The sequence below is a fragment of the Nicotiana tabacum genome, chromosome 11 (assembly GCF_000715075.1).
Source record: "Nicotiana tabacum cultivar K326 chromosome 11, ASM71507v2, whole genome shotgun sequence".
Lineage (NCBI taxonomy): Eukaryota > Viridiplantae > Streptophyta > Magnoliopsida > Solanales > Solanaceae > Nicotiana > Nicotiana tabacum.
In genome coordinates, this window is record NC_134090.1 from 3,464,501 (window position 1) to 3,536,589 (window position 72,089).

Here is a 72,089-nt window from a genome sequence, read left to right on the forward strand (position 1 = left end):
TACAAAAGTATTTTGTAAATGCAGTTTTTGGCTCTGTGATTTAGTGGAGAGTTTGGAAAAATCCTACTGGAAAGTAGGTCGTGGTTTTTTCACCTTTTGAGCGAGGTGTTTTCCACGTAAAATACTTGTGTTCTTTAATTTCTGCATTTATTATTCCGCAATAGTAGTATAAGGAACACATAGAAAGATCAGGTCCTATAATCTATGCACGCGATAAATTGGACACCACACAAATAACCTTTCTTGTGTGGTATTGAAGTTAAAACATCACGTGGCTATAAGAAAAGGATATAATCACACTATTTATATTGTTTTATTTGGAGACATGACTTCACTTTGGAATCCAAATTACTACGGGTAACAAGAAAAAAAGAGGAATAAGATGTGTGTGTGTGTGTGTGTGTGTGTGTGTGTGTGTATATATATATATATATATATATATATATATATATATATATATATATATATATATATATATATATAGGTAATTTTAATTCATTTCTAGTTTTTGAAGGGTCTTCAGCTCAAGTTTTGATTTGCTGGTTTATGAATTTTTCTTGGAAAATATGAATGCGCTGCGCCTAACTATTGAACTTCACTTGGAAAAGGTATTTTCTTCTATTTAAAATTACATTGACAATATTAATAATTTTTACTCTATCGATCTAATAACTCTCTTTAATTTACTGCATAAAAAAAAAGTACTGATGGCCACAAGTTACATATTAGATCTATTCCCGTGACATACAAATTTTTTGCTCTATACCAAGTTCTTTTTCGTATATTACTATTTGGTTATGCATTAGACTGATTTTTCAAAATTTTTTTGAAGGTGAGCTTTTTCAAATATATTTTTTTAAGTTAAATGTATGTCCAAATACAAATTCAATATGATTATGTGCTCGTTGTAGTCGTTAACCATTTCCTCTCTGCCCAAACTATTCTTTCGATAATAGCCCCAAGTGATTTTATATGCCACACCCGAATTCAATAAATAAATAAATTTCTTCATGATTTGGTCACCACGCACCAGGGGTGCGTTAGCTTTACAACAAAATGCATAATCTCACCAAATAATTTCATCCACCACGGGAGAGAAATTTTTTATTATAAAAAAAACAAAAAAAATACACTTACATGAAACTGTCCTAGATATACTGGAATCATCTTTCGATTCCCTTTTAAAGAGAAATATAAAAAAAAATTAACTTAAATAGCCACACACGCAACTGCATTAATAATAATCGGCAGACATGTAATGTATGTATCATTCATGCTGTGTATAATTAATCTATAATCAATATACCGGCTAGAAAAAGTAAATAATAAATTCGGCCGATTATTTGTATAAAAATCCCAGAGTTAGGAAAAAGCTCAATCACGTATGTTCAAAGGGCTGATTATTGGGAATAGATGCTTTTGGCAGAGAGAGTATTGTACTCGAAATGAAACTTTTCGATGCGAATTTAGATTAGTCGGCCACAAAACGAATAGCGGCACGATGTGAGGAAAAAAAAAAAAAGACTAATCACTTTAGTTTCTACTATATGAAATTCCTAAGAAATCTAGCTTATGTGCACTAGTTGGAATTGAAAAGTTTACAGGAACAATCGATCATACATCATTTGCTTAAGTTCCTATAAAATTTAATCTAGAATCTGATTTGGTTCAAAGTTGGATACTCATTGTTTTTTAAGGGAACTTTGGAGCAATGATAAAGTTGTTTCCGTGTGACCTATAAGTTACGATTTCGAGTAGTGGAATCAGTCACTAATGTTTTGCATTAGCGTAGGGTATCTATATCACACCTTTAAGATGTGACCCTTTCTCAAACTCTACGTGAATACGGAATACTTTATGCACCAAACTGTCCTTTTATACTCACTATTTTTAGGTCAACACGGTTGATAACATTTTTCTGATTTGTACAACAGTCACATGGACATGACCAGACCAACCATAGAAATGTCAAACAAGCTTAGTGAGTCATATATGATGAGGATATTCGAATATTGTTTGATAGTAACACCGGCTTTGTTTCGAAAAATTAATGATGTGGGGGATGTTAATAAAATACTTTTTAATTTTATTTTTATAATTTATTTAAATTAAATAAAAAACTTAGTTTTTATTTTCAATAATAAATATTTATGATTATTTAACTACTTATATAACATTAAATATTAAGCAATTCTCTTCATGTCCGTATTCATAATTTAACACTTAAAAATATTTTTTGAAAAGTTTGGCCAAACACAAATTATTGTTCAAAAGTACTTTTCAAATTGATTAGCTAAACACAAACTACTTTTATCCAAAAGTATTTTTTTAAAAAGTACTTTTAAAAAATAAAAATATTTCTCAAAATAAGCCGATCTTCAAGCTTAGTCACAAGAGTTTAGTAAAAAGATGTCCTGGTGGATCACTAGAAGGTTTTCATGGATATATTTACCACAAATCCTAACGAATCAAAAGGTGCTTAGTGAAAATTATGTCATTTAGGACAAAATTGTTCAAAAATTCTAATGGATCATCACTAGAAGTTAATGGGTTTGCCATGAGTCCTAATGGATCGTTAATACTTTAGTATAAATTATATCGTTACTTTGAACAAACTATCCACAAATAATTCTGGTGGATCACCAAATATTTTTGAGAAATTTCATCAACATGTTTTTGCTTCAAATTTGATTTTAAGTGGGCCAAATAAATACCAATTGATCCTAAATTTGATATTCAACATTCTAATATCAATCCTAATAATTTCGTATGGTTACTTCAACCTAAACATCTTCGAAAATCAATGACTCACTTAGTTTTCTTCAATAATCAAGCTCAACAAATCCATGGTGTTTTTCAAATTTATCCAAACAATCCAATCTGAATCAAATCAACCATAAATAAACAACGAGTCTTCAATTCTTTAAGATTAGCTTTCATACTATAAATCATAATTATACATTACTCTCAAACTAAGGATAGATATACATCAAAAGTCTTTCTCATGATAAGATAACCATATTGAATGGACGTCCACCTTAATTATTTAATTAATTAATTTCCAATGTCTTTAAATATAAGACTCCTCTAAGTAGAGCAAAAAGTTTTCTTTGCTTATTTATTTATTTATGGTTGTCAAGTTTTCAAGTAATAATCAGTAAGGTCCAAGTCATTGAAGATAATTGTGACGTTTCAAGACCTAAAAATTTAAAATTACGTTGCGGCCTTGAGCACGTGCTCCACCTTATCCCACGAGTATTGACTTTTGGACTTCCATTGATTTCTTTAATCTTTTTCTTATACAATGAGAAGAAAAAGTCTTTTTACATGTAATTAGATGTACCTAATAATCAGTATTATAAGGCATGAAAATAAGACAAGCAATCTTCTAAGCAGAAAAGTTTTAAAAAAAGGTATTCGAAAAGCCGACCACTATCTCATAGATATTTTCGATGGTAAAACCGATAACTACATTGCTTTATATCAAGTCATGAGCCATAGCGAACTCAAGCCGTTGTCTATTGGCGAATGAACGAAAGCCCGGCGAAGATTTATGCTACAGTAAGAAAAAAGAGTACGGTAAGGTTGTGGAGTCACTTATAGCCACTTTTTTCTTGGCCAAAAGTGCTTTTTTTTGTTAAAATTATTTTTTTCTCAAAGTTAAAGATGTTTACCAAGCTTTTTGAAGAAAAAAAAAAGTATTTTTGAGTAGAAGCAGAAACAGTTTTTAAAAAGTAGAAAAAAGTAATTTTTACCCATAAGTAATTTTTTGAAAAAAATAAACTTAGAAGCACTTCGTAACTGTCTCATATACATGAAAATAATAAAGCAATCTTCTACGGCAGAAAAGTTAGGAATTAACAAGGCATTCGAAAGGCCGACCGTTATCTCATAGGTATTTTGGTGGTAAAATCGATAACTATATTGCTCTATATCAAGTCATGAGCCGAAGCGAAGCGAAACCGCTATCTATTGGCGAAGGTACGAAAGCCCGACAAGGCCTATGCTACAGTAAGAAAAAAGAGTACATCAAGGTTACAAAGTCACTTAGCTGTAAACTATATAAAGGGAAAGTCGTCCGTACGAAGTCACTTAGCTGTATCACTTGCCACATATTAATGACAATAGCTATGAACGAACTTCTGTTTTTTTGTAGCTATCTCTTTTTGTCAAATTTAAACTCAGCAGAAAGATTGAGACCCTTTCAATTTACAATTATGTCTTTAAATAATACTAAGAGATAAGACATTTCATAATTTGCATTCAATCAATTAGCCCTATTTTTAGACAATTCATGAGACTTCTTTTTCAAGATTTTAGTGTTGAAAATTTGCCACTTGGACATAGCAGATGTCAGTCTAGTACTATTATTGCCAAACTTCTGCCAAGGTGTGTTTGTTTTTTTCCCTTGGGTTTACACCCCCTACCCACGCTAAACCTCACCCTAAGATTAATTTTCAAAGAATTAACTTAAATAGCCATTTATTCAAGTGCTTAAACTTAAAATAACCGGCAAATATTATATATATATGTTTAATTATATATAATTATTATATAATTTATGTATACTAAATAAAAAAAGTAAATAATAAATTCGACCGACTATTTGTGTAAATGAATATGACACCCTTCATTGTTCATGAAATATGTCATTTTCTTCCTTAAAGAAAAAACTTAAAAGACTTGAGGACTTGGATAATTGGATCTAAGTCAAGAGTAAAAGAGGTGAATATCTTGAAAAAAATTGTTAGATATATATGTATCCGTCCATCTCTTTCAAGTCCTCATCCAATAAAGCCTTATATATATAAATATATAAACACCAAGACATGTATTGAAACTCAAGAGCCTAATTAACAAAGATGGAAATTTCATCCCTTGATCAATTCCCAAATTTTGATTTCTTGCAAGATCAATTTCCATGGGAATTTGAGTACTCCGAGCTAATCGATGACCATGTTGATCAGATACCAAGAAGTTCGTCATTCTCAGAAACTAATTCCTCTAAAGGAAGTAGTGAAGAAGGATTCGAAGAAGACAGAACTGGCCATCCTTCTCATCACCCTAAAGAAGTAGAGCGAGGTGAAAGAATTTCATCGTTCAGTCGAAGAGGACAGGTTAGCATCTTTGATCAGATACCAAGAAGTTCGTCATCCTCAAAAACTAATTCCTCAAAAGGAAGTAGCGCTGACGAAGAAGTGACATCATATTCCATCAAGAGAAAAGACGCAGATGCAGACAAAAAAGAATTACAAGATGAAGAAAAGCATTATATAGGAGTTAGAAAAAGGCCATGGGGGAAATATGCAGCAGAAATAAGGGATTCAACAAGAAATGGAATTAGGGTATGGTTAGGGACATTTGATACTGCTGAAGAAGCTGCTTTAGCTTATGATCAAGCTGCATTTTCAATGCGTGGTCCTTTAGCATTTCTCAATTTTCCAATGGAAAAAGTCCAAGAATCACTTCAAAAAATTGAGATGAATTGTAACCAATTATTAGATGGATTATCTCCAGCTGCTGCTTTAAAGGAAACACATAAAATGAGAATGAAAAATGTGAAAAGAAGAAGAAATAGGAAGAAGAAGAACGCAGTTCTGGTTTTTGAGGATTTGGGTACTGACTTGTTAGAAGAACTCTTAATGAGTTAATCTTAAAATCAGAGGCGGAGCCAGAAATTTAAGGTTGTGGGTTCTAAGTTCTAAGATAATAATATTAAGTGTTAGTATTTGGGTTCTGAATTTAATTTTTGTATATATTTAATAAATTTCTTAAAAATTTAAATTTTAAATTAGACATAACGAGTAGTTCAGCTAAACATGTAGCTGGCCTTCTAGCTTCGCCCTTCTAAATTTCAATGAATATGGTGTGTTTCTTCTTGATCATGTTTGATTGTCTTACAATAATTGAGAAGTGAATTGTTGTCTTTTTGTATAGTCTTAGGTAAAATCAGCTCAAGCTAGTTTTTAGAGTTCATGTAGTTAGGTCTAAATTATTATTTTTTATCTAGCTCTGTTAACTTGCCCATCGGCGTGATAAATGTTTAAGATGTTCCCACGTCGGTAGAAGAAATGTACTATTATCTCCTATTTTTGTACTGTTAGTTGAGTTAGAACCAAATCAATTTTCTTTTCCTTGCTTGTTTTCCTTAGATAGTGAATAGAGCTTATAAATCTAATATTTGAAGAGCGTAAGAATTGAAGTTTCTAAGATATTGAGTCTGAATATGATTTTCTTATACATTTCCGAATATTTTCTTAAGGTATAAGTAGTTTGTAATATTGTTAAGTAGATTTTTAATGTATAGTTTAAAATTTTAAAAGTGGAGCATTCAGTATACAAAATCAAACAAAATTGTAGGGGTCTGATCCATACCCTAAACATGTCATTCATTTTGGGACCAAATGAGTCATAATTAAATACTAGACTGTCAATAGGTGTGGTGAAATGAATGTGATTACTTAACTGTTAATCACAAATCTTGATTTCTAGCTTTCAGCATAGAAAAATTCCTGGTAAGAAGCTCTTTTCTCTTGAATAAGCCCTACGCTTAAACCAATCTAATTAGATTAGTTGGAGCAGTGAGTTCCGTACACCCGATAATAAAAGAAAAATACTACGCATAAGCATTGATTTGACAACTCATGAACTATATTGAAACTTTGAAACCTTAGCTTATCCTTTCCAATATTCTAAGCGAATATGCTTACTCTTTAGTTTGATCCCTCTTCTAATCATTCTTCTTTCACTTTCATCATATTATAATCAGCTTGATTTCCTTTTTCTCCCTCCCACTACTTGAAAAATGCCTTGTTCATACATAGGCTTCTCCGGTACAAAATGGCCACTTCAAATAGATTCATTGCTCCGGCTCAGAATACGATTTTTTTAGTAATTTACCGGATAAATTGAATTGTCGGGCATTTCAACCCACCAAATGAAACCAGTGCTTTCTTGGCTAGGACCGGCTAAGACTAAAGTTCCATTAAAGAACGCTCTCTTCCATAAGCAAAGATGGGCATGAACCAACGAAATAACAAGACTAACGAAAGAGAAGCTATTGGTTATATAGATACTTTTATACAAGATTTTAGTTGACGGAATTAGAGGATTAGTTGAATTCACTCATTTTTTAATCCACAAGTAAAAGATAAAATGAGTAAAGGGGGTTGAAATTAACAGTTATATTGTAGGAAAAAAGTATCAAATATATAGGGATGAACAAATATGGAAAATATCACTATAAGACTAGTAGTATCTAGAGCTATTGCATTGTGTTCCACCTTACCCTATGCTTTATTTTGTCGACTATTATTAAGGCAAGTGGCTACATTACGAAACGATGAATCTACTACAAATTAAAAGTAGTGCAATGCGTAAACAAAAGGTTGAAAGTAGAGAAGATAAAATGGTCCCCGATAAAAGGCAGTATTAATTATTGTTTCCTGTTTATGATCAACTATATATGATGAATAATTAATGACAACTACGACGCTAAAATAGTACTCCCTCCGTTTCAATTTAGACGAAATAGTTTGACTCGCCTCGGAGTTTAAGAAAAAAAGAAAAAGACTTTTGAAACTTGTGGTCTTAAAAGCTTAAGGGGTAAAAGCTTTGTGGGGCCATGACATTTGTGTGGTTATAAAAGTTTCTCATTAAGGGTAAAATGAATAAAATGAAGAGTTTAAAGTTGAGTTATTTTTAAATTTAGAAATGTATCATTTATTTTGGAACAGACTAAAAAGGAAAGTAGCTCATTTAATTTAAAGCGAAGGAGTAGATGATTTGTTCAAGTCTTGATAGATTGAAAATCTGATATATGCAGGTGTGGACTCAGGATTTATTTGACATTAATATAAATTTATCATTATTCATAAAGAGTGGTACGAGCACCTATGCTAATATCTGACATTTTTTTGAAGACATTTGCAAGTATACATAGAGTTTTGTCGAAGTTTCAAGATGCCGGTGACCCATTTTCCTATAGTGTGCGTCCGACTTTGGATACATGTGAAAGTAGGAAGTAACACTTAACCAGAAATCAGCCAGGTATGCTCAAGCTGATCAATACATCATGACTATTAAAATAATAATTAATAACAACTCAAGATGAATATAAAAAGAGAAACTATCATAGCACAGTACATGTTCTTGGCTATTTGTGTAGCATATCTTATCTTGTATCCTTTCCTTAATGTATTTCATGACGACACAGAAGAAAAATAACTTAAAAATTTTAAAAACGAAAATTTTATCTCTAAGAAGGGGAAAAAAGAGGCGAAGAATTTTTTTTAATTATCATTTCAAAACTAATTTATTAAAACTAAAATAAGTGTACGAGGAAATAAATGACCCGTACGTCTACAACTCGTATCTCGTAAAAGAACCAAACTGATAATAAACTCTAGAAGTATCAATAACATTACAAATTTTCCTATTGATTAGATGGTCAACAATTGACGATCAATGACTTTTCAAAAGTCGGATTCAGTTAGGTATGATTTTAGGCATGGAATCAGAAATAGTACTAAAATATTCACTTAGAGGAAAATTTAACTATTTTAGATAGGGGAAGGAGCACGGAAACTCAAAGGAATCTTTACATAATACCAGTTAAATTTACTTTTTTTTAAAAACCGGTATACATATATTATACATTAATTATATATAGCTGTACATATATTATATATGAATTATATGTGTATTATATATCTCACTGGGTGGACGGCTATTTGAGTTAATTGGGGGATTTGCATCTATACCCGATTTTTGGGTCACTTTTTAACCTATACCCGCTTTGCAAAAAAAATTGCAAGCGTACCCACTTTTCGGATAACTTCAGACATACGGGCCTGAAGTAGCAAAAATTTATGTCTGAAGTTTGAACTTAAGAATGTTTTGCCTGAAGTGTAGCTTTATCAAAGAAAAACTTCAGATATTTTTGCCTGAAGTTTGGCCTGACTTGCAAAGCCAATCACGCAAATTTCAGTTCATAGTGCAATGGAAAACTTCAGTTCAATAATTGCTGAACTTCAGCAATTTTGGCTGAAATTTTTGTTTTGTAATTGCTGAACTTCAGCATTCTAGGAGCTGAAGTTTGTTTAGTATCTGCTGAACTTCAGCATTTTAAGAGCTGAAGTTTGTTAAATATTTGTTGAACATTAGCTCCTAGAGGATGCACTTCAGTTCAATAATTGCTGAACTTCAGCAATTTTGGCTGAAGTTTTTGTTTTGTAATTGCTGAACTTCAGTATTCTAGGAGCTGATGTTTGTTTAGTATCTGCTGAACTTCAGCATTTTAGGAGTTGAAGTTTGTTTAGTATTTGCTGAACTTCAACTCCTAGAGGATGTACTTCAGTTCAATAATTGCTGAACTTCAGCATTCTAGGAGCTGGAGTTTGTTTAGTATCTGCTGAACTTCAGCATTTTAAGAGTTGGAGTTTATTTAGTATTTGCTGAACTTCAGTTCCTATATGATGTACTTCAGTTCAATAATTGTTGAACTTGTGCTTACTTGTGTTCACTTGTGCCTACTTGTGTTCCTAGAGGATGCACTTCACTTGTACCTACTTGTGTTCAGAAATATGAGTTCCTTGACGAGTCCAACACTTTGAGATTACAGTCATCAATAGCGATAACGAAAAGTTCAGTTGATAAAAATAGAATTGAGTAGTCCCTGTTGGCAACCCACACAACTGTTTTCGGGACTCACCTTGTACCATATGAATAAATATCATCTAGAGGAAAGAGTAATATCACCCGAAGAAGAAGAAGAAGAAGGAGGAGAAGAAGCAAAATGAAGGAGGAGGAGAAAGAGGCCTGAAGTTGTTTAAATAGTGGTTACAAGTTAAAACGTTTTTAAAAAGTGAGTATAGATTAAATGGGGGTGACCAAATAGGGCGTCCCGTACAATTTTTACGAGTTAATTCTTCAAGTAGGAAAATTGATTCGGCCCAAATCATTGTATCAATAACCCAATCCAGTAGACAGAGCTCCTTACTTACTCCACTATTAAAGCCCAATTTTTGAATTGTCTTTTTCTCCCATTCCAAACAGGCCTTTGCATAATACTCGTATTCATATATATGATCCAAGTAAGGGTCAAGTTTATCTGCATTAGAAGAGGAGACAATTCTAGTTTTTAACAGCTATTTACAGACTTTCTTTTATTGCATAAACAAATTTTTTAAAAAAAAATGAATTTTTGGGTATATTTTTTTTTTTATCTATAATAGCCAAATAAGATCTAAATTTCAAATATTATTATAGGGGTAAAACAAGCTAATCCTTATAGAAGACACAAAAAGTCCGAAAAAAATAAGACTAATATAGAGAAGCTGAAATATATATATACATAATACTAAGACTTCAATAAATCTGGTCTAAAATGGAATAATCAGCGCGACTTCCTAGATTTTTTTTAGCAGATTAAACTTTAGACTATCACGTGAATCCTTCCGTAAAATATGCAGCTAAAAGAGCTAAATGGGATTAAATAAACAAGGTGCTTCTGATTCACACTTCACAAAGACCTGCTTGACAAAATTAAACTTTGGAATTAGTCAAACTTGAATATTTATATCAATTCAGAAGTTGCAAGTTGCCAAATATTTTGCTTCTTGCTTCAAATATAACAAATCATAAATACAAAAGTTGGTTCTTGGTAATAGAATAAGCAACATAATTTATGAACGTTGAACTTCTTTGAATTAACATGAGTGACCTTCTACAAGTTCTCACTACTTGTCAGAGGAGGAGCTAGAAGCCCGACTACAAGTTTGACCGAACCTAATAGTTTTTGCACACATATTATTATGTTGGAGAATTTATTAAATATGTATAAATGTTAAATTTAGAATTCAGTTATTAGCACTTGAAATTTTCATTCTAAAATCCTGAATTCATAAAGTTGAAATCCTAGCTCCGCCTCTACTACTTGCTATGGATTGGATCTTTCCACCTTTAATCAGATATCTCGGTTTTGGGCTCCGAGAAATAAAAAATAATTTGGCATAAAGTGCTTCCCCCTTTTAATAGCCCTTACGCGGTGCAAATCTAGATTAGTCGGGGCTTCAATACAAGTACCGAACACTGTCTAGAAAACAAAAAAAATAGTTTATCATACCCAATACTCATAAATAACTAACTCTCCTTTGAATAATTATAACCAAGATATCCTTGGCAAACCTTAGAGTTTTGTTACTTAGTTAGGGGTAAGATTGATATTCACACTTCACAAAGACCTGCATGGTGAAATTAACATTGGAATTAGTCAAACTTGAATATTTATTTTCAAATTCTGAAGTTGCAAGTTGTCAATTCTTTTTGCCTATTGCTTCAAATATAAGGAATCATACATACAAAAGCTGGTTCTTGGTAATAGAGTAAGCAACATAATTTATGAATGTTGAACTTCTTTGAGTTTCACATGAGTGACCTTCTACAAGTTCTCACTATGCGGAGCTAGAAGTCCGGCTATAGGTTCAGTGAAACCTAGTAGTTTTTGATCAAATAGTGTATTTGTGTTTAAAAAGTTATTAAATATATAAAAATATTAAATTTAGATCTCAGTTATTAACACTTGAAATAGTCGTTCTAAAATTCAGAACCCATAAAGTTGAAATCCTGGCTCCGCCTCTGCTAATTACTATGGATAAGATCCTTCTACCTTTAATCAGAAATCTCGGGTTCGAGTCGTGGAAAATGAAAAAATCTTGGCACGAAGTGCTTTCCCTTTTAATTTCCCTTGAGCGGTGCAAATCTGAATTAGTCGGGGCTCCAATACGAGTACCGAATATCGGATAGGAAACTAAAAAAAATAGTTTATCATACACATTGCTCATAAATTCCCAATTCTCCTTTGACTAATAACCAAGATATCCTTGGCAAACCTTAGAGTTTTGTTACTTAATTAGTAGGGTAAGATTGATAGAACATACCTTAGTGAAGAATCAAAGTGCTAAATAATAGAAAATCCTCCAGTTGATACAAAATACAAATGCACGCCTTACTTTTATAAGCCTCCAGTTGGCATTTCACAGTATATTTTGACTTTATTATAAGCATATAAAGACTAGATTTGAGAGTTCAAGATTGATCAGACAAAGAAAAAAATCCCATGGATTCCACTAAAAAGCACAAGTTTCTTTCTTCTAACTTGTTCTTTGCCTTCCTTTTAGTGTCCTCAAATCTCTTAACATTGTTCATTTCTACCTCTTTTAACACCTCTTGTTCTCTAAATCAGCAAATAGATATTGCTTCACCTGTTTTGTCTAAAGTAGCACCTAAATATGAAGCTGTTCAAGTATCTGATAACACACAATCTGATCAAAATCTTCCATCTGAGTTCCTTACTTTCACATCTCCACAAAAACTCCCTTTAGGATTCAGCAAAAACTTTGACTCTAACGAAATCATGCCTCCGGTTGGTAGTCCGTGTACTTTGTTTCGCGATTTACTTAATCGTTACATGTCATATAATGTCAATGGTTCTTGTCCTGATGATGAATTTCTAGCACAAAAGTTGCTTCTTAAAGGTTGTGAGCCACTTCCTCGTCGTAGATGTCGTGCAGCTGCTCAACAAGAATATGTTGAGCCTTATCCAATTCCGGAGAGTTTATGGAAAACACCCTCTGATTCCTCTGTAGTTTGGAGTGGCTATACTTGCAAAAACTACGATTGTTTAATCAATCGCGTTAGAAATCAGAGAGGCTTTGATGATTGTAAAGATTGTTTCGATCTTAATGGAAGAGAGAAATCGCGTTGGAGAGCGAAAAATGGTGCTGGTCTTGACTTCTCTATTGATGAAGTGTTAGCAGTAAAGAAACCAGGAACAATTAGAATTGGACTTGATATTGGAGGTGGTGTGGCTACATTTGCAATAAGAATGAGGGAAAGGAATATTACAATTGTGACCACTTCAATGAACCTAAATGGTCCTTTTAATAACTTTATAGCTTCAAGAGGAGTTATACCATTGTACGTTAGTATTTCACAAAGACTTCCATTTTTCGACAACACGTTGGATATTGTACACTCAATGCATGTAATGAGTAACTGGATACCGACTACACTTCTGCACTTCTTGTTGTTTGATATTTATAGGGTGCTTCGGCCTGGTGGTTTGTTTTGGCTTGACCATTTCTTCTGTGCTGGTGATCAGTTAGAGCAAGTGTATGCGCCACTTATCGACAGTGTTGGTTTCAATAAAGTGAAGTGGCTTGTGGGGCGAAAGCTCGATAGAGGCCCCGAGCTAAACGAGATGTATCTTTCAGCATTATTGGAGAAGCCATTGAAGAATTCATGGTAACACTATTTAGTGTTCCTTTTTTATTTTCTAACTCGGAAATAGGAGAGAAGAAAGTTGTGTTCTCCTTATATGTCCTTTTGTTCTATTGTACTCAAATGACATATGCAGACATCAAATACACATATATAGCAGCTTGATTTTGAATACAGTCAAGCCTCTTTATAATAGCCGCGTTTGTTCCGATATTTTTTGAATGTTATAGTGAAGTGTTGTTATAGAAAGGTCTGAATGTATATAATTCTTGGTAGTTAAAGACTTATATCTTGCTTCTGCATTTCTTGACAATTGCACTAATTGAGCGAGGATAAAATGTTGTTTTCCTTTTGACACCACTCAATAGAATTACATTCTCCTTCCTTTATGTTGATAAAGGCAGAGAGGCTATTTCCAATATACGCTCGGCTGGAGATAGATCATACCACCTCGACTAGACCTAAAGTTGCAGTTCTGATATATGCTTAACTACTCAATTCACTATTTTCACATCCATAAAATAACACACACCACACAACATATTAAATACAAGAAATTAGTAGTTACAAAAAATTAACACAAGTGTCAATCCATAATATTCTGCATGCACAAATACAGTTATTTGTAAGTAAAATCCATTCTTATTGTGATTTCATTTCCAAGAATGGGTTAATCGATAAAGACATATTTGCAGAAGGGATAATTAAATGTCTCTTATCTATATGACCAAGAATGGAGCAGCACATGGATTTGCCTTTTGTTGTTAGTAGCAAAACTTCAGTTCCAACTACAAAGCTTGTCTACAACCTCTTGTATATATAATCCCCCTTTCATGAGACTTTTGGCAATTGAGAATGTTAACTTTCATCTAAATTAAATGACATGAAAAATAATTGTAAAGATTTTAAATGAGGTGAAGTCATAAAGTGTTCCTCTATCAGACTTCAAAGTCCATTTGCTTGTTTGATGGAAAGAATGAAAAAAGAAGAGGCTACAAAAGTAGATCAAATTTCTATTAGAAGATGGAAAGGGGTATAAATTCAGATATCTAAAGAGAATCCTTTCAACTATTTTCATTCTGAAGTCTGTTACTTTTTCTTTTTGCTTGACTTCATTTATTCATTTACTTGTGTACATTACTATAGATAGAGAGCAATAGTAGAGAAATATGACACATTTTGGATTGGTCTCTAACTTTTGACCACCGCTTGCCCCATGAGCAGAATTTCAAGGTCAAAAGTTAAAACTGTTGCCTTTGGGGAAAGTGAGGGGAAACACTTGTTAAACTTGAAATTCTGCCCATGGGGCAAGCGAGGGGCAACACTTGTTACATTTGAAATTCTTCCCATGGGGAAAACATGGACAAAAGTTGAGACCATCCACTTTGAGGACTATTTGTATACTTCACCCAAAAAGTGCAGAAATATGACACTTTTTGGGGTAGTTTTTAAAGTTTGATCCCCATTTTCCCTATGGGCAGAACTTCAAAGTCAAAAGTTAAACGTGTTGTTCATAGGGCAAGCATGGAGCAACACTTGTTAAACTTGAAGTTCTATCAATGGGACAGCTGGGACAAAAATTCAAGATCATCCACTTGGAGGGCTTTTTGTGTAAAGTGTTTGTGCTCTTTGTTTTGGTTGTTACAAATGTTGCTCTAGATAGTGTAAAGGTTCTCTACGATTCAAATATGTTGAGTGGTTTTAATCACATATAATGCAATGTTTTTTGTATAAAGAAAAACCAGCCAAGATGACAATTTAAAGACCCCTTAGCACATGGTTTGTTCTTCTACCAGCAATTCTTCATTCATTAATGGTATTGAAATTATTGACATTTTCTAAGAAGTCCCAAGTATGAGCTGATAGCCAAACTAATAGGTCCAAGTTGTTGTCAGCCAAAGTGAAGAGAGGAATTTATTTACCAATTTAAGGCCCCATATATACATGACCAACAGGCATTAGCACTTGGCTTTGCCTTTGGTTGTTAGTAGCAAAACTCCAGCTCAAACTCAAAGCTTGTCTACAGCCTCTTTGTATATATATATTCCCTTTTCCGTGAGCCTTTTCATCAACAAAACAAGCAATATCAATTAAGTCGTCAAAGGTGTCTATAGAATTTACTTTCTTGTTTCAAATCTTCCAGAGCAATGACAATGATTAGTTTTAAGAAACTCATCAAGATGGCCAGGAGATGGCAAAAGTTCGTGGCCAAGCAGAGGAAAAGGATTTCATTTCCAAGAAATGGCAGTGATACAGACAGTTGTAGTACATCTTCATCCTCTATCACCGGAAAAGGCCATTTTGTAGTCTATACAATTGATCAAAGGCGCTTCGTTATTCCCTTGGCATACCTTGAAAATGAGGTCGTTAGGCAACTCTTAAACATGTCGGAAGAAGAGTTTGGGCTGCCAAGTGGTGGCCCTATTAAATTACCCTGTGATTCAGCGTTCATGGATTACATCATTTCACTAATCAAGAAAGGTGTGGCCGCTGGAGATCTTCACAAAGCATTGCTCCTCTCAGTTACTTCGTGTTGCTGTTCAGCTTATTCTTTGCACCAAGAAAGTGGAAACCAGCAGCTTGTTATCTATTGAATCATGAAATGATCATATTTTGTAAATGGTAGCTCAAAACAGATTGTATAGCAGGTGATAAGTAGAAAAATAAAAGAGTGTATTACAACAGATGAATAGAGCTTTCAATTTTCAATTTTAAAACTAAGATGTTCTTAACATTAACATCATGGAATGACACTACTATCTTATTCCGGATAATTAATTTGGTTGATCAAAACTTCCAAATATATGAATCATTCTGACACAGGTCTGAGTAATAAAATTAAATGCAAAGAGCTTAAATGATGTGGAATCACAAAGCGTTCCTCGTCCACTGCAGTTAAATTCCCTACTTGATAAATCAGGATAGAAAAGGAAGCTGCAGACTACAACAACCATTTAAGACGTAATTAACAAAGCTCAACGTTCACTCTTACTCAAATGGCATACTTATTGCGGTACCAGTGTGATTCTTGTTTCAGGTAATAGATTATTCATATCAGAATGTAGAGTAGTTTAGTAAGTTTAACTAAGTAATGAAATCAAGATGACTTTGCGCAGTGCGTTTCTGTGAACTTGCAAGATCATGTTCTACAATATGCATAGATGGAAGTGAAGATTAATGCAACCACAAGTTCAGACAAACTTTTGCAGCTTCTTTACCATTCTTTACTTGTTTAATGAAACATAATTAAATTCTTTGTAGAACTGTAATGACCCCACCGGTCGTTTTGAGAATTAGCGTACCGTTCAGCAGCTTAAGGCCTCGAGCAACTTCGTATTATGTGTTATGACTTGCGTGTGTAGACGACTCCGGAATGGAGTTTTGATGATTCCAATAGCTTCGTAGGATGATTCTAGACTTAGGAGCGTGACTGGATGTTGATTTGGAGGTCTGTAGGTCGTTTTGGCGCGAATTGACGAAAATTAGAAAATGGAAGGTTTGGAAGTTCGACCGGAAGTTGACTTTATTGATATCGGGGTCGGAATTCCATTTCGGAAGTTAGAATAGGTCCGTCATGTCATTATGATTTGTGTGCAAAATTTAAAGTCAATCGGAATTGTTTTGGTATGAATCCACATTAGTTCTAAAATTCGAAAGTTCATTAGGCTTGAATCGATGCGCGATTCATGGTTCTAGTATTGTTTGATGTGATTTGACGCTTCGAGCGTGTTTGTATGATATTTTAGGAGTTATTGGTATATTTGGTTGAGGTCCCGAGGGCCTCGGGTGTGTTTCGGGTGAGTTTTGAACAAGTTTAGGCATTTCGGCACTTTGATGATGTTCTGGAGCAGTCGAAGTGCGGAGGGCACATTTTTGGAGTGCTGAGGCAAAGCCCATGTGTGGCCGCAAACTCCCAGAGTGAGGAGGCAGTGGAAAATGTGCGGACCGTAATGGGCTTTGCCTCAGCACTCCAAAAAGGAATTTTTTCATTCGTATACACTATTTGAAACCTTATTACGATAAATGTCCATGTTTTGTTATTTACCCGACATACACAAGTTTTGTTTACAAAATATATACACTCCACCTTAAAAGGCTCCCAAATCCATCATTAATGCCTTCAATCAAGAGATTTAGTTACACTCTTTTCTTTTTTTTCTCCTCTTCTCTTTCCTTATTTTTCTGCAATCATCGGCAGTCTCTTCTCTGCAATCTTCACCTTCTTCAAGCATAGGAATTTTCTCTTGTCGAACTTATTTTCACTTCTTCGAGCATATGAAATGGGAAAATTATAGTATAAGAATAAAAGACAGAGTTGACAAGGTGTGAACACGGACGCTGCCTATATTCCTTTCTTCCTTTTTTTTTTTTAAAACTTAAGCAAAATTTATGTTATAATGTCAACGAATACCTTGGTAAAGTACACCAACACTCATATATCACTCTTTCTGTAATGGTATAACGAAGAAGGATTAGAAGTCAAAGCAAGAATAACAAGTAAAACCTACCACTTATACTAAAGATACAGTGGTTTTTTGAAACAAGTAAAGACTTTGAAAAATGCAAGAGAAGGAAAAAAGAAGAGAATGATGGAACTTTAACTTACTGTCTATGTGATGAGCCTTGGACAAAAGCAAGAAGAGAAGCAAATAAACTCCAAGGGTTTAGATCTGGTTTTTAGGACATAGTATTAAACCACTTTTTGGAGCATAAGAATCTTCTCTGCAATCTTTACATTCTTCGAGAAGATTTAAGTTTTATTGTAACCTTACTAAGAGAGCATTCCACATTAAGAAAAGTGAAAGGAAAATGAAAAACAGATTAAAACTCTGACAGTTTGAGCAAACATATGCCCACAATATTTTGTATCTAATTTATAAAACTTATCTACAACTTTCATACATTATTTCTACACAGTTAAATACAATTACAATATCATACAACTTAAATACAAATTTTATACAATATGTCTTTTGTATATTTTGTATCTGATTTATACATAGTAAAAATAAATTTTATACAACTAATTATATATTATAAAACTTATCTACAATTTTTATACATTATTTCTACTCAGTTATATACAACTATAATATCATACAACTTAAATACAATTTTTATACAATATTATTCAACTTTCATACAATAGTTAAATAAAAAAATACATATAAACAACAAAATACAATTTTACTACCATTTTACTACAATTTCGTAAGTATAATATATATCATGTCTTCTTCTTCTTCTTCTTCTTCTTCTTCTTCTTCTTCTTCTTCTTCTTCTTCTTCTTCTTCTTCGTCGTCGTCGTCGTCGTCGAGTTTCAATCTGAAATTCATCCAAAATTAAGTCTAATCTTCACCAAAACACCCTCAAAATTGAGATATAAACTCCAAACCATATTCCCAATTGTTTGCAACAACACCCAATCCAAACAAATAATGATTTTTGAAAACCCAAATTCGAATTCAAAGTTTCAAAGCTTTTTAATGGCTGTCAATGGTGGAATTACCGCTCTCTTTTCCATTGCTTTACATTACTGGAATTAGGGATTGAGAGATAGAGAGAGATGTAGAAAGAATTCCCAATTGTTTGCAACAACACCCAATTCAAATAAATAATATTTTTTTGAAAACTCAAATTCGAATTCAAAGCTTCAAAGTTTTTTAATGGTTGTCAATGGTGGAATTGCTGCTCTCTTTTTCTTTGCTCTACATTACTCGAATTAGGTATTGAGATATATATATATATATATATATATAGAGAGAGAGAGAGAGAGAGAGAGCGCAGGAAAGAGAGAGAGACGGAGAGAGAGAGCGCAGGAGGGAGAGAAAATAAGGATGGGAAATAATTGATTCCTAATATAAAGGGATACTCATTTAATTCCTAAAGTATATATAATTGGTAAATTTATATATAAGATATAAATTAAATTAAAACTTGAGTAGGGAGGGTAATAAAGTTTCCAATAGTATATAGGTATGTAAAAATTCCCTCAAAAAATGTGCCCTCCGCACTTCAACTGCTCTAGAACATCATGAAATTGTCGAAATGCCCACACTTGTTCATTAAGCATCCGAAATACACCCGAGGCCCCCGGGACCTCAACCAAACATACCAACAAGTCCTAAAACATGAGACGAACACGCTCGAAATGTCAAATCATATCAAACAACACTAGAACCATGAATCATGCATCGATTCAAGCCTAATGACCTTATGAACTTTCGAATTTCAAAACTTATACTGATTCATACCAAAACAATTCCTTTTGACTTCAAATTTTGCACACAAGTCATAAATGACACGACAGACCTATTCTAACATCCGAAATCGAATTCCGACCCCAATATCAATAAAGTCAACTCCATGTCAAACTTCCAAACCTTTCATTTTTCAATTTTTGCCAATTCACGCTAAAACGACATACAGACCTCCAAATCAACATCCGGTCATGCTTCTAAGTTTAGAATCATCCTATGGAGCTATTGAATCATCAAAACTCTATTCCGGAGTCGTCTACACAAAACTCTTACCGCTTATGCTTCTAAAACAAGAATTCTTCTTTCAAATTGATTCTGAATCATCCGAAAATCGAACTCGACCACACATGCAATTCATAACACATAATATGAAGCAGCTCAATGCCTTAAGCCGCTAAACGGGACACTAATTCTCAAAACGACCGGTGGGGTCGTTACAAGAACAACAAACATTTCTCTTGCTTTTTAACATAGGAAGCTTTGAATGTATAAAACTAAGAAGTTCAGACAATAACAGGACAAAATAACATTGAATTCTGTTGATTCACGAACTCTGTAAAATGAGGTATTTTTAATGTGCCATCACATTGGAGGGTTTGAGAGCTGTAAATAATATAATTACTGGTCATACAAAAACATCAGGCAAATTAGTCTGACATTTTAGCACATGAAATGTATAATATTTAACTACAAACCGAAGGAGCACTAAAGAAAACGAAGTTTTAAGTGACGATTTTTTGTAGTGACCTCTTTAGTCGCCGGCAAAGGTAACTTTCAACGGCGAAGTATATGTTGCTATTTTTTGTAGCGACCTACCTTAAATAAGAGGCCTTAAAATCTGTAGTGTTAATTTAAGGTAGGTCGCTGCTATCAATAATATGGAGTACGTCGCTGAAACTTACTTTTGGGGCAACTAAAAAGTCGTCACTGAAAATCTTTATTTAAGGTACTAACAATAGCAACACTTAGGTCGCGGCTGAAAGTTCCTTTTTGTGGCGACTAAAGCGGTCGCCACGGAGAGTTGTCAGTTTAAGTTAAGTCGCTACCAGCTGAAACTTACTTTTCTGGCAACTAAAGCGGTCGCCACGGAACGTAGTCACTGGTAATCTGTAGTTACTATTCAAGATGGGAAAATGCATAACTCCCCCTGACCTATTGGGATTTTCAACTATATTTTTTATCTTTACGGGGATCCTATTACCCCAAAACTCTTTTTAAATGAAATTCCTATACCCTTACTGCCTGATGTGACAGAAAAGAGTGTATGCCACTTTCCTTAGGAGAGTGAGAACGAGAGAGAATGCTGAAATTTTATTTTTTAACATTTTTATAAAATATAGGAGTACTATTTTCTATTTTTTCTTTTATCTGGTTTTTCTTTTTCTTCCTCCAGTTTTGTTACTTATAGATTGGCCGGAAATTAGCTCCGGCATTCTCCATATTTTTCGACGAGAGCGAGTTGAAGATTTTATTCTTTCCTCTACATAATTCACGACACTTTATAGAGGATTACTGTTATTTCTAATCTCTTCACTCACCACTTTTAAACTTTCAATTGCAATTGTTTCTCACATAAAGGAATGAAAAAATCTCGTCTATCAATTTTCGATCAAACCCGGAAGAAGCCCAGACAAAACTGAACAAGAAAAAGGTTATTGATTATTATTTGCAAAACATATTCTCGCCATGCTCGCCTTTTCCCGATTGGGGCCTTCTGCCTTTCACTGCTTTAGGTAGTGAGGTGGGTGAGGGGAGCCAATGGACGATACAAGTAAAACATTTCAACTAGCTAGGGGTCTTGGTGCTAAATATAAGGATTTCCGAACTGCGATGTTAGCAAAAACCCCTTATCCTACTTATAATCAGTTTGTTGTAGCCTTGCAAGCTCATGAACAGATGATGATTAATGAAAGCGAGGAGAAAGATCACTTGCAACCTCACCATGAACACGCTTTCGTTGGACAAAAAGGAAGAGGATGACATCGCGGTGGAGGAAGGTTTAACTCGAGAGGACGAGGCTTTCACCATGGTAGAAAATCAGTTTGAGCGTAAAATAAAAGTTCTTCAAAGTGATGGGGGCGGAGAATTTGTTTTCACTGATTTTAAAAATCATCTGATTAACTGTGAATTCATCACCTATTTTCATGTCCAAACACACCTGAGAAAAATGGTGTGGCAGGAAGGAAAATCGTCATATTGTAGAAACAGGGCTCACGCTACTTTTTCAAGCTTGCTTACCCACCAAATACTGGGTGGATGCTTTTCTTACATCTGTTTATCTCATAATTCGTATGCCTTCATAATCACTAAATATGGAAAGTCAATTCTTTAAATTATTCAATCACCATCCTGACTATGGTAGTTTGAGAATTTTTAGTTGCAGGTGTTTTCCCTACCTTAGAGACTATGGAAAGAACAAATTTTCTAAGAAGACATATCCATGCATCTTTTTGGGATATAGTCCTATTCATAAAAGGGGAGTGGGAATAAGACAGAAAACCAAAGTTGTTATTGTTGGCATAAATTATTCAATTGGCATAATATATGAACATGCCCTCAAACTTGGTTTAAGCTGGAAAATATGCCCTCCAACTTTAGGTACAGATGTAGGATTTATCTAAACATGTTGTCTTTGATGAAACTATTTTTCTTTGTGCCCCTAACAAAGAAAGTATATTGCAGGAGAATCTTGAGGTCACAACATTTTCCGACACTGATTCTTGGATACAAAAAGGGAAGAACAAACCTCAAAAGGAAAGCTCCGACGAAAAGACAAATGACCACATCGTACTGGATGCCATCACAACAATTGATGATGCATACATCACGCCAGTTATACCTCCTTACAACAATAAAGATCATAGTCAAGCTGAAAATATTGAAGATAGCCCTACAAATGATACCGAGAATAACAACACTAACTCTATCAATGTTAATGATTTACCTGATCCGAGTAATAGTCTAACCATTGATTTGAATTCATCTTCTACAGGTTCAAGTCTTGATGTGGCACAAACAAATAGGCATCATATGATAACTCGTCAAAAACTTGATACTCAACCTGATCTCGACCCTATATTGGCTGAAAGCATTCAACAACATCAAGAAAAGGGGATACATAAAGCCTTGACCACTACCACGACGGCTTCAATACCAAAAAGTGTTAAAACGGCTCTCACCATCCCACATTGGCGTGAATCCATGCTTGAAGAGCTCCAAGCACTCCACACCAACCAAACATGGACCATTGTTTCTCAACCATCTAATGCTAATATAATTAGATCCAAGTGGATTTTTCGCATCAAGCATAGAGAAGATGCATGGATCGATCGAAAGATTCAAAGCTAGACTAGTTGCACAAGGATACAAACAAATTGAAGGAGTAGATTATGAAGAAACATATAGCCCGGCAGTCAAGGCCACAACAATTCGGATTGTTCTTGAAGTTGCAGTGTCACAAAAATGGATAATGCGACAACTAGAGATCAAGAATGCCTTTCTTCATGGCTACCTCAAGGAGGCAATTTACATGAAACAACCTCCTGGCTTTAAGGACCCTTAACATCCAAACCATGTTTGCAAACTGCACAAGTCACTCTATGGTTATAAACAAGCTCCTTGAGCTTAATTGGTTTGATCGTTTATCAAAATTTCTTATTTATATCGGGTTTAAATACAGTCAAGCTGATTCTTCTCTCATTACATTACATAAAGAAAGTATTACTGTACTAATGTTAATTTTTGTTGATGATATTGTTCTCACAGGAAACAAAGACATATATTTAGAGGATCTTATCAAGAAACTTCAATCTGCATTCTCTCTCAAGGATCTTGGCCAACTTCATTACTTCCTTGGCCTCAAGTTCAATATTTCCCTGGAGGAATCACAATTTCCCAAAGTAGGTACGCAAAGGAACTACTAGATCGAGCCAAGCTCACAAACTGTTCTCACTTCAATACTCCCATGGCAATAAAATCGCAGCTGTTACCTCAAGACTCAAAAACCATTGATCCAACAGAGTATCAAAGCTTAGTATGTGCTCTCCAATACCTCACCTACACTCGACCTGACATTGTTGGATCCGGCTCCCCTCCTGTACAGTATCTCTCTAATTTCAGCAGTGCAGGTCTAATTTAATGACATCTGTCATCTTTCAGATCTAAGGATCAAACTTTATTTAGACTAATTAAACCATGATTAAACTACATTCTCTTGTTGGGTTAGTGTCAAAATTGGAAAGAGAAATGAACTATCCGAAAAATCTTGCTGGGATTTCATTTTGATTGGGAAAATATTTTCGGATCAATGGAAACAATTCTTTGGCGCAAGAATGAAGAAAAATAAAAGATTAAACCATTTACAAACTACTACAACAACAACACCACCACCAAATTGCAAGGAGAAAAACGAAATCAGTTGTTGAGCAAAATATTATTGTGGGCAAAGAGTGACGGCAACAAAACAGGTTCTTCTTCAATCTTACATCTCTTGTGATTTCTGTAGTGTTAAATTAAACCTCTTGTGATTTTTGTAATGTCAAATTACCCATGTTAAAAAAATGTCTACGATTTGTTTGATAAAATGTCTCAAATGAACTTTTTAGAATAAAGTAGGAAATCAATATTTAACAATGTGATAAATTGCATTCCTTAAACACACATAGCAAGTTGAATAATTAAGATTACAAACTGTTTCACAAAATGTTGATCGAGAAGAACATGTTTCTTCCTAGTGGCTATGCCTGCTTTCAAGCAAAAAGGCAACATGATAGCAGTTTGCTCTACATTTATCACTTGAAAATTAGACTCTATTCAACCTTGTATAGACTTTCAATCTTAGTTTCGAAATGAAAGTTCAAAAAAGCTAAAAGTTATGAATAAGATTGCAAATGACCCCATGCTTGTAAGTCATTATTTGAGACTTATTTTTTTTTTTTCCAGTTTTTCCAATATTTAAGAATACAAATTATTTGTTTATTCATATTTTTTATAATGTAGATTTATGGAGATATCTAGTGACTCTCAAAGTGGATGTAACGTGCCAATAAAACTTGGCATGGAATTTGATTCAGATGAGCATGCATATGATTGGTACAATGAATACGCTGCTGCAATTGGTTTTAGTGTTAGAAAAGAATATGCAAACAAAAATAGAGTACACGAGTATGTGACTTCAAGAAAATTAACATGTTATAAAGAAGGTTATAGAGGTAAAGACAAACGAGATCCTACTGTTCAAAAACATAGAAAGGAAACTAGAACCGGTTGCTTGGCTCATGTTATTGTTAGTCGTCAATCAAATGGGAGGTTTCGCATTACTTCATTCGAAGAGAAACATAACCATCTTCTTGTTCCTCCATCTTTAGTTCATCTGTTGCCATCACAAAGAAAGATAAAAATGGCTCAAGCATATAAAATTGACTTATTACACGATTCAGGGATACGTCTTAAAGCTTCATTTGATTATGCTGCTCGTCAAGCCGGAGGACAATCTTTTCTAGGCTACACTACGAGAGATCATAAGAATTATCTTCGTGATAAAAGAACAGATAGTTTGAAACATGGAGTGGCTCGTAGCTTGATGAATTATTTTGAGAAACGAACTCTAGAGGATCTTGCTTTTTGATTTTCTTTGCAATTAGATGATGAAGGTTTGATAACTAATATATTCTGGGCTGATGGAAAGATGATAAGAGATTTTAAGATTTATGGAGATGTTGTGTCCTTTGATACAACATATAGAACAAATAAAGAATACCGACCCTTGCCATTATTTGTTGGTTTGAACAATCATAGGGAAATGGTCATATTTGGCGCAGCCCTTCTATATGAAGAATCTGCTGAATCTTTTGAGTGGCTTTTTAATGCATTTTTTAGGATTATGTCTGCAGAGAAACCACAAACATTTATCACAGATCAAGATCCCGCAATATCTTTTGTTGTCTTATTAGTAATGCCATAGACATATCATCGCTTGTGTGTGTGGCACTTGGAAAAGAATGCATTCAAGCATTTAAATCATGTCTTTAGAGCCCATGCATCATTTCCAGGAGATTTTAGCAAATTGCTTTACGATTATGAGTATGAGGACGATTTTTTAAGTGCGTGGCAGGAAATGCTAGAGAAATATGACCTTGGGGATAATAATTGATTGAAAAACACATTTGCTATAAGGGAGAAATGGTCCATGACATATAGAAGAAATACATTCTTAGCAGGTATGCGCAGCACATAATTGAGTGAGAGTTTCAATGGATCTTTAAGGGGATATTTGAAATCTGATCTAGATATTGTACAATTTTTTAAGCATTTTCAGAGATCAGTTGATGATAAGCGTGCTAATGAAAATAAATCAAATTTTGATATGACTCAAAGAATATCTATTTTAAGGGTTAAATTTCCTTTGTTGGTTCATGCTAGGGAAGTATATACCCCAACTATATTTGATATGTTTCAAAATGAGGGGGAAAGATTCTTACTTGTTTGTATAAAAATCTCGAGTGATGAAGGAGAATTATGTACATATAATATTAGCACTCATGGAAGTGTTAAGGAGCACGTAGTAACTGTTAAGCGATCATTAACTGAAGTTTCTTGCAGCTGCAAACTGTTTGAGTTTATGGGTATACTATGTTGACATGCCTTAAAGATCTTGGATTTACTGAATGTAAAGGATATGATTCCTGAACATTATATATTAAAGAGGTGGACAAAAGATGCTACAAACTTGAATAAGATAGATGTCAGTTTGGTAGCAAAGGAAACTGATCTGAAAGTTTAAGTTACTACGAGGTATAGACATCTATGCCAAACTTTTGTTCAGATTTCAAGTGAAGCTTCAGAATCTATTGAAGGATATGAATTGGTTGCAAATTATGTGAATGAGATAATTGCAAAGTTAAAAGATGTAAAACAGAGAAAGGAAACTCAAAAGTTAGTTCCAAGCAATGTTATTCAAAATGAGCCGAATGAGATAGTATTTGTTGATAATACAAATGTCACGAAGGTGACTGGGTTAAAAAGAAAGCAACCAACTCGTCGTTCTAATACTAGACCAAAGAGTTTTATGGAAAAGGCCAAGAGGAAAAATCAGACTTCATTTCCAAAATCTCCTCAACGTCAAACTGATCAACAAGTAGACTATGTTCAGGAGATTCATTTTCCACGTCCAGATGCATCAACGACTATGGTATCTCACGAAATCTAAATTTTTTTCTCGTTTATTGTTATATAATAATTTATTTTATTCGTTAAATAATAGGAATTGGCAGAAGAAAGTTTTCCTCCATGGTGCCCTTCACAGTTGTCTCAAGGATCATCCCATAGAAGTTTGACTCAACTTTTAAGAGTCAGTGAGCAAAGCTTATGATGTTTTTTATATTTATTTATTTTCTAATAAGTAGTGCTACTCATCCCAATATGTCTTTTTTTCTCTTTTACTAATTGCAGGATGTTTCATTTCATCCAGATGCATCAACGACTTGGTTTGTTTGATAGGTTGTACGCAATAAAAAAATCGAACATAGCGCCAGAAGTGTTGAAATTTGTATGTCCGGTACTATGGAGCTTGGAATTTAAAAATACTTCGTTGATGAGGATTATAATTGGTTTTGGTGACATTGCAACAATTTAGTACGAGCTTGCTATTATGAATTATTATGTTGACCATTTTTATGTTGCTATTATGTTGTCTTATATTGTCTTTTTATCCTCTTGAGCCGAGGGTCTTTCGGAAACAGTCTTTCTACCTCTTCGGGATAGGGGTAAGATCTGCGTACACACTACCCTCCCCAGACCCCATTAGTGGGATTTCACTGGGTTGTTGTTGTTGTTGTTATGTTGACCATTTTTAATTGGTATGATGTTGTTAGTTCCTTTAACCAATCATAGAGAAACTATCTTTTTCATCCAGATATGTAATATGATTCAATGTTAACCTCATTGAGGGATTTTTTGTATTCAATTTTCCTCTTATGAATTAACAATTTGTCTTTTTCGTTATTTTTTCTTCACATTAACTTCAATCAAAAAAATTTATCAATGCAACCAATTGCTAAAAAAAAAAAAATATATTTATTTGGTTTCTAAGAAACAAAAAAGTTGGAAGAACACAAATGAAATTGTCCCTGTGAAAATAATATCTCATTTGAAGGAATTTGGAATTTGGGGAGAAAAAGATTTAACAATTTGGAGATTTGATTCATGAAAGAATAATAAAAAAAAATCCATGAAAGGATTTGATTTGCTGGTACCGTATCCCACTATCCCTGTAAGTAAAGGATTTTAGATTTAAGGAAAAGCTAAATTATAGGAATATTTAATTTTAACCATAGTTTATGGACTGATTTAATCTTGGCCTTTGGATTTGAAAAATGACAGATGTCATTAAATTAGGCATGCACTGCTGAAATTGGAGAGATTCTATACAGGAGGGGAGCCGGATCCGACATTGTTCATGCAGTCAACAAAGTCTACCAACATCTCCAACATCCGACGGAAGAGCATATGAGAGCCGTCAAAAGAATTCTTCGATATCTAAAAGGAACGACAGACTATTGCCTTAAATTCCTTTCTCCATTCAAACTTTATGTGTATTGTGATGCAGATTGGGCAGGCTGTCCGGATACAAGGAGAAGTACTTCAAGATTTTGCATATATCTAGGTGCTAATTGTATTTCATGGTCCTCCAAGAAACAACCAACAGTGTCTAGATCTAGCACAGAAGCAGAATATCGATCCATGCCATGACATCTACGACAGCTGAATTAGTTTGGATAACTTTCTCCTTCGAGACATCGGTATTTCACTACATCATTCACCTCAGCTTTTTTGTGATAATAAAAGTGCATTGTATATGTCAATTAATCCAGTGTTTCATGCTCGAGCCAAGCATATTGAGATAGACTATCATTTCGTTCGAGGAAAGGTCGCTCTTGGCGCACTCACTACACGATATATATATTCCTTCTGAGCTTCAAATTGCAGATATATTTACGAAACCTCTTCCAAAGCTTCCCTTCCGATCATTTCGAGCCAAGATAGGAGTACATTCAATCATTACCTCCAGCTTGAAAAAGGGTGAAAAGGAAAGCAATTGAAGTATGTCAAGTGCCAACTAAGGAATATGTCAACTAAGGAAAGAAGTTGAATCCAATATTCTGAATGAAGCCAACAAGGAAACAAAGAAACGTTCTTTGTATATATGGAAAGAGAGATTCTGCAAAACCAATTCAAGCCATTGAAGAATCTTTTCCAATTTCTCTCTTATAGCCGTTGGCTTTTCCTTGCCTTTTCATTCCCAACTCTTGTGTATACAAAATGATATCTTGTATGAAAAGAAAGTGAAGGAATGAGATTATTATATGTTCAAATCTCGTCACAAATTTCGGTAACAATACTATATAATTTTTCTATAACGACACTCTAATTCTTTAAAATTGATAAGTCAATCATAAGGGTTTAAATCCGTTATAGAAGTATAATATTTTTACACTCAAGACAAGATTAAAAAAATTAAATTCAATATTTAGTGTGTCTTGAAACTTTTATAGATTTGAGGAGTGTTACACCTGCTATGTGCTGGGTCCGGGAAAGGCCAGACCACAAGGGTCTATTTTACTCAGTCTTGCTCTGCATTTCTGGAAGATGTTATTTCCACGGCTTGAACCTCTTACCTCCTGATCACAAGTTCAACCGGCAACTGGAATGTAGCAGGAAAGAAATTTCTTGGAACACCTGCCATTGAGCTAGCAACCTGAAAATTGAAATAAATATTCTTTGTTGGAAACATCAAGAACAAAATAGAAAGGGCATAATACATAAACAGGTCCTCAAACATGGCCTCAGCTGGCAAGTATGTTGTGCACAAGTAGGCACCTCAACTTGTCTCCACTTTGTCAGTTGAATACGCCAACTTACAAAATGATCATCTAGACACCTCCAAAATTTGTGTGTCACGTCAGCATTTGTGTTTACGTGTTCAACTTTATATAGGTTGAAGTGCCTACTTATGCACACCCAAAGTTAGAGGGCATACTTGCCAGCTGAGGCCAAGTTTGAGAGCAGTAGAAAGATTGACTAGAGCGAAGTAGGAAAAACAAACCTCTGCAAAGATGCGAGGAGTGCTGCTTCTGATTAAAAGAACTGCAAATGGCCTAAGTCAGCTGAGTGTTTGATGGCCTATCTCTGGTGATTAGTTGATTTTTCAGAAAACGTCAGATGCCAGATTTCACGCATGTTAAAAAAAAAAATTGGTCGAATTTATCTTTTTTCCGTAAAATGGAACTCTACAATGCACTAGTCTGGAGACTAGTGCAGCTAAAGAAGGCATGTGCTTAAATACTTGTTCAGCAGCAAGACTGTATAAGAATATGGGGATTGTCAACAAAAGACACCCTTAAAGTAAAATCCAGAAGAATGGATGAAGTTGATGAGTTAGTCATGGACCACTTGGTTTAAAGATATGGTGACAAATAATTCAATAAATGCATCAATCTCTTTACTTAAAACAAGACAACTAACTATTTCCACAATTTCTAAGGTCCCATATTAAACATCAGCACATGATTTTGCCTTCAATACAATGGCAGAAGTTTGCAGCTAAGCAAAGGAAGATCATTTCTTTTCCAAGATCCAATAACCATGACGTAGAGTGTTGTAGTACATCTTATTCTATACTTGGCAAAGGGCATTTTGTGGTTTATACAACTGATCAGAAGCGATTTGTAGTTCCTCTGGCTTATCTACAACACGAGATAATCAGTCAAAAGAGTTTGGACTTCCAAGTGATGGCCCTATTGCATTATCACTCATTAGAAAAGGTGCAGATATTGATCTTCAGGATGCGTTGCTTGTATCAGTTGCTTCTAGTCGACGCTCATCAGATTAATACGTTCAAGAACTAAGAAACACAGAATTACTAGTTTGTTGATCTCATTGTCATAAGTTTTGTAATAGATACACCATACTAAACAAGTGTACAGAATATCCAAGATCTAATTGTTCATCAAAACTCCATATTCTTGTGATTATATCTGATTTCTCACAATAAACAACAGTATTTTGTGACAAATGATCTTTTTATCTTTCGTCCCATGTACAGCCGTCCACCAAAAAGAAATAAATCAAAGAAAAAAGACTTCTGAATTAATTGCAAACGACTAATTTCTTTGGTTGCTGAATCGCTTAATTTGTTTTGACACTATTAACCAAAAAATGGTTCAGTTTTCTTATTGTTACTGTGTCTTTTGAGTAAAATTTGTCAACAGTGTTACTCAATTCCAAAAAATATTTGCTATAATAAAAGCAGAATAGGACTAGAGAAGATGACAATTTATAGATCCCTTATCTACTTGACAAAGAAAGGAGTAACACATGGTTTTGCCTGTTACCATAAATTTTTTATTTAATTGTTTCAAAGGAGTATATATACATATGTTCTGGACGTGGAGAGGATATACTTTGAACTAACCATCTTCCCTCTTTTTGTTCTACTCCAAACAAGCATTGTAGTTCTTTTAGATCTGTTGTGTAATTAGTGAATAAAGAAAAAGAGATAAATACTGGTGAGATATTGTATCAAGAAAAGAAAAGAGACATAGAGACTAAGCTGTTGGTGTAAAGCTACACCATTCATTCTGTACTCAAGAAGCATCGATCACTGAAAGAGAATACCCTTGCAACCCAAGGGGACTGGATTATGATTCACATTGAATCCGGACCAGTATAAAAATTCTGGTGTCTTTATTTCCTGTATTTTATTTCTGCATTTACTATTATCTTGTTCTTATTTCTAATCGACTAATTGATAAAATAGTCAAACTACTTATAAAAGTTTTTTAGAATAAGCAATTCACCCCTTTGTACTTTCAAAGTCTAAAGTATGAGCTGATATCATAACTAATAGGTCCAATCTATTGTCAACCGAAGTGAAAAAATGATGAAACTTATTATTTTCCATCCTTTCAAACTTATTATTTAAGGTCCCATATCAGCATGACCGACAGCCGGATACAGTGCATTAGTTATGGGTTCCAGTAACTTTTGCCTAGATTCGGTATTTGTATTAAAAAATTTTATTAAATGTATAAGAATATTTAGTTTGGAACCCACTTCGTTAATCCAATTATTATTGTATATTAACTTGAAATTTCTGTAGGAACCCATAAACTTAAAATTCTGGATCCGTCTCTTGCATCGAACAAAATGTCACTATTCCACTTAATTTTTAAATGAAGTAATTCTAAGGTGGAAGGTATTTCAAATTTACGGGTGCGGTATTTGTATAGGGACCTTTGAATGAGGCAAATATCCATACCCGTTTCATACATATATTTGCTGGAGAATTATTTCTTAAACAATTTATGTAACTGATAATTAATCCAAGGCCATGGCACTGAAGATGTATCAGGCTCAAGTGATTCATCGAAGCGACGAGACCTTGAAAGCTGGTTTTTGTATGTGTCAGTAGCGGAACGTTCTGTCAATAGGAGAAGGTTTACGCTGACAAGACATGGAGATACCAGAAGTGAGAATGCTGACATGAGTAACGAAAACTTATGTGAAAAACACGATCGCTTATTAGTGGAAGGTTTTTGCATTCACTCAATCTACACAGATTGAATCGGTCCTAAGGAACGTTGACTACAGAACCATGCTTGTCTATTGGAGTGAATTGGATTTAAAAAATAAAATAAAAGAATAAAATTTATTCTAAAAAAGACTTTAAAAAAATAATGTTCGATTTGAGATCGAGAATTAGAAAGTTTAACTTTCAGTCTCCAAACTTCTTCATTTTGTTCTAATACGAAGAAAATATATATAACAGTGAGTCAATGTAAACTTTTTTTTTTTGGTTGAAAAAGGTTAATGTAAACAAAAATTGTCATCATTGAGAATTAAATAACTTCAGAAATAGATCCTCAGAATTTCTAAGATAGAGAGTGACCACTGAAAAATTCAAACAATTCATAGAACCCTTAATATATCATTACTTTCTTACCTAACAAAGTCATTCTAGGGCCCCTAAATGACTCACTCAAATTTAATATATACACATATCACAGGCTCCAGCTCTATCCTGTATGACGGAAACATGAGGCTTTTTTGGGCAATACTTCAAAGTATTTCGGGACGCGGATCTAAGTTTTAAAGTTCGTGGGCTCCTATAACGATCTTATCCTAATATATAATACTAACCGAAATAGCAGATTAGGTTCCGAGCTAAAAATTCTTTTATATTTAGTGGATTTGAAGGGGAACCTTGGAGTAATGGTAAAGTTGTCTTCGTGTGACCTACAGGTCACGTGTTCGAACCGTGAAAGCAGTTGCTAATACTTGCATTAGGTTGTCTACATCACAATCTTTCGGGTGTGCCCCTTTCCTGGATCCTGTGTGAACACGAGATGTCTTGTATACCAGACTATCCTCTTTTTTATTTATTTAGTGAATTTCTTAATACCACACATCAGTTCCTAAGTATTTTACTATATATAAAAATATTAGATTTATACAGCGAAATGAACGGTCAGATACATTGAAAATGCAATTAATATATACATAAATACGCCTAGACAGTGTACATATAATAACTTCATGTATGATTTAGAGAAATTATTTCATCCCCATAATTCAACCATCCTAACATAAATAGAGAAGGAAGTTCTTTTCTTGTATGTCCAAAAATCAATTTCAAAAGTCAAAGTAGAAAATAAAAAACATTTGTTGGTAGGAAATATATTAAAAACATGAAATTGAGGAATATTGTTATGGATGTGACTAAAAAAACTGATACACCCTTTATCCAATTTTAAATGTCGTTTTTTGCCCAAAATAATGTTTCTAAATATCTGTGTTTTAAAAAATTTAACAGAATCATTATTTTCTTTCAATTTTACCCTTGTTATTGAAGTGATTAATAGTAGGTACTCGCTTTCCAATATTAGCATTAAACAGTCAAGTAAATTACAGCTACTACTTAATAGTACTCACTCCAATCCACTTTAATTGATTTTTTTGGCTGTTTTCATACGTATTAAGGGATTCACCTTTTAACATTAATTAATAATAATGTTGACCATATTAATCTTAATTTGTTCGTTGGAAATATAACAAACACTCCTAGGCTTTTTATTCCAAGGGCAACTTTGGAAAAAAAAATTAATTTCTTCTTGATATGAGGAAAAATCAAATATTGTGAATAAAAAAAAAAGTTAAAAAATTAATTAAAGTAAACTGGAAGGAGTAATGTTTTCTTAATGAATTTAATTGCGGGATTCAATTGTATTAACAGTCAGAATTAATTGGGTTTCGGAAAATGGGCAACAGAACTAGGATATAATGCATATATCAAAATTGCTTCTTCTTCCCAAAAGGAAAAAGTGACGATACAGATTTTAAGTCATGGACATGGACTTTACAAGGGTAACTTTTGTTTTAATTAATTACAATAGTTGATTCTTCTATATAAAGTTTTTGAGAAAAGTAACGTTCCTTTGTTAAGAAATTTAGCTCAAAGAAATAATATAAAACAAGAAGACAAGAATGTAGGGAGCAAGAGAAGAAAGATTTTTATTTCTCAAAGTGTTTCAATTGTCTACAATATCACTTCCCATCCTTCATTTATAGTAGTATATAGAGGTATACAAAAGAATGTCATAAACATGGCATTAAGCATTTGAGATCATGGACGAAAATCATAGGGATGTTATGGAGGTATGAGAGTTACAACTCCATAAGTATTGTTGTAGTGGGAGTTAAGGAGATAATGGAGAAGAGTAGTGGGTACTATTCCTTTGGTGGTTATGGAGATAATATCTCGTTAAAACCTTACTAGAAAAAAAAACCTTGTGAAAAAAAATCCTTGTGAAGGAAATACATATATCTAGTAATACGCATTTTCTGTTGTCTCATTAAAAACCTTGCCAGGAAAATTCAGTGGGATAAAACCTTAGCTAAGGAAAAAAGAGTACAACGCGTATTTGCCTCCCCCTGATGAAAACATCAATTGATTTCTCTAAGATGACATGTTCCGATCTTGTATACCAACTTCTCAATTGTTGAGGTTGCTCATGCTTCATTGAATAGAACCACCAAATTATCAAGCGAACAAATATATTGAACATCTATTTCTCCGTTCGGTGAAGATTGTGTCTGATAAAGAACTTTGATGAAATATATGCTTTATTCTGTCTCCTTCAATATATCCTTCTTTCAATTGAGATAAGCGATGATCATCGTCTTCACTATTATTGAAAAATAAGACCATAGTACTGCTTTTGATTAGTACAACTTTTGACAGAAAATTACTGGGATATTGCCCTGCGTTTTCGTTGTAGCTTCATATATCGGCTTGTACATTTAGCTGTCCCTTGTGTACATATTACAGTAGTTGATTCTTCTATATAAAAAAAATTGAAAAAAGTAACATTCCTTCTCATTTATGGACTTACATTTGTTGTCACTTTCTATGTGCGCAAAGAAAAATAAGACCATAGTACTGCTTTTGTTTAGTGCAACTGCTGTATGTGACAAAGAAAATTACTGGGATATTACCCTTTGTTTTCTTTGTAGCTTCATATATCGGCTTGTACTTTTAGCTGTCCCTTGTGTACATATTACAGTGAAATTTGGTGCAGGGAGGGTGGGTGGTCTTTGAAGGAATTTCCTACTTCCTTCTATTATAGTGCAAAGAAAATCCTATAACAATAATAATTCTAATCAACTGGAGTAGAACATTAAGAACAAGCTTCACAAAAAAAATCCTACTATTTACTTTCTATTAGGAGTAATTGAAGGCAGATCTAGGATTTTGGTAAGATGGGTGCATTGTAACGAAGAGGTGAATTCAAGATATAAATTTTCTCAACATTTGGTTCTTACTATTGCACCCATTATACTTTGTAATTGTAAGTTCAAAATTATTATTTTTTAATAGTAATTTTCTTACATCTATTTCCTTACTCCGTGCTTAAAATATTGGGGCCAGTTGAACCCAATAACATACTATATGTTGCATTATCCACTAGTTTAACATGCACATTTTGTTTAATCATATAAGATTTTCCGGTGACAAACAACAAATAGGAATTTTAATATGTGAACATTTTGAAAGAATAAATCAAAAAGAAAGAAAGAAATAAAAAGAAATGTACTTAATTAAAATAGAAAAAGAAATTCAATTGATGGGGTCCTTTTGGCAGAGAAGAGAGAGAGGGGGACGTTTGTGTTTGTGCTTTGGAGCAATAATCCAATTCAATTGGGATAGGTCGACTCTTTCTTTGTAGCTTCATTCACTTGTACTTTTAGCTGTCCATTGTGTATATACAGTGGAGTATTGATATCTTTGAAGGAATTTCCTACTTCCTTATATTAAAGTTCAAAGAAAACAAATCAACAATAATTCAAATCAACTGGAGTAAAGCATTAAAAAGAAGCTTCACAATAATTTCGTGCCACATTAAATGTTACAATTTGCATCAGTTGGACTATAGCATTAAGAAGAATTTTCCTACCACATTTAATGTTACAGTGTATATCAGTTGACTAGGTCCAATACCAATAATACCAATATCCACTAGTTTAACATGCACATTTTATTTAAACATATAAGATTTTCCGGTGACAAACAAAAACAAGAATTTTAATATGTGAAAGTTTTGAAATAATAAATCAAAAAGAAATAAAGAAAAAGAAATGTACTTAATTAATACGCACCATGTGATGCCTAGTTTTAGAAGAACAAAAAATAATAAAATTATCATAAAATTTGAACTCACAATCTCACTTAGAGATGTATACCCAATATTATATATGATCTAGGGAGGAGCTGAGAGCATATGTTTTTGCCCGGAAAGTAATACTCAATGAGACCCGACCACATATAATTCAATATTATCCAATAGCAATAATTGTATCGGAGTAGAGCCTTTTTTTTTTAGAAACTTTTCATTTTTAGAGTGCTACTAGGTTATTTATTTCCTGTCTCCTATTTATAACTTAATCGGAAATATCATCAGCTGTCTTACTGCAACGACCACAATAAATAACCCAAATCTTACTACAAGCATAAGAAAGATTTTACGCTAAAAAGGCAGCAAAGCTCTGAGCTACCTGTTAAAGGTGAAATCAATAGGAAAAAGGATTGAAAAGTCGACCAGATAATTCTTCTTTTTGCAGAATGATATGTTTTGTACGATTTTGTCGAAACTTTATTATAACTTTCTTAACCTTAATATATCGGGAAGAACCATTCAATTTTGTGCTCATTAACTAAAAATCACTTTTTTGTTACCTAAAAGTCATTCAATTTTGTGTTCATTACCCAACAAAACTGAGAAATACTTTGCTGGACGAAGATTTCGTCAACCTCAGTAGAAAATTAAAATAGAAAAAGAAATCCAATCAATGGGGTCCTTTTGCTTTGGCAGAGAAGAGAGAGAGGGACGTTTGTGTTTGTGCTTTGGAAGCAATAATTCAATTCAATGCATCCACTTGTACTTTTAGCTGTCCATTGTGTATATACAGTGGAGTATTGAAGGAATTTCCTACTTCCTTAAATGTTACAGCATGCATCAGTTGACTAGGTCCAATACCAATAATTCTATGGAGTAGAGCCCATCTCACACAAACCTTTCTTATTTGAAGTGCTAGTAGCTAGTTGTATATTTCTTTCTCTCCTATTATCATCCGTTGATCTCTTACCACGGCTACAATTTATCCACATACACATTTTTTTCTTTTCAAATAATTAACTAAATCAATGGCATCATCTTCTGCTTCTATGAGTACTTCACAGTTTCCTCGGTGGAACTATAAAGTCTTTCTAAGTTTTAGAGGTGAAGATACTCGAAAAACATTTACAGGTCACCTCTTCAAAGGCTTGAAAAACAGTGGAATATTCACGTTTCAAGATGATAAAAGGCTAGAGCATGGCGCATCAATATCAGATGAACTCTTGAAAGCTATAGAACAGTCTCAAGTTGCCCTCGTCGTGTTCTCAAAGAATTATGCAACATCGAGGTGGTGCTTAGATGAGTTAGTAAAGATCATGGAATGCAAGGATCAATGCGGACAAACTGTCATACCGGTCTTCTATGATGTGGATCCATCACATGTTCGGAAACAGAGGGAGAGCTTTGCTGAAGCCTTTGACAAACATGAAACAAGCTATAAGGATGATGATGAAGGAATGCAGAATCTCCAAAGATGGAGGAATGCTCTAACTGCTGCCGCAGATCTAAAAGGATATGATATCCGTGACGGGTGAGTTAAAAACACATAGTAATTTCTTATAATGAAAAAAATGAAATACCACAAAGAGAGGGTTGCTCAAGTGCTAAGTACCTCCAACTCTAAACCATTGGGTTGTGGGTTCGAGTTACCATAGGAGCAAAGTGAGGAGCTCAAAAGGAATAATTTTCATTCAAATGTGGTTGCTTATGTGAAGACTACATATTCTACTATACAAAAAGATTCTGCACATCAAAAATGAGTTAAACAGACTAGAAACTAAATAAATTTATCATATTAACAAAATAAAAATTAAAAGGTGGAAACTTAATCAATTTATTTTTCTGAGAATACTGCTTACACAATCTAATTTCATTGATTGTCATTTAGATATTTTTTTTTTCTTGAAAAAAAGGAATGATGGTTGTTATTTATGTTTCTATCAGTCAGAAGGTATTGTTCCTATCAATATAATTAGAGAGAATAAATAAAAAAATATCTTAAGCCACGTACATTTTTCCTTTATTTCATATTAATTATTTATTCTATTTTTCTTTTTTCTTATTCAATTTTCTTGAAGAAAACCCAGTTGAAATTTGTAGCCCTAAAATAAGAGCAACACCAAAAACAAATTAACCAAAAAACAAAAAAGAAGCTCAAAAGGAATAAGTTTCATTCAAATGTGGTTGCTTATGTGAAGACTACATATTCTACTATACAAAAAGATTCTGCACATCAAAAATGAGTTAAACAGACTAGAAACTAAATAAATTTATCATATTAACAAAATAAAAATTAAAAGGTGGAAACTTAATCAATTTATTTTTCTGAGAATACTGCTTACACAATCTAATTTCATTGATTGTCATTTAGATGTTTTTTTTCTTGAAAAAAAGGAATGATGGTTGTTATTTATGTTTCTATCAGTCAGAAGGTATTGTTCCTATCAATATAATTAGAGAGAATAAATAAAAAAATATCTTAAGCCACGTACATTTTTCCTTTATTTCATATTAATTATTTATTCTATTTTTCTTTTTTCTTATTCAATTTTCTTGAAGTAAACCAGGTTGAAATTTGTAGCCCTAAAATAAGAGCAACACCAAAAACAAATTAACCAAAAAACGAAAAAGAAGGTGCAAAGTTGAAGCACTGCTCTAACTGCTACGCAAATCTAAAAGGATAGACATCCGCCAAGGGTGACTAAAAAATATATGCAACAATTATTTTAAAATGTACTTTAGACGTCAGAAATGTTTTATTGTATACAACAACAACCCAGTATAATCTCAGAGGATTGTTGTTGTTGTTGTTGTTATATAAAATAGACACCCGCCAATGTTTTATTTTATAATTTCTGTAAAACAGAATGATAATTTACTAATATATTTATATCAACAAGAAGACACTATTGTTCCTATCACTACAATTCCTCAATAACATTCTTGCACATATGATATTTTGATTGCTCTTGCAAGCCGTTTGTTTTATGTGCGCAGTCTTTTAATTATATCTATGCACTTTAACAATATTTAGTAGCTAAGTTGGTTGCCAATTCACCTAGTTAATGAGAGTTTGATTCCCCACCTTGTAATCTTTTCTCCCATTTCTCCTACCCCTATGTAATTAAAATAATAATAATAATATTTATGAAATGCTTACTAATAAATGCCTTTCTTACATTTATCCACAATTAATCTTCTTATTTTTGTAGGATTGAAGCAGAGAATATTCAGCACATTGTCGACCAAATTTCCAAATTGTGCAATAGTGCCACTTTGTCTTCTTTGCGAGGTGTTGTGGGAATAAATACTCATCTGGAGAAATTAAAGTCCCTACTTAAGGTAGGAATCAATGATGTTCAGATCATATTGGGGATCTGGGGCATGGGCGGTGCAGGGAAGACGACAATAGCAAGAGCCATCTTAGACACTTTATCTCATCAATTTGAAGCTTCTTGTTTCCTTGCGGATATTAAAGAAAATGAAAAAAGACATCAACTGCATTCTTTGCAAAACACCCTTCTCTCTGAATTGTTAAGGAGAAAAAAAGATTACGTCAATAATAAGCATGATGGGAAGTGGATGATTCAGGACAGACTTTGCTCTAAGAAGGTGCTAATTGTGCTTGATGATATAGATCATAAAGATCATTTAGAGTATTTAGCAGGTGATCTTGATTGGTTTGGTGATGGCAGTAGAATTATTGTAACAACTAGAGACAAGCATTTGATAGAGAAGAATGATGTAATATATGAAGTGACTGCACTACCTAATCATGAATCCATGCAATTGTTCAATCAGCATGCTTTCCGAAAAGAATTTCCAGATGAGCATTTTAAAGAGCTTTCATTGAAAGTAGTAAATTATGCTAAAGGCCTTCCTTTAGCCCTCAAAGTGTGGGGTTCTTTACTGCATAACCTAGGCTTAACTGAATGGAAAAGTGCAATAGAGCACATGAAAATTAATTCTAATTCGGAAATTGTTGAAAAGCTCAAAATCAGTTATGATGGATTGGAGCCCATCCAACAAGAGATGTTTCTAGATATAGCATGCATCTTGCGAGGGGAAGAAAAAGATTACGCCATGCAAGTTCTTGAGAGTTGTCATATTGGAGCTGAATACATATTGCGTATTTTAATTGACAAATCTCTTGTGTTCATCTCTGAAAATGATCAGATTCAAATGCATGACTTTATAGAAGATATGGGTAAATATATAGTGAACTTGCAAAAGAATCCGGGAGAACGCAACAGATTATGGCTCGCCGAGGATTTCGAAGAAGTGATGACCAATAATGCAGTAAGTAGGCTAAACAATGCAAGAGTATTTGATTTCTAATTTTCATATTCCAAAGACATATAGGGCAGTCAATTCCAATTATTTGTTCATCTTGCTTCATACTCTTGCAGGTACGTCATTTTAGTTGTTTGCTTTAGTTAGTAGCTAGGAGAAGCAAAAGTAATATTAATTGCCTAATTAGTAAAACAAGACATTAATTGCCTAATTCCTTAAGTAGCCTCTTTAATTTATGTTGCCTAATTTATTTTTCTTATATTTTTAAGTGATGGATTAGTCTAGTAGATACTTAATCTGTTTGATCCAATTTCATTCTTTGGATTAACTTGAAAATTTTATGATATGTTATTACATAATAACTCAATCAGAGATTCACTTTACCATTATTTTTTTTTTAATTTTAAAAAGTTACTACTACAATTTATTGGTATTGTTTCAATTGCAGTTTCTTTCTATCCCAACATGAAAAGCTTATAAACATGACTCTATTGAACTTCTAAGAAAAATGTAATATTAGAAGATAGAACTATAGAATTAATTGCACAAAGTATTTCTTTGAAGTAAAATCAGTATTTCTTTAAAAAGATCTAATTAATATTGTATCTCAAAACTTTGGCATTACAAGGAGTGAGAAAGTAGTCATATTACCAAGCGAATTTTATACGACATTTAAAATTATACTTTGTAGACTAATGATCTTCTTCTTACCAGGGGACCGCAATGGAAGCAATCTTTCTTACTAATTTCAATTCTGGTAGATTACGCTTTAGCAAAAAGGCCATGAAAAATATGAAAAGGCTTAGGATATTTAACATTAGTGAAAAAATATTTAATGAGAGGTCGTCGCCTCGTTATGCCCTTGAGTATCTGCCCAACAACTTGCGTTGTTTTGTGTGGGAAAGCTATCCTTGGAAGTCATTGCCATCTACATTTGAACCCAAAATGCTTGTTCACCTTGCACTCTCGGACAGTTCACTGCATTATTTATGGATGAAAACAAAGGTACAATAGTTGAGTTCTATTTTATTGCCATTTATTTCACTCTACCTATCGATCTTTGTCCTTTAATTTAGTGATAATGAACAAATATTATTGCTTTTGTCACATATTATTTGAGGTACTTCCTTTTTTTAGCTAGTATTATGATGCATGTCTTTAATGAACAGAAGTTACTCGTTCTGATCCATAATAAGTAATTTTTTTGTCTTTCTATTTTGGTCCAAAATAAGTGACCTTTTACATAATCAAGAAGGAATTAATTTTGTTTTTCCAAACTTTGCCCTTGTTTACAAATCCCAAAATGTCAAGTTAACAATATGCTAATTTGTTTTTGAGATGATAACGGTTTGCTATATTCAAAAGCACAAAGGTTGTGCATGCCATAGTTACATAGTGAATAACCAAAATATACATCAATTTATCTAACTTCTTACAAAGACCCAAGAACATCTATTATAGCTTCCGAGTCCGCTATGTATTCCAGTTTACACCAAAAATGAAAAAGAAGTAGGCAATTCATTTTAATCTTCTGAATTGAGTTAGTATTGTCTTCAAAACATCTTGAATTTCTCTTATTCCAAAGCGTCCACCATATGGATGCAGGAATCATACCCCATCTCTTCTTCTCACTTACAGATCTTCTTCCCTTGTTCCAGCATGACAACATTTCTATGGTGCTGTCGGGCATGACCCATTGAATCCCTGTTAGTGCTATAAATATGTTCCAAACCTGAACAGTCACCGAACAGTGCAGAAAAAGGTGACTGTTGGTTTCTTCCTCCCTTCCGCATAAGTGACATCTAGAGCACAAAGATATTCCCCTTCTCCTCAAATTATCCTGTGTTAAACAAGCCTTTCTAGCAACCAACCAAACAAAATATGCCACTTTGTAGGGTATTCTTACTTTCCATATGTGTTTCCATGGCCAAAGATCAATCACAATATTAGTTTGATTAAGCATCTGATAAGAAGACTTGACTAAGAACCTTCATGAGCTGTGCCCGAACCACCACACCTTGTCTACGTCCTGATTGACCCCAGTGAATTGATTGAGTTTATTGTAAAAATCTGCAATTCTAGTGATTTTTCAATCATTTAAGAGTCTTCTATAAGTGAGATTACATCCTTGAGCTGACCAAACCTCGTTCACAGTGGCCTTCTGCTGTTGATTTATTGAGAAAATGTCTGGGTACATTGTCTTAAGAGGCTCCTGTCCCAACCAATTGTCTTCCCAAAAAGAAATGTTTTGTCCACTACCCACTTTATAGCTGATTTTGTTGCTGAACATTTGTCAAAGATTTCTGATTGTCTTCCAGACACTAACCCCATAGGTAGTGTTTACTATCTTTGTTTTCCAGGGCCCTGCCTCTCCATACTTGTCTTTAATTACCATCCTCCATAATGATTGGTCTTTTGTTGTGAATCTCCACAGCCATTTCATGAGTAAGCTTTGGTTTTGTTTCCTCAAATGTTTTATTCCCATGCCTCCCTGACTCTTGCTAAGAGTGACTGTCTTACACTTTACTAAATGAAACACTCTTCTTTCTTTGTTGCCTTGCCATAGAAATTTTCTCCTTAAAGCATTCATTCTCCTTTCAACTTTTGGAGGGATAGGGAACAAAGACATCATATAAGTAGGAAGGGTATCCAGTACACTATTGAAAAGCACTAGCCTGCCTCCTAAAGAGAGGTATTGACTTTTCCAACTTGCTAGTTTCTTTTCACATTTCTCCAAGACCCCATTCCATATATCAATGGATCTACACTTAGCCCCCAAAGGCATACCAAGATATATAGTTGGAAAAACACCAATATCACCACCAAGAATCCCCGCAAGTTGCTGAATTTGCCAAGGTTCATTAACCGGAAAAATTAGGCTTTTCCCCCAGTTAATATGAAGCCCTGATATGCCTTCAAAGATTGTAAGAATAACTCTCAGCATCCTTATCTGGTCTATCTCTGCATCACAAAGAATAATGGCATCATCTGCGTAGAGGAGATGTGATATCTCCAAACTTCCACCTTGTCTATTGTTTAGCCTGAAACCCCTTATCCAATTATTCTGTTGCGTTGTGTGTAGCATGTTGTTCAATCCCTCCATAGCTATAATGAACAAAAAAGGGATAGAGGATCCCCTTGCCTCAATCCCCTGTGTAAGGGAAAGAAACCTTCATGCGAGCCATTAACCAACACTGAAAATCTGGCAGTGCCAATACAAAATCTGATACAATTGGTCCATTTTGTACCAAACCCCATCTGTCTCAGCATGTTTATTAAGAAGTCCCAATTAACGTGGTTAAAGGTTTTTTTTATATCTAACTTGCACAAGATTCCTGGCTTCTTCTCCTTCAATCTAGAGTCAACACATTCATTAGCAATAAGAGCAGCATCCATGATTTGCCTTCCTTTAATAAAAGCCATTTGGTGTTTGCCAATCAGCTTAGAGATCACTAATTTAAGTCTTTCAGCCAAAAGTTTAGAGATAATTTTATACACACTAACTATCAGACTGATAGGCCTATAATCCTTTAATTCTTTTGCCCCAATTTCTTTGGAATCAAAGCTATGTAGCTGGCATTTAGGCTCTTTTCAAAGAACTCCTGACTGTGAAAATTCTGAATAGCTTGCAATATGTCTCCTTTAATGGTATCCCAACAATTGGAATAGAAACCCATAGTAAAACCATTAAGATCTGGGCTTTTATCAATAGCACAGTAAAACCATCAGGATCTGGGCTTTTATCAATAGCACAAAGTTTGAGGCATTCATGCACCTCTTGTTCCCCAAAAGGTCTTTGAAGCCATTCTTTTTCTTCATTAGTGATTGGAGGACCGTCCACCATGTTAAAGTTTGGTCTCCAGAATTCAGACTCCGTAAAAAGATGCTGATAAAACCTTACTATCTCTCCTTTAATAGCAGCAGGATCTTCCAGTGTTATACCATTAACCACTAGTTGATCTATGTTGTTGTACCTCTTGTGTGCATTTGCTGTCCTCTGAAAGAATTTAGTATTTTTATCTCCCTCTTTCAATTACAAGGCCCTAGACCTTTGCCTCCAAGCGATCTCCTCATTTTTTGCCACATCTTCAAATTGCATGGACAAGTTAGCTTTCAATAAAACTTACTCTTCATTCAAATTTCTCTGCTCCTGAATTGTATCCAACTCTGAGATCTGATTAAGGATATTGATCTTGATGGACTCCAAATTTCCATGCTTTGATAGATTCCATTCCTTTAACTTCCCTTTTAAAGCTTTGAGTTTGCTTGCCAGGATATAGTTTGGTCTGCATGCAAACACAAATAAGTCCCACCAAATCTTCACTTGTTCATTAAACCCCTCTACTATTTCAAATCCTATTTCAAATTTGAAAACTGGTGGTTAGGAATATGCTAATTTTAATTAAGGGTAATTTAGTAAAAACAACTTTTATTTTTCTAGGCGTTAGTATTTTTTCTTAAGGGGTGTGCCAATGACCAAAGTGTCACTTATTATGGACCGGAGGGAGTATTAATTAATAAGCTCAAATTAATGTATTTCCATCTCAAAAGAAATTATTGTATTTTACATTATTTGGGGTTGTTCTCAGTATTATTGTAAGATCTTTATGTCCTTTTTTTTTCCAAATCTTCCCATCATCATTTTAACTAAGAAGCTCAATTTAAGAACTCATTCAATTATTTCTCATAGTAAAATTAGATTCGTATGAATTTCATCCTAGATTGTATATAGTGTGATGGAAGGAATACTTATTAGTAAAACAAAAGGAGTTCATTATGTACAACTATTTTCTAGAATAACATATACGCTTTCATACATTGCTTCCGGATTTAACATTTGGGTTTCCCCATTTTATATTTCATTTCTTTAAAGCACTTTATTTCTCTTTGCTACAGGTTTTTTCAATCATTTTATTCAGTTTCTGAACAAGTAACTTCCATATATAAAAAAAATAAATTTCTAATTTCGCACAAAATAATGTGTTGGCCCTCATAATTCAAATGCTATCATTCATTTGTTGTCGAGGGATTAATAAATGGAGTACTTTTTAGGAACGGTAGCAACAGAGGTCATTTGATGCCCACACATACAAATGAAAAAACAAAACAAAAATAGGTTCTCATTCTATTTCTGTTCTGAACAGCATTTGCCGTCTCTACGGAGGATAGATCTCAGCGGGTCTGAAAGACTGATGCGAACACCAGATTTCACAGGGATGCCAAATTTGGAGTCTTTGAATTTGGAAAACTGTAGTATTCTTGAAGAGGTTCACCATTCCCTGGGATGTTGCAGCAAACTCATTCAGTTAAATTTGAGTTTGTGTGCAAGCCTTAAGAGGTTTCCATGTGTTAACGTGGAATCTCTTGAATATCTGAGTGTAGCATGTTGCTATAGTTTAGAGAAATTTCCAGAATTCCACGGGAGAATGAAGCCAGAGATAGAGATTGACATGCTCGTCTCTGGGTTAAGGGAACTACCATCATCTATTTTTCAGTACCAAACTCATATTACCAAGCTAGATTTGAGCGGTATGAGAAACCTTGTAGCTCTTCCAAGCAGCATCTGTAGGTTGAAAAGTTTGGTTAGTCTAGATGTGCGGGGTTGCCCAAAACTGGAAAGCTTGCCAGAAGAGATAGGTGATTTAGACAACTTGGAGAACCTTCATGCCAGTGATACTCTAATTTCACGGCCTCCGTCTTCCATCGTACGCTTGAACAAACTAAAAATCTTGAAGTTTTGCAACTTCGTAGGTGGAGTGCACTTTGAGTTCCCTCCTGTGGCTGAAGGATTACGCTCATTGGAAACTTTGAGTCTCAAAGACTGCAATCTAACAGATGGAGGACTTTCGGAAGATATTGGATCCTTATCCTCTTTGAAAAAGTTGAATCTCAGAGGAAATAATTTTGAGCATTTGCCTCGAAGCATAGCCCAACTTGGTGCTCTTCGAATCTTGGACTTAAGAAATTGCAAGAGGCTTACACAGCTGCCAGAATTTCCCCCTGAATTAAATGAATTGCGTGTAGATTTTCATATGGCTATGAAAAGTATCCATGATTTAGTAACAAAGAGAAAGAAACTACAGTGGGTGAAACTTGATGATGCACACAATGACACTATATATAATTTGTTTGCACATACCCTGTTTCAGAATATCTCTTCCTCGAGGCATGGCATCTCTGCTTCAGATTCCTTGTCCGAAAGTGTGTTTACCATTATTCATCCTGAGAAGAAGATCCCAAGTTGGTTTCTCTATCATGGAACGGATAGTAGTGTATCAGTCAATTTGCCTGTAAATTGGTATATACCTGATAAATTCTTGGGATTTGCTGTATGTTACTCTGGCAGATTAGTTGACACCACAACTCAATTGATTCCTGAATGTGATGATGGGATGTCGTGGATGACCCGGAAACTTGCTTTATCCAACCATTCAGAATGTGATACCTCAGAATGGCATACAGAACGTGCTATTCATTTTTTGTTGGTACCTCTTGCTGTCTTATGGGATACATCTGAGGCAAATGGAAAAACACCAAATGACTATGGAATTATTAGGCTATCTTTTTCTGGAGAAGTGAAGGAGTATGGACTTCGTTTGTTGTATAACGAAGAAGCTGAGCTTGAGGCCTTGTCACAAATGAGGGAAAATAACAATGAACCAACAGAATATCGCATGGATATAAGGAGTAGCAGATCTGACAATAGTGAACACCATGACACCGTGACCGATGCAGCTAGTTCCTGTCGCATACTCTAATAACATTAGAAACAAAGGTCACATTCTAATGAAAGTAAGTTGCAAGTTTGGAAGCCCTTTGCTCTAAAGCCGGTGGCATTGCCTATGAAGAGCATATGTTTCCTTTGTTTGTAGCAGAACAACCAGACTCTTGGCCTGAGAAAGAGATTCGCGAGAGAACTTGCTTGGGTATGCAATAATCCATTCTTTTTAAATCTACACATATCTATACTATATACTGGTCTTTTATTAGTAAAGGTGACGTGACACCTCTCTTAGACCAGAATAGTAGTCTTGTGAAATGATATCACATCTTCGCCTTTGCTGACAGGTAGACTTTCAAAAACCAATTGCAGATGAATGTTGGCGAAGCAAGAAAGCTGTGCCAAAATGGATGGATGAAAGAAGGCTTGGAATTGTTCTTCCTTTGGATGTAGAGCTCAACTAGTCTTGTATACTCTCCATCAGAAACTGATGTTCACCTTTTCACTTGCAAAATAATTTTCATCTTAAAAAAACCTGAAGTTTCTTACACACTACATAACTTTAAATATTGCTTGTCGTAATGATCATGCTCTAACTTTAGCAATACACTTTTGCAGGGCCATTTTCATATCTATACCAGGTTAAATGTGGAGGTTCAGTTTAGTATAGGGGGAGTAAAATAGCATCTTAAATTTCTAATGATGCAATTAATTACTTTCAAACCAGATATTTGAATAAAAAATCTTGATTATCTATATGTCTCACCAGAATCCATTTCGGATGAGTATAATGTTTTACTTATATTCATAAACCAAATCTTCATTTATCTGATTTACCTCGGTGATAGATCAAAAAGATGATTTGTTTATAAAAGTTTTGCATCTTTTCAACGATATATTATGTGATTTTTAAAAAATTTGATCTTCATATGGAATACACACGCAATGCGCTTGCCCAAAAACTAGCAAAACAAAATAAGTAAGAGCTATTTTTAAGTTAAAATTCTTAACAAATTATAGCACTTATGTTATCAAAATTAAAATTAACGGTTATCCACACAGCCAGTGGCGGAGCCACATGCACCCAAGGGGTGTCAACCGACACCCCTTCGTCGGAAAATTACATTGTTTAGCTCGGTAATTTAAAAACAAATATGTATATATACTATATAATGACACCCCTTGACTTCTTGGTGAGTTTGTTTCTTTATATTTTGACTACCCTTAATAAAAATTCTAGCTCCACCACTGCACACAGCCACACTTGTTGTTCATATCAAAAGATCAGTAAAACTTATACCTTATAAACACATTTCCCTATTATCATTTCAAGATAAGAAAAGACAATAGAAAGAAGGGGTCGTGATAATATCATCTACGTCTGTACTGTTCTTCGTTGAGTATATCCGATAAGACTTGACCAGCTCCTCGCCACTCGAAGGTACCATAGCATGTCGAGAATAAGAAGGGACATACTCAATATGACCACCCCCTTTGTTGGGAGCTTGTCGCCCTGCTCTTCGAGTTTTGACTTACAAGTATCTGTTGGTTCACCACTTCTGCACGTGTCTACACAATTTATGCAAAATCATGCGTGCGCCACTAGTCGAATTATTCTTTTATATCTACTAATTTGGACAACCTATCTCAAGTTTCACTTAGTCTTTTGAGAGAAAATGATTGAATTATAACTCATTGATGTCTAATTTGATGAAATGGAAGACCGCCTAGACCAAATTACTAAATTTAGGTCCATCAAGTTGTATATCCAAATGGTAATTTGGCTGAAGTCGAATTTGTTGTATGAAATTTAGCTTGGGTTTGAACTATTTCTAATTTATGAGTTTTAGCTCCTTTCACTGTGGAACAAGATTAATAACTAGAATTGAGAATTTAGCTTAGATTCATGAATTTGGGAATTTGGATGCTGAACATTTATATAGAGTTTGAATAAATTCCACCATTTGTTGGTAGGAAATGTATAAAAAACATGAAATTGAGGAATATTGTTATGGATGTGATGAAAAAAAAGTGATACTCCCTCTATCCAAGTTTAAATGTAGTTTTTGCCCAAAATAATGTTTCAAAATATCTGTCGCTTTAAAAAATAATAACAATTTTTTTCTTTCAATTTTTAAATATCAAGAAAGAATTAACTTCATTTTTCCAAAGGTGTCCTTTGCCTAGGAATATTTGTTGTATTTTCAATGAACAAATTATGGTTAATATGGCAAATTTTAGTGTTAATTAATACTAAAAGATGGATTTCTTAATATATGTAAAAATACCAAAAAATCAATTAAAGTAGACCGGAGGGAGTAGCATTTAATAGTCAAGGAAACAAATAAGGTTGATTTAGTAAAATACAGCTAGTAATTAATATTAATGTCTTCTTAACGAATTTAATTGCTGATTCAATTTTATTTAACAGTCAGAATTTATTGGGATTCTGGAAAATGGGCAGCATAGCTAGAGGAAAACTGTGATGACCCAAAAGGTCATCTTATATTTTAGAACTCGATTCTGCGCTCTTAAGCCTTAAAAATCTCATTTTTATACTTTTTAATTTGCGTGCACAGTCCGAGTATTGGCCCAGAAGGCTTATATGTTAAAAACTGATAAAAATAATAATTGTTTCCTAAAAGCTTTAGTTGAGTTGACTTCGATCAATATTTTTAGTAAACGGGCCCGGATCCGTATTTTGACGGTCTCGGTGGGTCCGCATCAAAATATGCGACCTGGGCGTATGCCCGTAATCGAATTCGGAGGTCCCTAACTCGAGTTATGAATTTTTGATTAAAATTAAAAGTCTAAAAATCTAATGTCTTTGAGAATTGATTGATGTTTGGCATTGTTAGCACCGAGTCCGTATTTTGGTTCCGAAGCCCGGTACGGGTTCATTATAATATTTAAGACTTGTTTATGAAATTTGGTGAGAAACGGAGTTGGCACGTGATTCGGACGTCCAGTTGAGAAAATAGAAATTTTAAAGCTTTCTTGAAAATTTCATTTGGTTTGGTGCTACATTCGTAGTTCTAGGTGTTATTTTAGCGATTTGATCGCGCGAGAAAGTTCGTATGATATTTTTAGACCTGTATGCATATTTGGTTTGGAGCCCCGAGTGCTCGGGTGAGTTTCGGATAGGCTACGGGATATTTTGGACTTGGGAAAATTTGGTTTTTCTGCACTTTCAGTGCCTTCTAGTTTCATTCTTCGCGTTCGCGAAGGCACTCTCGCAGACCTTGTAGTCCCCATCTATCTTTTCTGTTTTACTGCTTCTCTCATTCAAACAGTTGTTTTACTGCTCATGAATTGTGACTCCAAATCCGGATAGTAGTAATTGATGCAGTTTCTCTATTATTCCGCACTCGCTATATTTCATCTTAGCTTTTTTGCTGTTATTTACTGAATGGAATAAGGATTCGTTTAATGATTCTCTAACGTTGGCTTGCCTAGCAAGTGAAATGTTAGGTGCCATCACGGTCCCGATGGTGGGAATTCCGGGTCGTGACAAGTTGGTATTAGAGCACTAGGTTGCCTAGGTCTCACGATTCACGAGCAAGTTTAGTAGTGTCTAGAGGATCGGTACGGAGACGTCTGTGCTTATCTTCCAGAGGCTATGAAGTTTAGAAACAAATTTCACTTATATTCTTCTTTGTCGTGCAATTTTGTTTTCTCAATACTGATTGAACTCTTCTACTCTTATTCTCTCGCAGATGGCGAGGACACGTACCGCTTCCTCAGCTGAGCAGCAGTGAGAGCCCCCAGTGGCAGCTCCTACGAGGGGCAGGGGCAGGGCTCAGCTCAGAGCTCGAGCAACAGTACCAATAGTGGAGCCTCAGGTAGAGTTGAGCGAGGAGGCTCCAGCCCAGACTGTTCCTGCTGGACCAGCTCAGGTTCCGGAGGGGTTCACTTCCACCCCGGTACTTCAGGACGCTTTGGTCCGTTTGGTGGGCCTTATGGAGAGTGTGGCCCAGACTGGCACTTTTCCCATGGCACCAGCCATCTCTCAGGCTGGGGGAGGAGCCAAGACTCCCACTACTCCCACTCCGGAGCAGATAGCTCTCCAGTATCAGGCTCCAGCAGCTCAGCCAGTCAGAGTAGTTCAGCTGGTTATTACGGCACAGGCCGAAGATGGGTCAGCTATGTCTTCTAAGGCTTTATGGAGATTGGACAAGTTTACCAAGCTCTTTCCAGTTCACTTCAGTGGTTCTCCTTCAGAGGATCCCCAGGAGTATCTCGACAGTTGTCACGAGGTTCTACGGAACATGGGTATAGTGGAGACCAATGGGGTCAAATTTGATGCATTTCAGATGAATGGTTCTGCCAAGAAATGGTGGAGAGATTATTTGTTGACCAGACCAGCTGGATCGCCTGCTCTTACTTGGGACCAGTTTTCTCATATCTTCCTAGAGAAGTTTCTCCCTATCACATTGAGAGAGGAGCATCCCGTCAGTTCGAGCGTCTCCAGCAGGGCAGTATGACTGTTACTCAGTTTGAGACCCGTTTTGTGGATTTGGCCCGTCATGCTCTTATTCTACTTCCTACCGAAAGAGAGAGGGTGAGGAGGTTTATTGATGGACTTGCTCAGCCTATCAGATTGCAGATGGCTAAGGAGACTGGGAGCGAGATTTCTTTTCAGGCGGCTGCCAATGTTGCCAGGCGAGTCAAGATAGTTTTAGCTCAGGGGAGTGGTCAGGGGTCTGACAAGATGCCTCATCACTCCGGTGGATTCATTGGAGCCTAATCTGGAGGCCGGGGTACTTATGGCAGAGGCCATCCTCCCAGGCCGTTTCATTCAGCACTCCAGGCATCCCTCGGTGCCTCAAGTGGTCGTGGCCCTCAGATGCATTATTCTGACCAGCTAGCCTACAGTGCACTACCAACCCCTATTAGTGCACCTCCGCTCCAGAGTTTTCAGGGTGGTTACTCAGGTCGGCAGGGTCAGTTTCACGCTTAGCAGTCACAATAGCTGAGGTCTTGTTACACTTGTAGTGATCCGAGGCACATTGCTAGATTTTGCCCTCGGACATCGGGAAGCTCACAACATCAGGGTTCTCGTGCCATGGTTCCGGCACCAGTTGCTTCACCACCTGCTCAGGCAGCTAGAGGCAGGGGTCAGAATGTTAGAGCTGGATGTCAGGCCGTTAGAGGTGGAGACCAGCCAGCTAGAGGCGGTCCCAGGGACGTAGTTCGGGGTGGTGGGCCCCAGCCCCGGTGTTATGCTTTTCCATCCAGGCTTGAGACTGAGTAATCTGACGCCATTATTACAAGTACTATTTCAGTTTGCAGTAGGGATGCTTCAGTTCTATTTGATCCGGGATCTACTTATTCCTATGTGTCATTCTATTTTGCTTCCTATTTGGTTGTGCCCCGTAATTCTTTGAGTGCTCCTGTGTATGTGTATACACCAGTAGGAGATGATATTGTTGTAGATCTAGTTTATCGTTCGTATGTGGTCACTATTGGGAGTCTTGAGACTCGTGTAGATATTCTACATCTCGATATGGTTGATGTTGATGTCATACTGGGTATGGATTGGCTATCACCTTATCATGCTATATTAGATTGTCATGCCAAGACGGTGAACTTAGCCTTGCAGGGGTTTCCTCGATTAGAGTGGAGAAGGACTCTTGGCCATTCTACCAACAGGGTTATCTCTTATGTGAAGGCTCGACATATGGTCGAGAAGGGGTGTCTAGCTTACTTTGCTTATGTCCGCGATTCTAGTGCGGAGGTTCCTTCCATGGATTCAGTGCCAGTTGTTCGTGAGTTTCCAGAGGTATTTCCTTCAGACCTGCCGGGGATGCCACCTGACAGGGATATTGATTTCTGCCCCCGCCAGAGTTGAAAGAGTTAAAGGAACAGTTGCAAGATATTCTTGATAAGGGCTTCATTAGACCTAGTGTCTCGCCCTGGGGTGCACCTCTGTTGTTTGTAAAGAAGAAAGATGGACCTATGAGGATGTGTATAGAATATCGGTAGTTGAACAAAGTCACCATCAAGAACAAGTACCCATTTTCGAGGATTGATGATTTATTTGATCAGCTTCAAGGTGCCCAGGTGTTTTTGAAGATTGATTTGAGATCTGGCTACCATCAGTTGAGGATTAGGGCATCTGATTTCCCTAAGACAGCTTTTCGAACTCGGTATGGGCATTATGAGTTTCTAGTGATGTCATTTGGGCTGACAAATGCCCCAGCAACATTCATGGATTTGATGAACCGGGTGTTCAAGCCCTACTTGGATTCCTTTGTGATTGTGTTTATTGATGATATCTTGATCTATTCCCATAACCGAGAGGAGCATGAGCAGCACCTTCGGATTGTTCTTCAGACTCTGAAAGTGTCACGACCCAAAATCCCAACCTGCCGTGATGGCGCCTATCTCAATACTAGGCAAGCCGATAATCTCCATAAACCACAATTTCTCTTTAAGTTTGAAAATGTAATATTTAAATACAGTACAAAATCCCACAAATACTGATACGTACACTTCCCAAAACCTGGTGTCACTGAGTACATGAGCATCTAAGGACAAATACAGTAACAAGGAGATATGGAAAGAGAGACAAGGTCTGCGAAACACGGCAACTACCTCTGAATCTCCGAAAACTCAACTGTGCGAGAGAATCAACACCCGCTATGTCCAGAAACACCTGGATCTGCACACGAAGTGCAAGGTATAGTATGAGTACAACCAACTTAGCAAGTAACAATAATAAATAAGGAACTGAAGATAATGACGAGCTACACAATTACAGTTCATTTTCAGTAGTTCCAGCAGAGAGTAGACATGCTTTCAATTTCCAAAAGTTTAAGTCAAATTAGTTTTATACAGTTCAAGTTCATGTAATCCGGATATAAAATCTTTCAGAGAATTTCACATCAATGACAGATAGCAACTAGTGCAATAACAAATGAAAAGCAAGTACAGCCTCTCAGGCAACAGATACTCAACTCGTCACAATAGCTCAACCACTCGGCTCTCAGCCCTCAGCACTCACACTCAATGGATACCCGCGCTCACTGGGGTGTACAGACTCCGCAGCGACTCCTATAGGCCAAGCGCTATAATCTGCACGGCAATTCACGTGCTGTACGGACAACTCACGTACCATAGTATCAATATCTGGATCCGCACGGCCAACTCACGTGCTGCACGGACAACTCTATAGTATCAATATCTGGATCTGCACGGCCAACTCACGTGCTGTACGGACAACTGGCATGCTATAGTATCAATATCTGCATCTGCACGGCCAACTCACGTGCTATAGTATCAATATCTCACAATCAGGCCCTCGGCCTCACTCAGTCATAAATCTCTCCAGGCTCTCGGGCACTCAATAATCATGAACTCATCCCAAACAACAATGATATGATGCATCAATAATGAACAATAGTGACTGAGATAAAATAAATAAGTAAACTGTGATTGAGTACCAAACAACAATTTAGCAGATAATTCAACATGTACACGACCTCTGTGGGTCCCAGCAGTACAAACATATAGCCTAAATATGGTTTCTAACATTTCTTACAGTCAAATTTCCACAACACATAGAGAACATATAGCTAACAACAAATTATTCAACTTTACAGTTTAACGGGACGGACTAAGTTACAATCCCCTTGGTGCACGCCCACACGCCCGTCACCTAACATGTGCGTCACCTCCAAAGTAATCATATGATACAAAAATCCGGGATTTCATACCCTCAGGACCAAGTTTAAAACTGTTACTTACCTCAAACCGCGTAATTCTTTATTCCGCTATGCCCTTGCCACGAGAATTAGTCACCGAAAGCCTTGAATCTAGTCACAAATAATTCGTTTCAGTCAATAAAGTTTATTAGAATTAATTCCACTACAAAATACTAATTTTCCATAAAAATCTGAAATTTAGCTAAAACATCGCACGTCTCGGAACCCGACAAAAGTTACAAAATATGAACACCCATTCAACCACGAGTCTAACCATACCAAAATTACTAAATTTCGATAACAATTCGGCCCTCAAATCCTCAAATTTATCCAAGAGGGTTTTCAAACTTTTCCAACTTAATTCACCAATTAAGTGATAAAAACAACCATGGATTCAGGTAATTTAACCAATATTGAGTTAAGAACACTTACCCCGTTGTTTCCTCTGAAAATTTCTCAAAAATCGCCTCATTCAGAGCTCCAAATCGTCAAAAATGGAAAATAAAGTCCTATTTTTAGAACTTAAACTCTCTGTCCAGTCATTTGCTCTATGTGATCGCGAATATTCCCACACGATCGCGAAGAACAGTTTTCCACAGCCCAGATTTAACCTTACGCGATCGCGGACTTTTCCACGCAATCGCGATGCACAACATCACAGACCTATGCGATCGCAAAGCACAAAACGCATGACTTCTACCTCTGCTCCACTTACTCTACGCGAACGCGACCTTTTTCACGCGTTCACGAGTCACAAAATCTTAAAGCTATGCCATCGCATACCGCTTCACGCGATCGCAAAGCACAAAACTTAGCAGCCCTCAATTAACCTTACGCGATTGCGGATATCCCCATGCAATCGCGAAGCACAAGACCTCTACTTTCCAACTAAGCCTACGCGATCACAGACGCATTCACGTGATCGCGTATAAGGAAATCAGATACATATATCAGAAAATTCCAACAGCTATTTAAGTCCAAAGTTTGATCCGTTAACCATCCGAAACTCACCCGACCCCCTCGGAATCTTAACCAAATATACACACAAGTCCTAAAACATCATACGAACCTAGTCGAACTCTCAAATCACCTCAAACAATGCTAAAACCACGAATCATACCCTAATTCAAGCCTAATGAACTTTGAAATTTCAAGTTTCTACAAACAACTCCGGAACCTATCAAATCACGTCCGATTGACCTCAAATTTTGCACACAAGTCATAAATAACATAATAGACCTATTAAAATTTTCAGAATTGGATTTCGACCCCGATATCAAAAAGTTAACCCCCTGGTCAAACTTCCCAAAAATTCAACTTTCGGCATTTCAAGCCTAATTCCTCTACGGATCTCCAAATAGTTTTCCGGACAAGCTCCGCAGTCCAAAATTACCATACAGAGCTATCAGAATCATCAAAATTCATATCCGAGGTCGTTTAAACATAGGTCCATATCTGGTCACTTTTCTAACTTAAAATTTTCAATTATAAGACTAAGTATCTCACTTCACTCCGAATTCCTTCCGGACACAAGCCAACTAACCCGAAAAGTCATAAATCAATTATAAGGCATAAATTGAGCAGTAAATAGGGGAATGGGGTTATAATATTCAAAATAACCATTCGGGTCGTTACATTCTCCCCTTCTTAAATAAATGTTCGTCCTCGAACGAGTTTAGAATCATACCTGGAGTCTCAAATAGGTGCGGATATTTTCTCTGCATCTCCTGCTCAACCTCCCAAGTAGCTTCCCGGACTGGCTGGCCTCTCCACTGTACCTTCACTGATGCTATGTTCTTTGACCTCAGTTTTCGAACCTTCCGGTCTAAAATAGTCACTGTCTCCATATCATAAGTCAAATTACCGTCTAGTTGCACTGTACTAAAATCCAGAATATGAGACGGATCCCCGACATACTTTTGGAGCAAGGATACATGGAACACTGGATGAACACCTGATATACTAGGTGGCAAAGCAAGTTCATAAGCCACATCTCCAATTTTCTTAAGTATCTCAAAAGGCCCAATATACCGAGGGCTCAACTTGCCCTTCCTCCCGAACCTCAACATACCCTTCATGGGTGAAATCTTGAGCAGAACCTTCTCCCCAACCATGTGAACAACATCACGAACTTTCCTATCGGCATAACTCTTCTGTCTAGACTGTGTCGTGTGAAGCCATTCCTAAATCACTTTGACCTTCTCTAAAGTATCCTAAACCAAGTCAGTACCCAATAGCCTAGCCTCACACAGCTCAAACCAACCCACCGGGGACCGACACCGTCTCCCATACAAAGCCTCATATGGAGCCATCTGAATACTCGACTGGTAACTGTTATTGTAAGCAAACTCCGCGAGTGGCAGAAATTGATCCCAAGAATCCCCAAAATCAATGACACAAGTGCGTAACATATCCTCCAAAATCTGAATAATACGCTCGGACTGTCCGTCCTTCTGAGGGTGAAATGTTGTACTCAAGTGAACCTGCGTGCCCAATTCTCATTGCACTACTCTCCAAAATTGTGATGTAAGCTGCGTGCCTCGATATGATATGATGGACACTGGTATACCGTGTATGCGAACAATCTCACGAATATAAATCTCAGCCAACCGCTCCGAAGAATAATTAGTACCAACTGGAATACAATGAGCAGATTTGGTCAACCGATCTACTATCACCCAAATAACATCAAACTTTCTTAAAGTCCGTGGGAGCCCAACTACGAAGTCCATGGTAATACGCTCCCACTTGCACTCCAGAATTTCAAGTCTCTGTAGTAATCCGCCAGGTCTCTGATGCTCGTACTTTACCTGTTGACAATTTAGACACCGAGTTACAAACCCAATTATATCTTTCTTCATTCGCCTCCACCAATAGTGCTGCCTCAAATCTTGATACATTTTTGCGACACCTGGATGAATGGAGTACCGCGAGCTGTAAGCTTCCTGGAGAATCAACCCATGCCAACCATCTACATTAGGCACACACAGCTTGCCCTGCATCCGTAATACACCGTCATCTCTAATAGTGACTTCCTTGGCATCACCGTGCTGAACCGTGTCCTTAAGGACAAGCAGATATGGATCATCATACTGGCGCGCTCTGATGCGTCATATAAAGAAGACCGAGAAACCACACAAGCCAAAACTCGATTCGTCTCGAAAACATCCACTCTAACAAACTGGTTGGCCAAGGCCTGAACATCCAGTGCTAAAGGCCACTCTGCTACCGGTAAGTATGCTAAGCTGCCCAAACTATCTGCCTTACGACTCAAGGCATCGGCCACTACATTGGCCTTTCTGGGATGATAGAGAATGGTCATATCATAATCCTTAAGCAACTCTAACCACCTTCGCTACCGCAAGTTAAGATCCTTCTGTTTAAACAAATATTGTAGACTCCGATGATCAGTATATACCTCACACTGGACACCGTACAAGTAATGCCGCCAAATTTTTAAGGCATGAACAATAGCTACTAACTCAAGATCGTGGACTGGACTGATTCTTCTCATGTGCCTTTAATTTTCTGGATGCATAGGAAATCACCCTACCGTCTTGCATAAGTACTGCGTTGAGACCAATACGCGATGTGTCACAATACACAGTATATGACTCTGAACCTGTAGGCAACACCAATACTGGAGCTGTAGTCAAAGCTGTCTTGAGATTCTGAAAGTTCTCCTCACACTCATCTGACCACCTGAACGGGGCACCTTTCTAGGTCAATTTAGTCATAGGCGATGCAATAAACGAGAAACTCTCCACAAAGCGACGATAATAATCGGCCAAGCCAAGAAAACTCTGAATCTCAGTAACTGAAGATGGTCTGGGCCAACTCTGAACTGCCTCTATTTTCTTCGGATCCACCTTAATTCCTTCACTGGACACTATTTGTCCCAAGAATGCCACTGAATTAAGCTAGAACTCACACGTAGAAAATTTGGCCTCAAGTCTCTCCTCTCTCAGCCTCTGTAATACAATACCCAAGTGTTGTGCATGCTCCTCCTGGCTACGTGAGTACACCAGAATGTCATAAATAAATACTACGACAAATAAATCAAGATATGGCTCGAATACACTATTCATCAAATGCATAAATGCTGCTGGGACATTGGTTAGCCCAAATGACATCACAAGAAATTCATAGTGGCCATAACGAGTTCTGAATGCCATCTTTAGAATATCCGAATCCCGAATTTTCAACCGGTGATACCCCGATCTCAAATTAAATTTGGAGAACACCTTCGCTCCCTGAAGCTGGTCAAATAAGTCATCAATACGCAGCAAAGGATATTTATTCTTGATTGTAACCTTGTTCATCTGCCTATAATCAATGCACATCCACATAGTACCATCTTTCTTCTTCACAAACAGAACCGGTGCACCCCAAGGTGACACACTAGGCCTAATAAACCCCTTTTCAAGGATTTCTTGAAGCTGCTCTTTCAATTCTTTTAACTCAGCTAGTGCCATACGATATAGAGGAAGAGAAATGGGCTGAGTGCCTTGCACCAAGTCAATACCGAAATCAATATCCCTGTAGGGTGGCATACCCGGTAGGTCTGCAGGAAATACATCTGGAAAGTCTTGCACGACCGGTACTGAATCAATAATAGGAGTATCTGCATCAAAATCTCTCACAAAGGAAAAATATGACAAACATCCCTTTCCAACCATACGTTGGGCCTTCAAATAAGAAATTACCCTGCTAGGAACAAACACTAGAGAACCCCTCCATTCAACCTTCGGCAACCACGACATCATCAACGTCACGGTTTTTGCGTGACAGTATAGAATAGCATGACATGGAGACATACAATCCATACACAGAACCATAGCGAGTAATAAGAGATCAACCCCAGTCTCCAATTCCCCAATAGATACCACACATGACCGATACACACGGTCCATAGTAATAATATCACCCACCGGTGTAGATACACAAACAGGTGAAACTAAGGACTCACAGGGCATATCCAGATAATGAGCAAAATACGATGATACTTATGAATAAGTGGAACCAGGGTCAAATAATATAGAAGCCTCCTTGTGGCAAATACTTGTGATCACTGCATCTGAAGCAACAACATCTGTCCTGGCAGGAAAAGCATAAAATCGGGCCTGACCGCCACCTGATCGGCCTCCCCCTCTTAGGAGACCCCTAGCTGCCTGACCCCCACTCCAAGCTGGCTGGGCGGGTGGTGGAACTGCTAGTGCTGGTGCTGTCAGTCGAGGACTCTGTTGTGGAGCGCCGCTCAACAACCTAGGACACTCTCTCTTGAAATGACCAAATTCCCTGCACTCGAAACAACCCCTCCTCTGACGGAACTGCTGCTCCTGATATCCCGAGGATTTACCTGTAGAAGCCTAAGTGGATGAGGCATGATGAGAACTCTGCGCTGGTAGTGCACTGGATGAAGACTGGCCTAAGTGAGCACTGTAAGAACTGTGGCTAGCTGATGCACCATGATGAGATGGACGACTCGTCTGAGTGTTTCTGTAAGATCGACCCCTACCGTGGTAAAACTGAACCCCTGAAGGAATACCGCTGTAATCACATGCACCACGAGGCCTCTTAGCCTCCCTCTCTCCACGTTCCTGGCTACGAACCATCTCTATCTGCTAAGTAATGTCAACTACCTCATCAAAAGTAGCACCAGATACACTCTCCCTAGTCATAAGTAACCGCAGCTGATATGTGAGGCCATCAATGAACCTCCTAATCCTCTCCCTATCCGTGGGAACCAACCAGACTGCGTGACGAGCCAACTCAGAAAATCTCATCCCATACTGCATCACAGACATGCCATCTTGACGTAACTGCTCAAACTGTCTGTGCAGCTCCTCTCTGCGAGACTGCGGCAAAAACTTCTCCAAAAAGAGAACGGAGAATTCCTGCCATGTAAGTGGTACTGCACCAACTAGTTTGCGCCTCTCATAAGCCTCCTACCATCTGAAGACAACCTTAGAAAACTGAAAAGTAGTGAAGGAGACCCCACTGGTCTCCAGAATACCCACTGTCCGAAGCATCTGCTGAAACCTATCCAGAAAACCTTGAGCATCCTCTCACTCAGTACCGCTAAATAGTGGAGGTCGAAGCCTCTCAAATCTCTCAAGTCTCCTCTGCTCATCATCTGCCATAACAGGAACTACCTACAGTCGGCTGGGCTGGTAGTGCCCCCGGTATCTGAAGTCCCTGTATTACCTGGTCTGGAGTACGGGAAACAGGGGTATGAGTAACTCCCCTGGCCTGAGAAGTGGCAGGTGCAGCCTGAGCCGAAATAACCTGCATAAGACTAGTGCAAGCTTTCAATATCTGGGCCAAAGTCTCCTGATGGTCTGGAATCTCAATGGGCATAACTGGTGCCTGAGCTGGTCCTGTCGCCTCAGCTATATCTTGAATCTTCTCCTGACCTGGAGCAACTAGTGGTACTACAGGTACTGGTCCAACTGTGGTACGAGCTATACCTTGACCTCTACCTCGGCCCCGGCCTCTACCACGGCCCCGGCCTCTCGCGGCCCTAACTGGTGGCACTGGTGGCTGACTGTCCGATCCGATAGTATGTGTCCTCACCATCTGTGAGAGAATAGAATAACAGAAATTTAGTTTCTGGAATCAACAAATTTGCACGAAAGAATAAAAGAAAGTAAAATTTTTCTAAAGGTTCTGCAGCCTCTCGAAGATAAGTACAGACGTCTCTGTACAGATCCGCAAGACTCTACTAAACCTGCTCATGACTCGTGAGACCTATGTAACCTAGGCTGTAATACCAACTTGTCACGACCCAAAATCCCAACCTGTCGTGATGGCGCCTATCTCAATACTAGTCAAGCTGATAATCTCCATAAATCACAATTTCTCTTTAAGTTTGAAAATGCAATATTTAAATAGAGTACAAAATCCCACAAATACCTATATGAACACTTCCCAAAACCAGGTGTCACTGAGTACATGAACATCTAATATAAATACAAGTCTGGAAAATGTGGTCTATGATAATCTGAGACCAAATACAGTAACAAGGAGATAGGGAAAGAGAGACAAGGTCTGCGAAACACGCGAGCTACCTCTGAATCTCCGAAAAATCAATTGTGCGAGAGAATCAACACCCGCTATGTCCAGGAATATCTGGATCTGCACATGAAGTGCAGGGTGTAGTATGAGTACAACCAACGTTACAGTTCATTTTTAGTACTTCCAATAGAGAGTAGACATGCTTTCAATTTCCAAAAGATTAAGTCAAATCAATTTTGTATAGTTCAAGTTCATGTAATCCGAATATAAAATCTTTCAAAGAATTTCGCATCAATGACAGATAGCAACTAGTGCAACAACAAATGAAAAGCAAGTACAACCTCTCAGGAAACAGATAGTCAACTCGTCACAACAGCTCAACCACTCGGCTCTCAGCACTCACACTCAATGAGTACCCGTGCTCACTGGGGGTGTACAGACTCCGGAGGGGCTCCAACAGCCCAAGCGCTATAATCTGCACGACCAACTCACGTGTTGCACGGACAACTCACATGCCATTGTATCAATATCTAGATCTGCACGGCCAACTCACGTGTTGTACGGACAACTCACGTGCTATAGTATCAATATCTGGATCCACACGGACAACTCACGTGCTATAATATCAATATCTAGATTCGCGCGGCCAACTCACGTGCTGCGCGGAAAAATCACGTGCTATAGTATCAATATCTCACAATCAAGCCCTCGACCTCACTCACTCATAAATCTCTCCAGTCTTTCAGGCTCTCAATAATCATGAAATCAGCCCAAACATCAATGATATGATGCATCAATAATGAACAATAGAGACTGAGATAAAATAAACAAGTAAACTGTGACTGAGTACCAAACAATAATTTAGCAGATAATTTAACATGTACACGACCTCTGTGGGTCCCAGCAGTACCAACATATAGCCTAAACATGGTTTCTAACAGGTCTTATAGTCAAATTTCCATAACACATAACAAATAATTCAACTTTACAGTTTCATGGGATAGGCAAAGTCACAATCCCCTCGGTGCACTCCCACACGCCCGTCACCTAGCATGTGCGTTACCTCCAAAGTAATCACATGATACAAAAATCCGGGATTTCATACCCTCAGGACCAGATTTAAAACTGTTACTTACCTCAAACCGCGTAATTCTTTATTCCGCTATGCCTTTGCCACGAGAATTAGTCTTCAAAAGCCTCGAATCTAGTCACAAATAATTCATTTCAGTCAATAAAATTTATTGGAATTAATTCCATAGGAAAACACTAATTTTCCATAAAAATCCAAAATTTAGCTCAAAAATCGCCCGTGGGGCCCACATCTCGGAACCCGACAAAAGTTATAAAATATGAACACCCATTCAACCACGAGTCTAACCATATCAAAATTACTAAATTCCGATAATAATTCGGCCCTCAAATCCTCAAATTTATCCAAGAGGGTTTTCAAACTTTTCCAACTTAATTCACCAATTAAATGATAAAAACAGCCATGGATTCGAGTAATTTAACCAATATTGAGTTAAGAACACTTACCTTGTTGTTTCCTCTGAAAATCTCTCAAATATCGCCTCAATCCGAGCTCCAAATCGTCAAAAATGAAAAATGAAGTCCCATTTTTAGAACTTAAACTCTCTGTCCAGTCATTTGCTCTACGCGATTGCGAACATTCTCACGTGATTGCAAAGAACAGTTTTCCACAGCCTAGATTTAACCCTACGCGATCACGGACATTCTCACGCGATCGCGATGCACAACATCACAAACCTACGCGATTGCAGACTCGTCCACGCGATCGCGAAACACAAAACGTGTGACTTCTACCTCCTCTCCACTTACTCTATGCGAACGCGGGCTTCTTCACGCGTTCGCGAGTCACAAAATCTCAAAGCTACGCGATCGCATCCCGCTTTACGCGATCGCGAAGCATAAAACTCAACGGCCCTAAATTTACTCTACGCGATCGCGGATATCCCCACGCAATCGCAAAGAACAAAACCTTACTGACCAACTAAGCCTACGCGATCACAGACGCATTCACGCGATCGCGTATAAGAAAATTAGATACATATATCAAAAAATTCCAACAGATGTTTAAGTCCAAATTTTGATTCGTTAACCATCTGAAACTCACCCGAGCCCCTCGAAACCTTAACCAAATATACCAACAAGTCCTAAAATATCATACGAACCTAGTCGAACTCTCAAATCACCTTAAACAACGCTAAAACCACGAATCAGACCCCAATTCAAGCCTAATGAACTTTGAAATTTCAAGTTTCTACAAACGACTTCGGAACCTATCAAATCACATTCGATTAACCTCAAATTTTGCACACAAGTCATAAATGACATAACAGACCTATTAAAATTTTCAGAATCAGATTTTGACACCGATATCAAAAAGTCAACCCCTGGTCAAACTTCCCAAAAAATTTAACTTTCGGTATTTCAAGCCTAATTCCTCTATGGACCTCCAAACAATTTTTCGGACACTATCCTAAGTCCAAAATCACCATACAGAGCTATCAGAATCATCAAAATTCAAATCTGAGGTCGTTTATACATAGGTCCATATCTAGTCATTTTTCTAACTTAAAATTTTCAATTATGAGACTAAATGTCTTACTTCACTCTAAATTCCTTCCGGACACAAATTAACTAACTCGAAAAGTCATAAATCAATTGTAAGGTATAAATTGAGCAGTAAATAGGGGAACAAGGTTATAATATTTAAAATGACCAGTCAGGTCGTTACAGATGATAACCAGTTATATGCTAAGTTCTCAAAATACGAGTTTTGGTTGAGTTCAGTTACTCTCTTGGGTCACATTGTATCAGCAGAGGTTATTCAGGTGGATGCTAAGAAGATTGAGGCAGTCTAGAACTGTTCTAGACCCACATCAGCTACAAAGATCCGTAGTTTCTTGGGTTTGGCGGCCTACTACCGTCAATTTATGGAGGGGTTTTCATCCATAGCAACCCCGTTGACCAGGTTGACCCAGAAGGGTGCCCCATTCAGGTAGTCAAACGAGTGTGAGTCGAGCTTCCAGAAGCTCAAGACAGCTTTAACTACGGCACCGGTACTGGTGTTACCCTCAGGTTCAAGATCTTATACAGTATATTATGACGCATCCCGTATTGGTCTGGGTGTGATATTAATGCAGGGTGGCGAGGTTATTGCATATGCTTCATGGCAACTGAAGGTTCACGAGAAGAATTGCCCTGTTCATGATCTAGAGCTGGCAGCCATTGTTCACGCGCTGAAGATTTGGAGGCACTATCTTTACGGCGTGCCATGTGAGGTATTCACGGATCATCGGAGCTTGTAGTATTTGTTCAAGCAGAAGGAGCTCAATTTGACGCAGAGGAGGTGGTTGGAGCTATTGAAAGACTATGATATCACCATATTGTATCATCCCGTGAAGGCCAATGTGGTGGCCGACACTTTGAGTAGAAAGTCAGCTAGTATGGGTAGCCTTGTATATATTCCAATTGGTGAGAGACCGCTTGCATTGGATGTTCAGGCCTTGGCCAATCAGTCTGTGAGGTTGGATGTTTCTGAGCCCAGTCGTGTTCTAGCTTTCATAGTTGCTCGGTCATATTTATTTGAGCGCATCAGAGATCGGTAGTATGACGATCCTCATTTGCTTGTCCTTAGAGATATAGTGCGGCATGGTGGTGCCAAGAAGGTTACTATTGGAGATGATGGAGTTTTGAGGATGAAGGGTCGTATTTTTGTGCCTAATGTGGATGGACTTCGTGAGTTGATTCTTGAGGAGGCCCACAGTTCCCGGTATTCTGTTCATCCGGGCGCCGCCAAGATGTATCTGGACTTGCAGCAACATTATTGGTGGAGGCGAATGAAGAAGGATATAGTTGCTTATGTATCTCGGTGTCTAAATTGTCAGCAAGTAAAGTACGAGCATCAGAGAACTGGTGGTTTGCTTCAGAAGATAGAGATTCCTAAGTGGAAGTGGGAGCGTATCACTATGGATTTCGTTGTTAGACTCCCACCGACTCAGAGAAAGTTTGATGCCATTTGGGTCATTGTGGATAGGCTGACTAAGTCAGCGCACTTCATTCATGTTGCACTTTCATATTCTTCAGAGCGGTTGGCCGAGATTTATATCCGCAAGATCGTCCGTCTTCATGGTGTGCCCGTGTCTATCATATCTGACTGAAGCACATAGTTCGCCTTGCACTTCTGGAGAGCAGTACAATGTGAGTTGGGCACACAGGTTGAGTTGAGCACATCATTTCATCCTCAGACAGACGGATAGTCTGAGAGCACTATTCAGATCTTGGAGGATATACTCCGCGCATGTGTCATAGACTTCGGAGTATTGTGGGATCAGTTCCTTCCCCTTGTAGAGTTTGCCTACAACAACAACTACGAGTCGAGCATTCAGATGGCTCCCTATGAGGCATTATATGGTAGGCGGTGCCAGTCGCCAGTTGGGTGTTTCGTGCTGGGGGAGGACCGGTTGTTGGGCACAGACATAGTACAGGATGCCTTGGATAAGGTCAAGATTATTCAGGATCAACTTCGCACAGCTCAGTCCAGGCAGAAGAGTTCTGCCGACCGCAGAGTTCGTGATGTTGCATTCATGGTACGGGAGAGAGTGTTGCTTTGGGTATCACCCATAAAGGGTGTGATGAGGTTTGGAAAGAAGGGCAAGTTAAGCCCTAGGTATATCAGACCTTTTGAGATTCAGGAGAGAGTGGGAGAGGTGGCTTACAGGCTTGCGTTACCACCGGGGTTATCATCAGTTCATCCGGTGTTCCATGTGTCCATTCTTCGAAAGTATCACGACGATCCATCCCATGTGTTAGATTTCAGCTCTGTCCAGTTGGATAAGGATTTGACTTACGAGGAGGAGTCAGTGGTTATTCTAGCCTGGCAAGTTCGCTAGTTGAGATCAAAGAGTTATCCTTCAAATCGAGTGCAGTGGAGAGGTCAACCTGTTGAGGCAGCTACTTGGGAGTCCGAGTCCGATATGCGGAGTAGATATCCCCACCTTTTCACCAGCTAAGGTACTTTTCTATGTCCGTTCGAAGACGAACGGTTGTTTTAGAGGTGAAGAATGTGACGACCCAAAAATGCCATCTTATATTTTAGAACTCGATTATGCGTTCTTAAGCCTTAAAAATCTCATTTATCCTCCTCGATTTACGTGCGCAGTCCGGATATTGGCCCAAAAGGCTTATATGTTAAAAACTAATAAAAATAAGATTTTTTGCCTAAAAACTTCAGTTGAGATGATTTCGGTCAATATTTTTGGTAAACGGGCCCAGATCTATATTTTGACAGTCCCGGTGGGTCCGTATCGAAATATGGGACCTGGGCGTATATCCAGAATCGAATTTCGAGGTCCCTAGCTCGAGTTATGAATGCTTTATGAAAATTAAAAGTCTTAAAATATAATGTCTTTAAGAATTGATTGATGTTTGGCATTGTTAGCACCGGGTCCGTATTTTAGTTCCGGAGCTCGGTACGAGTTCACTATAATATTTAAGACTTATCTGTTAAATTTTTTGAGAAACGGAGTTGGTTTGACGTGGTTCAGTCCAGTTGAAAAAATAAAAATTAAGGAGGACTCGCGAACGCGTAAGCTTAGCACATTCTGCTCTTCGTGAATGTGACAGTGTCCTCATGAATGCGATGAACACTGTCTCCCAGTTCATTAAACAGTCCCAAAACGGGACTTAGGCCATTTCTTCAACTTTTTGAAAACCAAACGGGCTAGAGGCGATTTTCAAGAGATATTTTCTTCTCCAAAGTATTGGTAAGTGACTCTAAACCATTTCCTTCCATTTACCCATTATATTTCATGAAATTGCGACCTAAAATCTAGAGTTTTCATGGTAGAATTAGAGGTTTTGGGTAGAAACTAGGGATTTCGAAAATTTGAAACTAGGGATTTCGGAAATTTGGAGATTTAGACCTCAAATTGAGGTCGGATTCCAAAACCAATTATATATTTGTGCTCGGGGGTGAATGGGTAAATAGAATTTTGGTCTGAACATCGGGTTTTGACCAAGCGGGCCCGGGGTCACTTTTTGACTTTTTGGAGAAAAATTTGGGAAGTCTAAATTTATGCAATGTAATTGATTCTTTTAGCAATATTTGATATCATTGAGTCGTTTTTGAATAGATACGAGTGGTTTGGAGGTGGATTATAGAGGAAAAGTCGTGATTGAGTATTGAGTGGCCTTCATAGCGAGGTAAGTGTTGTGGTTAACCCTGACTTGAGGGAATTAAGAACCTCAGACTATTTGCTATGTGAAATTCATGTGAGCGGCGTATATGTTATGTGACGAGTACTTATGCACCGCCAATTTACCTGTTTTCCCTGTTTCTCCCATTTTTCTTATATTGTCTCTTTTCCATGCATAATTGATACGGGTTTAGACTAATGTTGTTAAATTAATCGTTCTTATCATGTTTACGAATCTTTTGGTGATAATTGAGTATTTATTTCAAAGTTGAGATTGATATTATGGAACCAAATATTGAAGTAAGGCTTGTACTTGTTTTTCTATCTCCCTGTTGTTATTTATTCATTGCATTATGGTAAGGGAGAGTGTTAATGCACAAAGGGTGATGCTGTGCCATATTGTGAGTGTTAATGCACGAAGGATGATGCCATGCCATATTGTGAGTGTAAAAGCACGAAGGGTGATGCCGTGCCATATTGTGAGTGTTAATGCACGAAGGGTGACGTCGCGCCATGATATGAGAGTTAATGCACGAAGGGTGATGCCGTACCGTTTCTATTATTTTTATGGTGAGATTGAGAGTAAAAGCACGAAGGGTGATGCCGTGCATTTTTTCTTTACTGTATTCGTTGTTCCTGTTGATTCACAGTATATTGGTTATTCCAGTTATCATTCTATGGTAGTTCTTTATCTCGTATTTCCCTCAACATGTTTCCCCCTCCCGGTATTTTCTGTCTAGCTCTTCATTACTGTTATTTGTATATACACTGTTAAATTGTACAAGTTGATTTGTAGGTGTCTTGCCTTAACTTCGTCACTACTTCATCGAGGTTAGGCTCGACACTTACCAGTACATGGGATCGGTTGTACTGATACTGCACTCTGCACTTTCTGTGCAGATTTTGGTACCTGCTCGGGTTGATCAAGATTTTGTTTTTTAGCTGTTGGACCGCTATCCGGAGACTCAAGGTATTTCTCCAAGACTATTATTTGTAGTAAATTTTAGAATGCTCGTGAATTGTGAATCCAGATCCGGGTAGTAGTAATTGATACAGTTTCTATATTATTCCGCACTCGCTATATTTCATCTTAGCTTATTTGCTACTATTTACTGAATGGAATAAGGATTAGTTTAATGATTCTCTAACGTTGGCTTGCCTAGCAAGTGAAATGTTAGGCGCCATCACGGTCCCGACGGTGAGAATTTCGGGTTCGTGACAAAAACGCACTGTAATTCTGCAACAAGTGACAAAGGATATAATGCATATATCAAAATTGCTTACCTCTCGTCTTTTGTTTTTTGTTTTAATTAATTACAGTAGTTGATTCGTCTATATAAAACATTTGATAGAAGTAACATTCCTTCTCATTTATGGACCTACATTTGTTGTCACTTTCTATCCGCGCAAAGAAAAATAGGACCATAGTACTGCTTTTGATTAGTGCAACTGTTGTCTGTGACTAAGAAAACTACTGAGATATTACCCTGCGTTTTCGTTGTAGCTTCAAATATCGATTGTACTTTCAGCTGTCACTTGTGTACATATTACGATGGAATTTTGGTGCAGGGAGGATAGAGACGGAACTAGGGTTTTATGTTTAAGAGTTTTTACATCAATATCAAGTTAATATACAATAATAACCGATCTACGAACTGGGCTTCAAGCTAAAATTTTAATAAATAGAGTCTAGACAAAAATTATTAGATTCATGTCAACCTGTAATCATTGAGCTAGATCCACCCCTGAGGGGTGGGTGGTCTTTTGAGGAATTTCCCATTTCTTTCTATTACAGTTCAAAGAAACCTCTATAACAATAAAAATTCTAATCATCTGGAGTGGAGTAGAACATTATGAAGAAGCTTCACAAAAAATTCTTACTATTTACTTTCCACTAGGAGTAACACTCAATTAGACCTTACCACATATAATGATACGTTATCCAATAGCAATAATTGTATGGAGTAGAGCCCATCGTTTTTTAGGAACTTTTCATTTTTGAAGTGATACTTATTTATTTCTTGTCTCCTATTTATAATTTTTAACTTAATCGGAAAAATCATCAACATGTCTTACTGCAACAACCACTATAAATAACCCAAGTCTTAATTACTACAAGCATAAGAAAGATTTTACGCTAAAAAAGCAGCAAAGCTCTGAGCTACATATCTTATTTAAAAAGTTAGCATCACTTATTTACATATCCTAATATCCTAATATACATCTTCAATCTCGACAATTATTATATTTAAAAAAATTACCTTCACTTAGTTGACAATAAAAGTGTTTTTTTGGGACGTGTCTATGACTTGTCACGCATTTTCTTTTACAAACCTACCTGGTAAAGGTGGAATCAATAGGAAAAAGGCTTGAAAAGTCGACCAGATAATTCCTTTTTTTTGTTTTTGCAGAATGATATGTTCCACAATATATTGTACAATTTTGTCAAACTTTATTATAACTTTCTTAACCTTACTAAATTGGGAACAAATCTGCTACTAAATTATTTAGGTGGTCATTCAACTTTGTATTCATTATCCATAAGTCATTTTTTTTTTGTGATGTAAAGTCATTCAATTTTGTGTTTATTATCCAAAAGTCATTCAATTTTGTATTGATTATCCAAACAAACTGAGAAATATTTTGCTGGACGAAGACTTTATTAAAATAGAAAAAGAAATTCAATCAATGGGTGTCCTTTTTCTTTGGCAGAGAAGAGAGAGAGTGACGTTTGTGTTTGTGCTTTGGAGCAATAATTCAATTCAATGCATCCAATTGATAGTCTCTTAGTAAGAAGGGATAGTTCCTATCAATTTGATGGTGCTTGTAGAATATATCAAAGAAAACAAAGGTAGAATATATTCTCTGCAAAATATTCTTCTCTTTGAACTGTTAAGGGAAAAGGCTATGTTTGTGCTTTGAAGCAATAATTCAATTCAATTGGGATAGGTAGACTCTTTCTTTGTTACTTCATCCACTTGTACTTTTAGCTGTCCATTGTGTATATACAGAGGAGTATTGGTGCAAGGGGTTGTCTTTGAAGGAATTTCCTACCTCCTTCTATTAAAGTTCAAAGAAAACCCAATAGCTTCATCCACAATTCCAATACCAATAATTCTATGGAATAATTCTTATCTCTTCTAACAATTTTTTCACATACAGTTTTCTTACTCTTTTCAGAGAACTAACACTGAGTCCATGTCATCATCATCTTCATCTTCTTCTTCTTCTTCTTCTTCTGCTAGATGGAGCTATGATGTTTTCCTAAATTTTAGAGGTGAAGATACTCGAAAAACATTTACAAGTCACTTATACGAAGTCTTGAATGATAGGGGAATAAAAACCTTTCAAGATGATAAAAGGCTTGAGTACGGTGCAACCATCCCAAAAGAACTCTCTAAAGCTATAGAAGAGTCTCAATTTGCCATCGTCGTTTTCTCAAAGAATTATGCAACATCGAGGTGGTGTTTGAATGAACTAGTGAAGATCATGGAATGCAAGACTCAATTTAGACAAATTGTTATACCGATATTCTATGATGTGGATCCATCACATGTTCGGAACCAAAATGAGAGCTTTGCAAAAGCCTTTGTAGAACATGAAACAAAGTATAAGGATGATGTTGAGGGAATACAAAGATGGAGGATTGCTTTAACTGCAGCAGCCAATCTCAAAGGCTCATATGATAATCACGACAAGTGAGTTAAAAACACATAAGCTGATACTTTGCATTCAAATGAGTTAAACATAATCTTAAATAAATTTTTCAAATTTTCGGAATAAGTAATTCTAGTTGATTATATATGTTTCTATCAATTTAATTACAAACTCAATAACATTGTTACACAGATAAAATTTAA

The 72,089-nt window shown here is 36.4% G+C and overlaps 4 protein-coding genes, 2 long non-coding RNA genes and 1 pseudogene across 8 annotated transcripts; 6 read left to right on the forward strand and 1 right to left on the reverse strand.

Annotated features, from left to right (window-relative positions):
* Nucleotides 1-4,756: 4,756 nt before the first annotated feature.
* Nucleotides 4,757-5,934, forward strand: LOC107828651 (ethylene-response factor C3-like). The gene has a single exon (XM_016656002.2). It carries the CDS (start codon nt 4,863-4,865, stop codon nt 5,649-5,651), a length of 789 nt encoding a protein of 262 aa, XP_016511488.2. The 5' UTR covers nt 4,757-4,862; the 3' UTR covers nt 5,652-5,934.
* Nucleotides 5,935-12,074: 6,140 nt separating this feature from the next.
* Nucleotides 12,075-13,455, forward strand: LOC142166488 (putative methyltransferase At1g29790). Its single transcript, XM_075225884.1, has one exon. The coding sequence runs from the start codon at nt 12,119-12,121 to the stop codon at nt 13,307-13,309; it is 1,191 nt and encodes a 396-aa protein (XP_075081985.1). The 5' UTR covers nt 12,075-12,118; the 3' UTR covers nt 13,310-13,455.
* A 1,973-nt stretch (nt 13,456-15,428) lies between these two features.
* Nucleotides 15,429-15,875, forward strand: LOC107794137 (auxin-responsive protein SAUR68-like). The gene has a single exon (XM_016616602.2). The coding sequence runs from the start codon at nt 15,429-15,431 to the stop codon at nt 15,873-15,875; it is 447 nt and encodes a 148-aa protein (XP_016472088.2).
* A 6,267-nt stretch (nt 15,876-22,142) lies between these two features.
* LOC142166181 (uncharacterized) lies at nt 22,143-27,377 on the forward strand. The gene is made up of 4 exons (XR_012696373.1): nt 22,143-24,007; nt 24,540-26,730; nt 26,803-26,889; nt 26,991-27,377. It is a non-coding gene; the product is annotated as an uncharacterized LOC142166181 (long non-coding RNA).
* Nucleotides 27,378-27,661: 284 nt separating this feature from the next.
* Nucleotides 27,662-29,844, reverse strand: LOC142166182 (uncharacterized). The gene is made up of 3 exons (XR_012696374.1): nt 29,644-29,844; nt 29,111-29,295; nt 27,662-28,608 (listed from the first exon to the last, which is right to left on the reverse strand). It is a non-coding gene; the product is annotated as an uncharacterized LOC142166182 (long non-coding RNA).
* Nucleotides 29,845-37,120: 7,276 nt separating this feature from the next.
* On the forward strand, nt 37,121-48,037 carry LOC142166183 (TMV resistance protein N-like). 3 transcript variants are annotated; one of them, XM_075224673.1, is made up of 6 exons: nt 37,121-37,802; nt 39,484-40,570; nt 41,279-41,569; nt 45,709-47,490; nt 47,633-47,753; nt 47,904-48,037. In XM_075224673.1, exons 1-4 carry the CDS (start codon nt 37,300-37,302, stop codon nt 47,320-47,322), a joined length of 3,495 nt encoding a protein of 1,164 aa, XP_075080774.1. In that variant the 5' UTR covers nt 37,121-37,299; the 3' UTR covers nt 47,323-47,490; nt 47,633-47,753; nt 47,904-48,037. The 3 variants fall into 3 exon arrangements, with proteins under 3 accessions (XP_075080774.1, XP_075080773.1, XP_075080776.1); XM_075224672.1 differs by lacking the exon at nt 47,904-48,037 and having other exon boundaries at nt 37,122-37,802; nt 47,633-47,890; XM_075224675.1 differs by lacking the exon at nt 47,904-48,037 and having other exon boundaries at nt 37,122-37,802; nt 47,658-47,890.
* A 23,017-nt stretch (nt 48,038-71,054) lies between these two features.
* Nucleotides 71,055-72,089, forward strand: part of LOC142166184 (TMV resistance protein N-like) — a 7,579-nt pseudogene continuing 6,544 nt past the window's right edge.

What these genes read in the sequence shown, in the direction of transcription:
- LOC107794137 (XM_016616602.2), top strand. Translation starts at nt 15,429, where the DNA reads ATGACAATGATTAGTTTTAAGAAACTCATCAAGATGGCCAGGAGATGG.
- LOC142166183 (XM_075224673.1), top strand. Translation starts at nt 37,300, where the DNA reads ATGGCATCATCTTCTGCTTCTATGAGTACTTCACAGTTTCCTCGGTGG. An exon ending in GGATATGATATCCGTGACGG is followed by an intron (nt 37,803 to 39,483) that starts GTGAGTTAAAAA and finishes TTATTTTTGTAG; the next exon opens with GATTGAAGCAGAGAATATTC. An exon ending in AAGTGATGACCAATAATGCA is followed by an intron (nt 40,571 to 41,278) that starts GTAAGTAGGCTA and finishes TCTTCTTACCAG; the next exon opens with GGGACCGCAATGGAAGCAAT.
- LOC142166488 (XM_075225884.1), top strand. Translation starts at nt 12,119, where the DNA reads ATGGATTCCACTAAAAAGCACAAGTTTCTTTCTTCTAACTTGTTCTTT.
- LOC107828651 (XM_016656002.2), top strand. Translation starts at nt 4,863, where the DNA reads ATGGAAATTTCATCCCTTGATCAATTCCCAAATTTTGATTTCTTGCAA.